A 72,089-nucleotide genomic window follows, 5' to 3' on the forward strand; every position below is an offset into this window, starting at 1 on the left:
AACACATGTTAATAAAAACATTTACTAATTCTCATAATTCATATTGTTCCCTGTCCTACCATGGAATAAAGTTAGTTGAATTTCATGTCAAATTGAAGACATAAATTTCAATGAGAGAGTTTTAGCTAGAAAAACTATGAATAAAATATTACGAAAACTATTTTAAAAAAATACTGAGAAAATTAATGTTTCTGTAGTATGGTACTACTGCAGTATCTATCTACTCATATGACAGCATAATCAAATGTAAATACTAGAAAACTACTGTACGTTTCCAAAATTTGAAGAAAAATGTTGAGAGTGTGATTATGGTAATCCTTACGTTTAAAATTAGCCAATCTATGTACTACTAGTATTTCTAAAGACCAAGATGATCACTTCACCGCAAAGTTGAGAAAAGACTTATAATTAATGAACGCAAATGAAGATCGAAAAATATGGCAATTGCATTAATTAGGTTACGTCGGTTATAGTACATTTCCATTCACATTAAATGCTTTATTGAGCGTTAAGGTGTTGCGTCATGTTCATTTATACGTTTTCTTGCTCCATAAATTCGAGAGGGTGAAGCAATAAATAGATAAACCTTACTACAAATTTCCACATTAAATAGCCATAATTTATAAGCTTCTATGTTACACAATTGTGGAAAAAGCTTATCTAAATGTAGGATCGTCAGAGTAGTAGCAAGTAGAAAGCCTATCATGATCATATTAATTAATTCATGAATTCAAAAATTTCAATGTGATACTACTGCACTATTGATTTTGTTTACCTTAGAATAGTTTTATTCATAAAATTCATAAACTCTTTTTAGGATGTATGAACTACCAAGGCAGCTACATTTATTGGATGCTTCATCCTCTGTGGTGACGGATAAATTTATGCTGCAGTTAGGCATCATTTTCTCTAGAATTGCTTTTTCTTTGGGCCAAGGGAGTAATTAATTAGAAGCTACTGTACTAATTAATTAATGTTGCTTCAAACATGTGGGGCGACTCTAGATCAGTTAGGCATCATTGTGCTGGTGTTGGTTTCTAGTTGGAAGATCGTTCTTGCAACAAATTCAATCAAGGAAAACTATGTAGGTTTAGGATGTAAACATTCAATTTAATTTTATTAGCTTTTGTTTTTGTTTTTATTTTCTTTCCAACTATTAAACTATTAGTTTCAATAATAATAGATTCTTAATATATTCTTTTTTATGAAAGCTCTCAACAGTTAAAAATTCGAGTGCGAATGGTTAATCTCACATTGATAAATTAATGTTATATGAAAGGTTATAGTATACAAGAGGAATGATTCATACTTTAATGTTTCAATGAAAATATCTAGATCTCTGGGTGGTTCATGTTTACGGCTCTCCTTCAACTCCCAACAAGTACTATCAAGTCATGGTTTGGCGTAACAAAAAGAGTGCGTTCAATTGCAACAAATTATAGTAGAGTGAATGTCTTTCAGATATCACAATGTGTTTGTTTAGTTAGTAACCGTGGTTCAAATGTAGTGATGATGTGAGACTCACACTTAAGAAGGAATTTGTTGAAATTGTATATATATCAAACTTTACGAAAAATGTTGCGTAATTAGGTATGGAGATTTAAAAATACAACGTGATCAATTGGCATTTAAGCGTATTTTCTAAACATTGCCTCTACTAGTTCCCTTTTTTTTTTTTTTTTAACTTTCTACAAAACAATATTATTTTTTTACTGTTACTAGTAGTTTTTATTCTATTTTTGAAGGATACGGTTACTAGTAGTTGTCATCTTGCAATCAATAATTAAAACAATAATTAAGTAAACGCTAAAGAATATAAATAAAATTGGAGTATAACAGGTCTTATACTAGTAGAAATGTTTCCAAATGGAACACATTCTAAGAGAAAATGTTGATGACCCAGATTATGAACTTAACATTGCATCAAAGAAAATTTGAGTTCTCTTTTAAAATCATTTTCATTCCTCCAACCGTAGTAGTTGAGGAATAGGAAATTATAATTTCCCATAACATGAGTCGTGAAAGTTTCAACTGTAAATCCAAGGCACAGAAAATAAGACAAAACCTACTACAGCCATTTCACCTGTGTTTATTTGCCACTTTGGCTTCAATTTTGGCTCTTCCTCTAGGTGGAATTAAATATTTATTGTGCACTAGCGTCCACCAAATTTACATGCAACTCATTGAACTCTGGGGTCACGGTCTATTGTTAATCTTAATTCTGACAGAATTTATAGCGTTAGGTGATCCTTGCTAACCATTACACGTGATGAAAAACATTATTGTTGTTCAGTAAAAAAGAAAGTTGAATTCTTAGTATTTACAGACGTAGCGATTGCAATTTACAGTTAATACAGTTATGTCAATATTATGAAAAAATTCATGGGACCTTTTATTCTTTACAAGCGTACCCAGAAGAGACTGGTATGTAATGCAGCCCAGCAACATTGACAAATTACACAGGGAACTCGCATGAGTCAAATCCTTTGTGTAGACCAATAGTCTGCCATTCTGTCATTAGCGGCTGCAGATCAAAACCAACAGAAATAAAATTCCTTCCTGCTTGTGCTTGATGCTTTCAATCCCCAGTTCATGCTCAGATCAGGTCCGTTAGCATCAAAAATAGGGAATTAAAAGAAGCCAAATAAAAATCACTCTTGTGGCTCAAAATAAAGATATTTCACTCTCAGCACTGCACTGAGAATCACATGAAAAATTTACAAGCATTCGAAAATATATAGAAAGAAGGGGTTAACAATTGTTGGAGATTGAGTGTGTGCGCGTGTGAATGAGGGTGTGTAAATATAAGGAAGACTAAATTTTAAAATAGTTTGTGCCTGTCAGATGTACTTATTCAGAGAAAGAAATAAAAACTGGAGCCCTTCGAAGTCCGGGGACAACTATCCACGTGAAATTTGAAGTCAGGATAAACAATCTACTACGACAACTATTAGTTTAATTCCTCCGCAATCTAAAACGAAGAATGGCCTACTCTTTTTTAAAGCGTGTCCTACAATTTCTGAGATGAACACAAGGTGTAATCTGAAATCCAATCTGAGCCAAACAATTTTCATAAATAGAGATCCAAATGTGAACACCCCTACTACTCTCTTAGCCTTTTAATTATTTAATCTCTCTCTCTCTCTCTCTCTCTCTCTCTCTCTCTCTCTCTCTCTCTCTCTCTCGTCATTAAGAAAGAGATAGAGAACTGTTGGGGGGTCTAGGGAGCGGCAATGGGCTAAACGTCCACATCCCTAAGAGACCAAGGCACCACATCTTCACCAATATATCCAACATTTCCTCCATTTCTAGTCGATGTGGGACTTAACTACTCACACTTGAATTCCAACAAAAACATTGAGAAAGATTGAGGTAGGTTTGGATTGATGGAATTCAAATCAGTTTAGGTTGGGATAATTATACAAGCGCCCACTACACCACCAGGTGAACAATCTTCCGTATAATACAGTTTAGGTGCTTGTGTATCACAATTACATGAAAGTCATAAAATCTATCAGCAATCCTCAGAATTATGATGACATCTTCATAGTTTCCACTCGGTCTGGGTATTTTTTATGTCGGTAAAACTGTTCATTTATAACTTATTTGTCACTAGCATTTGAGAAAATAGGAGTCCATGCCTAATAGAAAATAATAGCGACATAAAGCAATATTCAAAGGAAATGAGGACAGAAACTGAAAGACTATTTCTAGGAACCATGAAAAAGCCTTAAGGAAAGGTGTATTGGCTAATTTTCCAGATAATTGACGCAAAACAAAAACTGAGAAAAATAAGTCAAGCAAAAAAATCAGAAAAATAAGTGGACTTAAAATCTAGCAGGAGAACGAGAGGAGGGATGAGAATTAGGAGGTTTGGACTAGATGGAGTAAAATCACCATACAGTCACTACTTTCAGAAGCATAACAAGAGTAGGGATGAGAAATAAGAGGTTTGGATTAGATGGAGTAAAAACACCATGCAGTCACTATTTTCAGAACCATATGAGACTACAATTCATATGCCAAGTTTTTACATGAAATCTAATTTGGTAATGTAGGAATTTAAATTTTCCAATCTTGATCCAACAATCGATATGTGCTGACAATAGTGACTGCAGTGTAATTTTATTGCAGACAACCCAAATCTGAGTTAAATAGTTATTTGAGGAGAGTGGTGTGAGGAGCTGAATACAAGAATTCTTCAGAACCATATGAGACTACAATTCATAAGCCAAGTTTGTACATGAAATCTAATTTGGTAATGTAGGAATTTAAATTTTCCAATCTTGATCCAACAATCGATATGTGCTGACAATAGTGACTGCAGTGTAATTTTATTGCAGACAACCCAAATCTGAGTTAAATAGTTATTTGAGGAGAGTGGTGTGAGGAGCTGAATACAAGAATTCAATTGGAAAATATATATATTAATTTTTATTCCTATAAATATTTGATAGATATTTTATACCCTGTATTTAACAAAAACAAGTATATTTATTCATCACTACTTACCAGTCCCTAAATTACTCACTTTTTATATGGACTAAAATCAACCTATATCTAAATTTATAGGAATCATAAGCATATTCAACTCTACCAATTATCATGTAACTACATGAGTCCCTTAGATATTGTGTCCGTTAGAAAGCCACCATTTACCAGCCATTATCCAATACATGCAAGGAGAAATAAGTGTGGTGTGTGTGGCAAGAGACTTGATTGTCAGGACTCAGGCGGGGGGATTTGGAATAACCAAGTCTCATCTACAACAAGCCCGGGAACATATGAAGTGGGCAGATAAAAAGAGGACGGTCAGAATTTTGAAAAAGGTGATAGGATGATTTTGAAGCCACAGATGTACAGGTAGCAAAGTGTAGTTAGGATGATCAATCATAAGCTTGCTGCACGACTTTATGGACCTTGTCAGGTGATAGAAAGAATTGATCCAGTAACTTATAAGCTCAAGTTTCCTTGTGTGGAAATATGCACTCTTATAACGGATCTACCCACATGGAAAATATTGGCTGCTTGAAATATTGTGGAATAGGGACAGAGAACAACAAATTACTTACTCATTTCGAAGGACAATCTATAGGACACTATATGAGAAGACGCTTTGAAAAATTAGACTCCAGCCTCAAGAACATGACTGAAATTCAGGCAGGTGGCGCTCAGGGGATGGATGTGGAGAGCACAGGTGTGGAATGACATTTGAAAGAATTGGAATGACATTAAAAGAATTGATTACTAGAAATATCGTGGAACAGGGGGAGAAAACACCTAAGTTAGTTATTCATTGAGAAAGACAATTCATAGAAGAGACTATATGAGAAGATGCTTCCAAACTTTAAGACTCCAGCCGGAGAAAATAGCTGAGGTTCAGGCATGTGGTGATGCACATTCAGGGAAAGATTAATATTTTAGGGATAAAAAAGAACTCAAAGTAAACTGCAAGTGGAACTAAAATCTGGTGTACAAAAGTGAATATTGGGGAGGAATAAAATTGAAAAGGGCGATATGAGAATAGTGGTGTCAAGTGGGAGGAGTCAGTTGTGGGAATTTTGATGATGGGCACAAATTTTTTCTGAGTGAGGAGCTTTACTTCAAGGTATTTATTCCCTGGCAGAGGATATGGCTGAGAAAGTCAGCGACAAGAAGTTATAGAATTTTTGGGAAAACTTAATATTCATTCTGTAATAGTTGGACTTTATATCTTTATTTAAGTATATGATTAAAACTTTGTACCTTTGAGCAAAAATTAGGAAGTTATGAAAGGGCTTCAGTAATTATATTATGGCTTTTAGTAGGATCAAGCATCCAGTTAAAAAGGAAATAAATTTCAGGATTATAAATATTGATTATAAGTACCTCTAATCAAATGCATAGGGATCATCTGCATAAGGATTTAGAGACCCTTCTGAAAACAAATCACCGATATTTGAAGGACGAGGATGGTCTTCAACCCTCTGACTCTGCATCAATGAAATGTAAAAAATATAACTACAGCACAATAGGAACAGCATAACATATGTAGAAGCACTTATTTGTCACCTTATACAAGGTATGTACAAAGATTAGTATTATATCTGATTTGGTTTATCCTAAAGTCTTATAGGAAAAAGGAGAAAATAACATTCATACAAACCTTTTCTTTTCTGTTTGCTTTTAATTATACTATGTCAGTAGCATTACACGAAGTAACTCAATATATATAATGGTAAGCTAATTGGCATAACAACATTTGAAAGCATCAGATTCTCAAAATATGTTATGAGTCTTGCATATCCAAATAAAAATAGTTTACAAATTACATAACCAACAAGGAAAATACTGAACTTCAAAAACAATAATTGGATTAAAATAAACAAAATCTTTAAACTAATAAGATCGTATATGTTCTTAACCATCGTCATTTTTAGTAGCACCAGCATAGTGTGGTAATGAAAATGAAAACATTTCTGTTTGAGATGATAAAATATCATTACTCTAAAATAAATTATCTTCTAATAATTCATCCATATTCATTAAAGTTGTGCATCTTGATTTGTTAAAGGAATAATGCTAAAAGCAATCTATAAATGACATGCCAATAAAAAGGAGAGTTTCAGCTGAGTTGATTACCTTAACAACAGTTCTAGGGGTATTTGTTTTTGGTGTATTTATCTTTTGTTTTCTTGGATCCTGATAAACAGAAAAATTCAATATTTTCAGGCAAATAAGAAGTCTGCACTTGGAAGCCAAGCCATGTGGTGTGGAAATGTAATTCATGTGTGCATCTATAGGATTGATTGCATTTAGAGAGAAACAGATACATGCCTCGAACAAGACAGTACTTCTTGTTTTCCTTTTCTTTGTAATTGTTCTTCCATTAGAAGTCTCAACTTCATATTCATGGCGAGTTACCTGCTCATTGAGTATAGGAGCAAAGGTAATTGTTAAATATGATTTCAGACAACCATTAAAAGGCATAAAACATTTGCCATTTTATAGAAAAGTAGCTCACCTTTCTATGATGCTTAGGAATGCCTCCTGCTTTTCCTGGTTTTACGTTCTCCACTTTCTTCAACAACTTCGGCACTGGTGCTTCTGTTTCTTCAGTGTAAGGAGATTCCTATGGAGAGGAGATAAAAAACAAAACAAATGAGATAACTTGGATATATTAAGGAGAAAAAAAATTGTCTATTCCAGTTAACATTCTTACTAGTTCATGCTGACTCCTTTTGCCACCAAAAGAACTCCTTCTTTTAATCGATGAAACGGAGTATTCCTGTCACACGAACAAAAAAAATTGTTAACTTTGCAAATTCATTCAACATTCATTGGAAAGATCAATTAAAAATGCACAAATTCAACTTGGATTAATGTATTCTAACATATATCTCCCATATTGTCATAATATTTATATATGTTCGTTACATTTCCTATTAATGAAGACCGATTAGATCTTTTAATTACTCATCCTTAATGGAGAGCTTTTAATGATCAGAAAAAATATTATAGCTATACCATTACATGCAGGAAACTACTAAGACTCTTTCTTTGATCTTTTAATAAATCATAATTCATCTTTAAAGGTGAAAATAGAATATTTTAATCAAATTTCGCTTTATCCCTCTCTTAAAACAAAAAAATAGAATATAGTCATTTTTCGAAATATATTTATTCTTTAAATTATAAAAGTTAAAAATTCATGTAATTAAAAAATTATATATTTAAAGACTAATTTCATTAGCCAGATACATAATTATGATAGAACATAATATAGAACATATTTGCTTTTACAGAACAGAGAATGTATCTTTATGTACCAAAACATGTTAAAATTATAATAAAAAATATTAGATGAACTTATCATTTCAATCATATCATCTCATTTCATTTGATAAAAATATTTAAAAATTATAACTAATAAAAAATAATATTCCAATTTTTAAGATAATAAATAAGTTGAAATTAGTATAAAAATTAATAATTATATTAAATTAATTATACAAAAATATAAACATTTCCTAAATACTTAAAATTATCTCAACTATTTTTCAGCTAATATCTTTTTGCTAAAACTTAATTGATCTACTATCAATTACCTTTATGGTTGTTAATTAACTTATCCTAATTGTACTAAACAAAGCCTACGTAGCGAATTCTACTACTTACTGTAGCAGTTATCTTTATACTTCAAAACTTGAAACAATTTATGAATAGAATGGCAAATACCATTATATAACCACTGATATACACAAATGATAATCAAACCAATATCTATTATCATTATCAAGAAAACAAGATTGCTGCTCCAATATAAAACCTTGGGAGAGAGCTCTGTTGTTAACCTACACCCTTTTATATGCAAAATCGTCAATAAAAATTTTCAACTTAAATTTCAATACAGCTGCAAGAAACCATCTAATAGCATGCTAGTAAATTGTCATTACAAAATAGTCAAGCTATAAGAAACCATATTATGCCTATATGTGACAAGATAATCATAAAGAATATAAATATGAAGCAGTGCATTCTTATTTCCATTATTATTCCGAGCAAATAAGTTCACAGCTGATAGGATTGTGTAAAAAAAAATATAAAGAAAATTGAAGCAATTTTAGGTTACAATTGAACAAAAAAATATCTTCTCATTTCCCTGACCTTGTCGTCATTTCCGGAACCTTGTCTACCAAAAGATCCCGCATTGGCCAGGTATAGCCAATGTACCCATTAATGACTTGGCCAATCGTTTAGCTTTATATTAGGCCCAGTTAATTCATAATTCTAATACATTAAACTGACAGTATCCCTACTATTCCCTAGAGCCTGTTGAGTCAGACAGATCATTACCGCAGACAGTAGCGACCTTATGTGAATATAATACAAAATGACTATTCTTGATCCAATGCAGTCAGCAATCACTAGTTAATTTTAAATTCCAATAAATTAAACTAACGGTATTCCTACTATTCCGTAGAGCCTGTTGAGTCAGACAGATTATTACCAGACAGTGGCGACCTTATCTGAATATAATACAAAATGACTATTCTTGATCCTATGCAATCATTCAATCACTGAAATAATATATTCCCTTAATTTAAATATAGTTAAAAATTAAAATAGAGCCACAATATGAATCATCGAGTTAGCTTCAGTGATATTTTTGGGTTATAGCAGACATATATATTACAAGATATAAAAATGATCTGACAAACATAATATATTTGTATCCTAACATGCAAATAAACTAACGGAGACAGACACAGAGAGACTGGTCACACGAACCAACCTGTTTTGAATTAACTTCTGGGTCCTCTTTTGGCTTGTCACTCATCACTTTCCATTGCAACTGCAGCAAAGCCTTTTGCCTTTCTTCCTGAAAATATTGCAAAAAAATATATTAAAAATCACAGTTTGTGATGTGATTAATTTATCATAGGTATTCCATACTTTGGATTTCTGGAGATGCAACTCCTCTTCTAGCTTCCTACACTCATCTTCAAGTTCACACCTCAATGCTTTAATCTGAGCTTCATGGTCATTCCTCATAAACATTGTTTTCTACGTGTAATCAAGGTATCAGGATATCAGCAGATGAAGTAAATTTGTATACATATTATATAGCTCAGGTCTTATTTTGTGAGTGTGTGTGTATTACACCTCTCTCAGTTCATTTTCAGCTTGCAGTTGAGCACGCTTTAACTTTTCACTGTGTTCAGCTTGCAGGCATAGTTGCCTCTTATCATGTTCCTGCTGCATATGAGTAACCTGTAGATTGGACAGGAAATAAGCTTACCTGGTATTTGGATGTTTCTCAACTTAATGTTAAGCAAATCTCATACTAAGAAAGTAGTGATGCAATAACATCATCTCGTCACAGCACACATGAGGTGCATAACCACCCCAAAAAGAGTAATTTATAAACTCCAATTCACTTCGATCAAATTACACTATCACTTGATTGAATAGTGTAAGTACAAATTACGAAATATTTGAATTGTTTAAATAAATAGGGGTTATTTGAATTATTTTCATAAAGACAACTTTTAATCTCAATGAAACACCAAAATATTGTAAGTCAATAATTTTAATTCTATATTTTTTTAATAGATACCAGCTTAGCGTGTTCCTCCTGAATCTGCATCAACTGCTTCCTTGATTCTTCTTTGCACTCTGCAAGTTTTTGGTCACACCTTCCCTCAATTGCTGCAATAGCCTTGTCAGCCTGGAGGTTAAAATTGGTCAAAAATGTTTCAGTGGAGAGTAATTGCTGTAAAGACTAATATATCATATCAAACCTTGTCTTTTTCCAATTTGACAATCTCCATCTTCTCTAATTCATACTTCCTTTTAATGTCATTAATAGCCTGTTCAAATGCATGTTATGAGAACTTATTGCACAGTACATCAAGCACCTATTATAGGTAACCAGTTATATGCAACACCTGATCATTTCTCTGAGATATTTCTTTTAAATGCTTTGACAATTCCAACTGCTTATTCTCTACCATTTGATCGTATTGATTTCTAGCTTCTGCAAGTTTACTTTCAGCAGCAGTTAATAATGACCGGTTCTGCAAAGGCATGCAAAAAACTTATTTGGCAATGGTATACAAACACCAGTCAGGAAATTGCAGCATGCACTATATTTTTTCTCTAAAACCTCTGTGATCTGATCTTCCAGCTTCTTTTCCTGTTCTTTTTGCTGCAAAATGCATTGTTCTTTTTCCTCTAAGACGTTCCGAAGTTGTAGGACTTCCTTGTCAAAAGAGTCTGCATCCTGCTCTATTTTCATCCTCTCCTTTTGCAGAGTATCAATTTCCTCTGATTTCTTCAATATGTCTGCCTGCATTCTTTCCATATTTTCTTTGCTTTCAGTCTCTAGAGCTGAAATTTTGAGCAGTAGACCTTGCTGCAAAGCATTAAATATAAAAGTAACGAACACAATGTTTGTTGATATTCTGTTAAATAAAGCTAATTAACGATAATACCATTTGGTTCTCCGATGATCTAACACTTCCTAACAGAATTTCAGCTTTCTCCTCTAATTTGGAAATTGTGACTTCTGCTTCTGCCTTCTTTGAGATTAAAGCTTCAGCTTCTGACTCCAAACGCTGAATTCTCTCAGCAGCTAATCGACAATCCTCTGTATACTGTGCTACAGTAGACTCTTGGACTTTACGAAGATCATTCAAACTACTTCTTAACTCTTGATTTGTCATATGAATTTCATCTTTTTCTGATGACAATACCAAGAACTTATTATGAAGCACATCATACTGGTTTTGAGCATGCTTCGAGAAAGTGTCTCTTTCGTGCTGGACCAAGTTGAAGCAAGAAGTATAGAGAGAGTTCATTTCATCAAACTTGTTGACAAGGTTCAAGCTTTCTTTGTCTAAATTCAATAATTGTGCAGCCATCTCCTGAAGCGATCCTTCAAGATTGTTTATTTTCTGAAGTGACGTGCCAAGCTTTTCAGCAAGATCAGCATTGCACAATTGCAGATCACTTTTTTCTTTATCCAATTTCTGTTCACTGGTTATGTGATGTGTAATTTCTTCATCTTTGACTTTTATTTGAAGGTGAAGCTCTCCCAACTTTGAGTTCAAATTCTCTGTAGCCAATCTACTAGAAGTTAACATGTCTTCTAAATTCTTTATCATGGTATCTGCAAACAAATTAGCATTCCATAAGACAATACAAATTAGTAGCAACTTGAAGATTATGAATATTCACTATGATGAAGTTATAAGGATTTGAGGGAAAGCACGAAAATATAAAAAAGACCAAATAGTTTTATATTAATATTGATTTGATGTAATATGATGTGGCACAGAAGAAAAATACTGAACCTACTACCACGTTAGACATCTTGAACATTTACTATGTTCTTAAGGAGACATTTACTATGTTACCTTAGTCCATGACATTTACTATGAGTCTCTCTAGAACATATAAGGAGACATCTTTATGTTTTTTTAACATTAAGTCAATTTTTAAACATCTTATTCAGCCTTTTCCAAGTAAACATCAAAGAGTAGTTTACTTTTACATGTCAGTTCTTAAGGAATGCAACATAGTATTAAGTTAGGAAGAAACTCTTACGTGTAAAGTCATTATCAACTTGTTGTACACATTAAGAAGAGAATTTAAGTATTTGTTTAGTCATAATATCAATATAAATAGAGTTATATGGTCTACACATGTATAAAACAATTCTAAATCTTTAACAAAATGACAGGAATTGTTTGGACCGAGGTCATGCTGTGAAAGTTTGGCTTTGGTCCCAGGTCGTCCTTAAACCTCACTAAGAAATAAGAAAATGTATGATAGTACATTGAACCAAATTCATGCTACATTTTCGTCCTTCAAAAACATGTTATGATGCATGGAAAAGGTTTAAAATGGTTATGCTAATGATATACTGCCAGCTGTATGAGTCAGACCATAGCCTAGCACACTTAAGATGTCTGACCGTGACTTACCTAGTTACCTGAACAAAGTACAGACCACCAATGAGGAGTTCTAGATGGCTCTGGTTGTTGGTGAGCAGAAAGGTCATTGGCTAAATTCAATACCATGTTTGAGATATTCATTCTCCATGATCTCCACAAATGCGCCAATTCAATTCAAAACCAGACTATCGGTAATTCTGACATCCCTATGGTGGAGGGGGAGTCATTGATTGTTTGGTTCAGTACCCTCACCAGAAGCATTAGTTAAAGATGACTTTCAAACTACGTCGATCAGAGTCTTCTGCTCTAGTTTCCTATTTAGTGTGTGTGAAGTAGCTAACGTTTTGATGCAGATGCAAAGCATCCCAGATCAAGAGTTTTGATAGCAACTTGAAAGGTTTGACTAATCTGAATATTATTGATTAATGATTCAAATTACAGGCTTTATTTTATAGACTATTTCTATATTTTTACCTTGAATAAGTATGACAAAAAAATACTTCTCTAACATGCCAACTCACAGAAATGTCTTCAGGGTTTGAAATCCAGACAAAGAGATGATTAACACTACGATATGCATTGGTCAAAAAATTAAAAAAATAAATAAAAACACTACTTTATGCCAACTTCCACTAGAGTTCCATAATGAAACCTTAGATTTTTATACAAGAAAGAGTATCCCTACCACTAAATCAGACTCACAAAAGAATAAATACTACATAAGATGATAAACTATCAACAAAAAATATATTGTATGTAATATACACAATAAAACTGAATGTAAGACCCTGGGTGACCAAAAGATCAATGACCTTTCTAACATGAAACTACTTAAATATATCATTCATTCCTAAATTCATTAGACACGCACACACACACACATACAGAACTTATGAGCCTACTGGACCAAAACTTTTAGACATCCTTCATGTTTCACTATATCATCATTAATTATTCCTATTCTTGATATAAAACATTCAAAACATTGCATATTATTTCTTCAAAATAGTCATTTGCAATTTAACTCTCACCCTTCTCTTCTATAACATTTGCAGCTCTGCACTTTTCATCACTGTGAAACTTTTCCCTTTCTTCAGCAGCAAATTTCAGCTTCTCTAGCTCATTATCACCTGTAATAAGGATAACAATATATTTCATTAGAATTCAGAACCTCAAACCAATCAACTTTACATATCAACTTTTTAACTAAATTTAAAACTAACAAAAGAACTTACGAGCTCTTATTGTTTCCTCTGTAGAATCTAGCTTCAAGGACAAACCATTCATCTGTTCATTCAAGCTCTCAAGAGCTTCTGAACTTGCTGAGAGTTTACTTTCCAACTTCTCTTTATCTTTTTCAGCTATAACAAGACGCAATAAAAGAAACAATTAACTAATTACATACGAAAAAAAGAACCAAAAGCAAAATAGGAAACACCGAGTGAGTGAATCTTCATACTTACCATCTTGAACGATACCAGCCAACTGTTGAAGAGTCTCAGTAAGTTGATCACACAAAGTCTTAGTCGATGAGAACTTAGATTCAAGTCCTTTCCATAATTTCTCATCTTCCTTCTGCTTCACCTTAAGCTTCGCGTTTTCGTTAAAAGCATTCTGCAATTTTTCTTCTAATGCACGAATATGCTCCAGAGATTTCTTAAGCTTAGTATTCTTCAAATTAACAGCAAGAAATCAATAACCGTTCATTACAACAACAAAACAAAACCCTAAGTTTCATGCATTTCAAAATTCAAGCATTCTACTTCATAAATTACACGCAGAATCACAAATTAGAATCATATCGTACCGCAATATCAAGATCTGTTTTCACCGAAGCTTGCTCTTTCACTAATTTCTCTGTACACGAAGAAATCAAACAACGCATTGCAATATTACGCTCAAATTTTCCGATTACGATCAATAGAAGCAGAAAAAAACGGAAATCGAAGTGAAATCAGAATCAAAACCTGCGGTTAGCTTCAGATTCGCGAAACTTCCCGATGAAACGGAATCTGACGATTGACGCACAGAGATCGATGATGATAACGGTTTTGCTGTTCCCGAAGCTGAACCGTACAACGATTTGAATCTATCGAGGCTCTTCGAGGTTGGAAATCCTCCTAGCTTCTGCATTGCGATTGCGAAGATCGAAACCGAAAACGAGAAATGAAACCCTAGAAATCTGAATGAAGAGTTTCAGCGTTTATCTTCTCTCTTACACTATTCTGTTATCGCTCTGCAGAGAAGATTCAGTTCAGTGTTGAAATGAAATTAGGCGCCATAAAATAGTGATGAAGAATTTATATTAACGCGCGAGCGTTAGCATTTCAGAATTCTCATTTCGCTTTTTTGCTTTCCACGTAAGCACTGTTCGTGGCATTAACATGCGATGTTAGCACCGACTTTGCCACGTCAGCGTTGTAGCATTGACCTTGACTTGTCACAACTACGCCTAACACGGGTTTAAGATGTGATTTTAAAGTTTGATAACTTTAGTTAAGAAATACTTCATCCGTGCTACGATAGATAATCTGTTTGATAATACAAAGATAAATAATATCATATAAGATATTGAGCTCGTTTTGATGAATATTTTTAAAATAATATATTTTATAATTTTTTATAATAAAGAATTGAAAATATTAAAAAAAATATATGCATTGGTATGTGTAACATGGTCATTTGTGTCACTTAATATAGGATGAAGGGAGTAGATAAGTTTGATGACTTTAGTTAAGATATATATTAATGATTAAAACAAGGTTAATTTTTTTTGCTAGGGTTTGAACCTCGAATCTTGCATATTTTATGCATTGTTCCTACCAACTTAACTAAGCTCACGAGAATACGAGGTTAAGTTAAATTGAAGATCTTTAATATAGTTAGTTAAAATAAGTTGGTCTTTTAAGTTTTTATTGTATCACTTACATTGTTTAAGTTATGTAATTTAACAGTTACATTCGTTCAAGTATTTATATGTAACTTTTACACCTTGAATGACTTACATTTTTAAGATCTGAAATCTTTAAAATTGTTAAAATTAACTTAAATGACTTAATTGATATGGAAAAAACTTAAAAGATCAACTTGTTACAATTAATTAACTTAAATGACCTAAGTGATAAGAAAAAAACTTAAAGGATCAATTTATTACAATTAAATAACTTAAAGGGCCTCTAATGTAATTTAGCCTTAAAACAAAAGTCTTTTTGTTTTGAAGGAGATTAAAACATATGTTTTGTTAACGAGTGTTATTAGAGCATTGGTTAAAGAATTCATTAAAAGAAAAAAAAATTATTACAAAGAGAGCCGAAGTTTGGAATCATTAAAGAAACTTTATCTTAGAAATAATTATAATACTTTTGTCTTATATATATCTACACCATTTTTTAATGCAAAACTGACTTGTGTTTAGTATTTTAATCAATGTACTAAAGACATTCATTATCATTCTGCCTAAAACATATTATTTAAATGAGAACAAAGACTATAGAAATCATCCAACTCTAAATCACTCAAATAAAATCATGTATTCAAGTCTTAACAACTATGGAGATAACAATATTAAGGGTCTTGTTGACGAGTACCTCTGAGACACTTTTTATAGATTTTAAAATAAGAATTTTTTTTTAAGAAAGACAAATATTTCAATTTCCAATACATCGATTACACAATTTTCTTTAAAAATTTATCATTGAAGCCCTTAAACAGTGCCCAGGAACATTGATTAACATTTTCTTAATATTAAATTACAAAAATAACATATGATAAAATAATCAAATATTTTTCCTAAAAAGATAATCAAGTACTTAAAATTTCTAACTCAATTTCAAAAGGGTATGAACTATAGGAATAAAAAATTTATGGTCTTTAATTGGATAAAAATAGAATGTTGGATTGCCATTATACAAAGATAAAAACATTCATCACAAAAAACAAAAACCAAAAATCCAAAAATGGCCAAATTAAGATTAAGATGTGTTATACCTAGGGTGAGCCCCTTGTTTATAGCGTTTTTGAGCTCCGCTGCGTTGTTGATAGATCCAACATTTGTTTTGATAGTCATTGTATAATGGTTTAGATATAGATAGCACACACCATCCGATCACGAATATAAGAAAATAAAAACAATTTTCACCGTAATTAAGAAATACAGTTAAGTGTAGTTATTTTCTAGATTTTGTGTAAAATAAAACATAAGTTAAATTGACACACCAACTTCACTGTACAACCTCATTTAGAGTTATATTTATTACAAACTTTTGGTTTCTCCTCACGTGTGAATATGCAACATTAAAACAAAACCTTAATTTAAGCTCATTCTATTGGAATCATCGATTCATTTTAGTATTTTTAAACAATTTCAAGAAATTTTTAAGTATTTTTATCTTGCCTGCCGTACAATTATTGTTTCTTCATTTACATAAAGATAAAATAATATGACATCTTTAGAAGGAAGATAATTTGTACCGGCTTTCAAGTAACTTGTCTAACAGACATCTAGAGTTTTCAAGGCATGGATGTTTACTAGGTGTGACACAAGTGTCTCAACAAAGAAAGCGACTTTTCTCGCTTTGATAACAGTTTACTAATACAACATGAGAAATGATATTTTGACAACCACTTTTTGACAACTTTTGGACAACTTTCTCTCTCATACTCACATGATGTTGTTATCCTCTCTCTTCCTTTTTCTCTCTCCATTGTTTTTGACCAATAAGAAGTGAGAAAAACAAGATTGTCAACAAAGTTGTCATCAAATGGATGTCAAAATATCATTACTCAATACAACATTGAGACTCAATGAACATAAAAATACTTAGTAAAATGATCAAATGTTTTAGTAGCTAAAATACACCATGCAACAAGTGTTCAGTTCAATGTGATTTTTGTCACATGAGTAAGCCACACGCAATGCCACTAACATTTGAAAATTCACTTTTTGATGTCCATGTTTGATTCACAATTCATTTAAAGAGTTGTGCACTTATGTTGAAAACCACACTTGAATTAAAAAGGGGTATATTAGGAATAGTAGTATTAAAGAGTGTAAAAGTGATTAGTTTTGTTTATATTTTTGTGATCGGAGGTCTTCATCAATTAGACAAGTTATTTTTTTTTTTGAAGAATTAGACAAGTTATTTGAAAGTCTTGTACAAATTCTCTTACCTCTAAAGAGAAGAGAATCACAACAGTTAACTAATCTAACACTTACGCACACAAATATACACGCACACAAATATACACATGATCCACACAATGTGTTTTGAAGTGGATGACTGTAGTTTGATCAAAATTGTATTTAAGTTCAACATATATCACAAAAAAAAAAAAAATTCGTGTTAAACGAATACCTTTTTCTCGACTGCACATATTAATCACTAGTATTTGCCCCGTGCAACGCACGGGCAAAAAACGGTTAATGTAGTAAATTGAATTATGAGTTCTTAAGAAAATAACAAAGTACATAAGCTAAATTGTCGTTCATATAAATTAAATTATATAGTTACTCTATAACAACTATCAAATAAAACAACTGCCGTTGATAATTTAGTTTTTAAAAATTATGGTTCAAATTTTGTCAAAAAAATGTTGTTTTAGTTTAATTTAATATTTTAAAAAATAAAAAAATAGGCCGCAAAGGGAATGAAACAAACAAAATTGGCGAGATAGAGAGGGGAACTCTAGAAGAACACAGTATACATCGTCTATGATTCATCCTCAGTGATTCTCTGTTACTCACAAACCCAACTCAACTCCTATTTATTTATTCTAAGATTAAAATCCCTAATCATAATTTATTCAGAGCTCTCCCTCCCTCCCCGTAACTCAACTTAACTCAACTCAACTCCTATTTATTTAGGAGATAATCTCTAATGCTATTTGGTTAACGGAATAAGAGGGGGAAGTTAACGGAGAAGAGGGTTATGCTATTTCATAAGATCATACTATCTGATGAAAGGGATTTGCATGATTCTGGTATCAAGCTAGAGGATTGCCATAAGGAAAGGATAATGCAATCAAATTGAAGGCATTCACAAAACTTGCATAACAAATATTCATTGTTCAACAGGCTTTGTGAAAGTAGTTATGTTATGCAGATAACTAGTTGGTTGAAGGAGGGTTAGTTGGTGTGAGTTTGTGGTGGATGCTAAGGCCATGGATGAAACAATGATGATTAATTGGAATTCTGGAATGAACGAGACTGAAGAAACTTTGTGTGAAGAATGATTCAAGATTCTTCAAGAATTACATTGTTACAGCCTTAGTGGAGAATCTCTAATGCTTCAGGTATTTTTGAGCTGCATAATAATATTTAATTATTTACATAGTATTTTTGTTGAGTAAATATCACTGTTCAAGTTGTTTATACATAAGCACTAATACGATAAAAGCTTATGCTTATAACCACTTAGTTAAAAAAAATTTCTAAATTATTTGAGTATTGTCCCCGCAGCTAAGTGATCGCTATATATCTGTCAATGTTTTAGGATGTTGCTATTCAATGTGTAGAATTCTATCTGATTGCCCAGTTTTATTTGAGGTGAAACCAAATCCAACTGTTTAGTCTGAACTTTTTTGAAAGAAATCTATCTGATTCTTATTGAGACGTTTCATTTTATTCCGTTTGCAGTATCTGTTTAATACATTAAGAGCTATCTCTGTCTTATCTTGTGGGCATGGTATACATTTTGAGTGTCTTATACAGAGAGATGGAAAAACATCATATGTAAGGCCATAAATGTGTTTCTTATTGTTGATTGAGATGTTATATGGATCCTATCATTTAACACACAATACCGATCTTAGTGTTGTATACATGTTGCGATATTTGGTATCCCAGAGAATCACGGTCAAAAGGTGCTGATGCAGCCTGTATTACGATTGCGAAGACATCAAAAGTCTAGATGTTGCAATACAAATTGTGGTTGTAGACCTATTATTTATTTAGGATAAAATAAAGTCGCGCTGTTTTGATGAGACAAATAAGATGCTATTCCTAAGGAAAAGCAAAATTGAATGGTCAATCATGTCATTTGGTTTCTTATAGTTTGATTGAAGGTCGAGATATCCAGTATTCTGCTAGTCCCAGATTATTATTTTATCTAATGTGAACACATATAGTATAGTTCAGGCGTCAACAGTATAAATCTTGCATGTATGCCACTCAATAGTTAGCTCAGTGTATCGACTGCAGCACAACTCTTTGTTGCTATTGAACATACATCATTTGCAAACATTAGATATAAAACCATCAACGGTTCATGCTCCTCCTTGTAATAGTTTTTGGATGCTTGCCATCTCATTCTTCTAAATAAAGCTGAATTGTAGCTCAGGTTAGTAGTTCTATGCATTGTCTATGCTTAAAGCCTAATGGAATCTTGTGTGAGGGGTGTGTAAGAGATGAAAAACCATTCCTATGAGAAAGTAGTTTGTTGACAGGTTTAGCATGTGTGTCATAGGTTAAAATGGTCCTTTGACTGTTAAAATCTTTAGTGACAAACATGCAAGTTCTTTTGCCTAAACCAAGAGCTTAAAATAGGAGAGGTAGTTGTCCAAAAGAAAATTGAGGAGGGATTACAAAGTAAAGCCACCAGGTTGGGAATAGACTGCAATGATTTCAGAGGATGAGAACTCCTTTCTTAAGAAAGAGGGAAAAATAATTAATCAATTTTGCTGACATTGCTATTTTAACCATATTCCACTGGCTTAGGCAAATTGCAACATTACATATTCTCATCATGTATCTGATTCCTGTTCTTAGAAGTTAGAATGATCTTCTTGTTATAAAATTTCAAACTTTATATGTCGATTGATGTGCTTCCTATATGCACTCTTACACTATAATTGCTAGCGAATAGCAATTTGTTGAATATGCAAAATGGTTTTGTAGGATGATGCACTGATCTGTTAAATCTAATTCTAAGATTTTGGGAAGCTACTGTTTGTTATGTAATCTTGTCTGTATTGCTCTGTGTCATATGGGATGAGACAAGCTCCAATGTTAGGGAATCATACCTTATTTATCATATGATGGGTTCTGAACAATAGTGTATTGGGGCTAATGGTTCTGGATTTAATTTGCTTTCAAGATGACATTTGTTGTAGTATATTGGATATAAAGAAAATCTAGGCTGTACCGAATATGATATTGTAGAAGAGTGACATGTGTTTTTGGGCAATTAAACAATGGAGAAGCTTCAGGGTATCTTTTGGACAAGTATTAGTTATTTAAATTGCCATATTTTTATAATAAAATGTGTTTGCTTGTTTTTATAATAACATCTTATTATGATTTGATTTTACAAACTTTCACTACCCTCCTTTGACCATCTTTAATGGTGCAATTAAATTCGAGCTGCGGAGGACATAAAAACAACACCGTGGAAATGGTTGAAAGAGGAGTGCTATGGATACTTTCTTTTTAACACTCTCTAAAACTAACTTTCTTATTGGATGAAATTCATGTGGGCACCGCACTTTGGAATGAGTCTCACATAAAGTGGTGAGACCCACGTAGATTTCACCCAATAGGAGAGTGAGTGTTCCTAGCATTTCTCATGGTTGAAAACAAAATCAAAAGATTTTAACTATCAAATTACTCAATTGTGTAAGAATCCTATTGCATGCCCTGGCTTGAGAAATTTGTGAGGAATGAATGATTAGTGTGGTCAGGGAGGGCAAGGTTTCCGGTGCTGTTGGGATGCTAAAATGGTATATTTGGCCGTCCTATCACAGTAGTACAGTCGCTTCTTGTCAGTAGCAAACCCGAAATAATTGGAATTGCATATAATTTCTCAATTGTGGCTGAGTTGTTCTCAGAAATGATCTAAATAGTTCAATTCGAGAGGGGGGTGTTTCACTTGTAGTTAGGATTAGACATGGATGAATTTATGCTTACTTGTGTATACTGTCTGCATACTGTAACTATTATGTAATGATACCATTCTTTACAAACATTGCTTGGGTTTGTGGTGATTCACTCGTGATGGGTAATAAAATATGCATGTTCCGTGCTTGGGTTTTTTATGGGTAGTAAAATTTGCTTTGCTTTTTCAAAAATAATTAGAATTGCTTAATTCCTTTTTTATGAGCCCTACTGTACCACTTTAAGTTCAACGATTTAACAATTTTTATACTCTAATTATGCAATTTTTTAAGAAGTTGAAATAGGTCCAAGAAGTAATCTGACTGTTTGCTTACACCAAAAAAAAAAAAAAAAGGGATCTAAAACTGAAATAGGTCCAAGAAGTTGAAATGATTCCAACAAGGTTGTTCTTTTGTAGATCTAAAACTGAAAGATTTTGGAAAGTTCCAAGGCACTGTGGTAGCTTTCCAGTGAAGTTGTTGTGAGACAGGTTGAGTATCTTGAGGGATCTTGCATTGCAAATTCTTGAAGATAAGTCTCCAGTCAACTTGTTGTTTGAGATTGAAAAGAAATACATGCCAAATGGTGGAACTGGAATTTCTCCTTCCAACATGTTAAAGCTTAGATCTAAAGAAGACAAAGTTCCATTTCCCAAATTATTAAACCAGCTTGGAACCCTTCCATTGATTTGGTTGTAAGATAGATTTAAATACTGAAGAGTTTTTAACTCATTGAGGAAGCTTGGGAAACTATTGAGATTGCATGATGATAAACCTAATTCATTAAGGTTGGGTAAGGTGAAGTCACTTTCATTGTGTAAGTTAAAAGAGACAAGATTAGTTTGTGAAAGGTCAAGCCATGTTAGATTTTGGAGCTTTGAAAATTTCTGAAAATCACCACTTAAGTTATTTGATGATAGGAGCAATACTTCCAGATTTTTCATATCAAACATTGAATTTGGAATATTACCATGTAGCCTATTTTGAGACAGATCAACATCTGTCAAAGAATAAGCAGAGAATTCACCAATTGACCCAGTAAGCTGGTTTCCATAGAGATATAACACTGATAATGATGACAAAGAATAACACCACTGTGGAATTGTTCCATTTAGTAAATTACTGTGCAAACTTAAATATTTTAAATTTGGAAGTCCGCTAATTTTATTTGGAATGGGGCCAACCAATTTATTGGATGAACAAGCTAAATATTCAAGTTGAGTTAAACCAAACAATGACGATGGCAATTGGCCTACAAGTTGGTTTCTAAAAAGATATAAAACTTGTAGTTTGCTAAGCTTACCAAGTGAATCAGGGATCTCACCTCTAAAGTTGTTCCATCGAAGATACAAAGAAGTTAGTTGGGTTATGTTCCCCAAAAATGGAGGAATGACTCCTGACAAAGAAGTGTTCGACAGATCCAAGTGCACTAGAGAAGTGCTCCAATTAACTTTTGAAAGTTCACTTTTGAGATTAAAATTCGAAGCTAGTTTAAGAAATTGAAGATTGGGTAATTGGAGCATGTTACTTGCTAACTTCCCTTGCAATTTGTTATTATCTAGACTAAGGGAGACCAGAGAGGCTGAATAATTTACTAACAAAGACAGAGTGCTTGGTTTAATTGAAGACATATCTATGTAATCAAGAGAAAGCTCCTCTAAGTCAGTTGTATTTTTAATGAGATTTTCAAAGGTCGATTGTTCAAATATCGTTTCGTCTAACCCCGAAAGATCAAGCGAAACTAATTTTGATAAACGGGAGATTTTGGAAGAAATGACACCTTGAAATCTTGACGAAGATAAGTTTAGATGCGTGAGAGATTTAAGATTACTAAATGCAGAAGATATTTGAGACATGGAAAAATCATTGAAAGCTAGGTTGAGTTTTTGAAGATGATGAAGATGGAAGAGAGTGCTATTAGGATGAAGTTTACCTTGAAGTGATCCACAAGCAAGGTCGAGGCCAATCACGTAGCCTGATTTTGTGTCACAACTCACTCCATCCCACAAGCAACAATTCGTACCGTTTTTCCATGATTTTGTCCTTGGATAAGAAGAAGAATTGTCTGTAGCACAACTATCAAAAAAGTCGGAAGAGTTGAATTCCATTTTTCCGCAAGACGGAATTCTTGAATTCAAGCAAGGCAGAGGAATCATCATGGTTGCACAACGGCACCAATGAAGAAACCGATGAAGGAAAAACAAAAAGCATCAAACACATGGAATGAAACACAAACCACCCCATATGTACGTAAAATAATATTTTACAGAACAAACTTTTAAGCTTTTCTTATACTTTAGTTTTAGAAGTTGTAACACAAAAAAGATTGCTATGCAATTGATGAAAGAATATTTGCTTATAATGAGGAACATATGGAATGTACCACTAACAAATTTATTGCGAAAAAATTCCTTTTTTAATCATTATGTTTTTTTTTTCCTGGTACATAAATCATTATGTTTTTTTTTGAAAGAATCATTATGTTTTTTAATCATTATATTTTTAGCAAAAAGGTCAACAATTTACTCAATGTTTCTTTGAAAAGGGAAAAAAAACAATTTACTCAAATGTTTTATTCAAAATGTTTTACTCAATTTTTATCAAATGGATGTCAAAATATCATTACTCTTTTGAGAATTGGACTCTAGCAATTGAAAAGACATGTCAAAATAGCCTATGGTACAATGTTTTATACAAAATTCAACTAAGTTGTTTTCTTTAAAATGGTTTCTGACACTCTTTAAAAAATTTAAATTAAGAAATTACTCCCTCCGTCCTAAATTATAATAAAAAAAACTCATTTTCTTTATTCCAAATTATAAGAAATGTTTTCTTTAAAATGGTTTCTGACACTCTTTAAAAAATTTAAATTAAGAAATTACTCCCTCCGTCCTAAATTATAATAAAAAAAAACTCATTTTCTTTGTTCCAAATTATAAGAAAAAAAGACTAACTTTTATCATATTTAATTATGTTTTTTCAAAAAAATTATCTTTTCCAAAGGAAAATTAAATGTAGAGTGCATTCAATTTGCTCTCTTTTTCATTTTCTCTATAATCAACTACCAATGAAAATTGTTTTTACATCTTCCTATAAAACTTATTTCAAAGATAACACAAAAAACTATGTTACAAACTACTATGTTTTAGTTTTCTTAATAAGTGTGATTTTTTTTTTTGTTTATAATATGGGACGGATGGAGTATTTTTTAAAAAGTCAAATAGTCGGGTTCTTATCATAAAATTAAAAAATAAAAAAAATAAAAATCAATGCAATTACTTCATTCAATCTTATTTATAAGAGAAATTTTGATCAATAAACACTAGTTTAAAATATTGGACCAATACATCAATTTTTATTGACCAAAATATATCTTCTAAATAGGATTAGATGAAATATTAATTAGTGTAACTTTTCATGCAAGGTCGTTAAAGAGTGTATGAAAAACACTTGTTAACATTTTCGAAAGGTCATAAAACCCATACTCAACCTATAACATTCTAAAAATCTACTACAAATTTAAGATGAGATTTTTTTTTTCTGCTACGATCAACTATTTTGATGATAATATCTTGATTTATAGATATCAAGTTGGGATAAAAAAAAATTACGTCATTTTGAAGCTATATAATACGTATTAACATCATTCATAAAAATAAAACAATATTTACTGGAAATGAGTTTCTAGCAATTATATTGACATGTGGAATTATGAGGCTCATTGTTTTTGGTTTAAATGTTCATTACACGACGCAGATAATGACTACACACATGACATGGAAGACTTGATAGCTTTAAGGGGGAGACTTTAGTGGTTTCTTCTACGATGATCTTTGCAAATGAGTTTCTAGAAATTTAAATTGACATGTGGAATAATGTTGCTTATTGTTTTTGGTTTATACGTTCACGAGTTACACAAAGCAAATAGCTGACTATAAATGGAAGACTTGTATAACTTTAGACGGAGACTTAGAATTATTGGTTTCTTTTGCTTTTTGAAATAAGAACACATCCTATAAAACTTGTGGAAATAATGTTTTGTTTTAGTGAATAGTTTAGTGACCAAAAATTCAGAAGAATATGTAGGAAATTTAAAGTTTAAACTTCGACCTTGCATAATACAATGTCTCTGCTAGTTGAATCATACTCACGGAAACAAGTGAAAAGAGTCTTATAAACTAAGAATTGTAAAAAAAACTAATTGTATTTTTTTTCCTAACATTCTCAAGATATATACTTGGTCATAAATACTGAAAATTGTATTTTTTTTTAACATACTGTTTCTCCTTGCACACCTTGTGTGGGGAGTATCTCATTTTGATTTGTTCAAAAAAAAAATAATATACAATAAGTAAACTTCGTTGGTAATGAGTTAAAAAAAAGTCATCACTATGTTTTCTAAAAAGACATAGAGTGAAGAACCAAATTAGTAACTAAGAGGAATTAAAAGCCACTTTTAGTACTTGGAAAAAACAAACTTTGAGACTTTAGTCTCTTTTTTCTGTACATTTTGTTTGGTTGATTTCAAAAAGATAAAAGAAAGAATATAAAGCAAAAAGCAACAATGAATACGTTAGTGATTAGGAGGTTCTTTTAAAAAAAATAGAGTAATTAGGAGGTCTCACTCTCATATTAAGAACCCATTTGAAAATTATTCTTTAAATTTTTATTAAAAACAGAAATTATAGATGAAAAAGCATCCAATTAAAAAATAAAAAAAGAAGAAGCTATGGACGTTAAAATAGCTTTTCATTTACATGGTTAGAGAAACAAAGACACTATAAATTATGTTTTCCTCTGTCTGTTCTATTATTTTTTAAGTTAATCAAAATAGTTATTTCATTTTTTTACTCAAAATTCTTTAAAACAATTATTTTTGAAAAACTTTTATGCACACACATAATTAAAACTTCTAGTATATTTTATTTTTAAATCCAAAACAACACGGCACGTCGTAGCATTTCATGTCTTGTTGAGGAAAGACCGCAACGCGTCGAGCTCTTTTCTACCAAAGAAATTAAAGCCAAACTTGACTTTGCTAGTCTTCCTTCAAGCTTCATGGACAGATCAACAACCGTAGCTTTTTAAAGAAATTATTATTATAAAAAGCATAAAAGCATCATGAACCAGTACCGTAACAACAACCATAGTTTCGAGGGAACCACCACGATATTTCTCTGACCTTTACCGGACAGATCAATTGCCTTTAGGATAGAGGAGTGAGAAATTCTAATATGGTCACAGGACCAAAGAAATAGTGTTTGGTCACACACATAAATAAGTATTTTTGTAATAAAAATGAGGAAATTGATAAAAAAAATGATTGAATATTTTGAGGAGAATCTTTTTATGTGTGTGTCAAAACATTATTGATTTAGTCTTGTGACCATGTAAGAATACCTCGAGAGGAGTACATTTTGTTTTTGAAATAAGGAGAGAGGAGTACATATACTTCCTTGCGCCCAAGAACAGTTGTTAGGTTTTCATACATTAATTTCTTACTTTCTGGATTGAAGTACTCCCTCTGGTCTCAAATGTAAACAACTTTTTACTTTTTAGGTTCATTCAATAAATGATGTATGTGATCTATAATATGGACTACATACATCATTTATTAAATGAATCTAAAAAGTAAAATGTTGCTTACATTTGAGACCGGAGGGAGTACCAAAAAGAGGCTAGGCTATAACCTATAGGGGCATGAGTTGGTTTATGCAAATGAGTACGATGAAATCTTAATTTAACATCATTCTTAATGCATCATTCCTATCGCCATTAACATGAAATTCGATTTTACAGATAGATGATTGACTATTTCTAAAATATTTACAGTGTGTTTGCTTGCGTGATTGGTAATGTGTAATGTTGCACAAATTTGCAAAGATCATTTTGCAATTTTTTTTAAAATCAATTATGCAATGTACTACAAATTTTTATCACTTCTATTGGTGTTTTTTTTCTTCTTTTCGTGCAAACGCTCACTTTTTTTTGGCTGCTAAACATTGCTACTAGTAATTATTCGAATTAATGTATGGATATTTTTTGTGGAGAAAATGTAAGGATATTTTTAGAACAATGGCAAGTAACAAAAAACATTAGTCTCTACGGTTTCTGTTGGTGATTTTGCAAGAATGTAGAGACATAGTGAAAGAAGAAACAGAGATGGCGTTTTGACAACAAGAAAGAAAGTCAGTCTGGACATTGTTGCATGCTCCAAATGGTTAGATTTACGGGGGGCGGGGCGGTGTATCACTTGTAGTTAGGATTAGACATGGATGAGTTTATGCTTACTTGTGTATATTGTCTGCATACTGTAACTATTTTGTAATGATACAATTCTTTACAAACTTTGTTTGGGTTTGTGGTGATTCACTTGGGTTTGCTTTTTAAAAATAATTACCATTGCTTAATTCCTTTTTTATGAGCCCTACTGTACCACTTTAAGTTCAATGATTTAATAATTTTTATACTCTAATGATGCAATTCTGGTTAGAAGTTGAAATAGGTCCAAGAAGTAATCTGACAGTTTTCTTACATCTTTATTCTCAAATGTAAGCATATTGCATTTTATTGTTTAGAATTGGTTGTTTATATCAAAATGGTTTGAATATGTGACTGCCTACTTGCTCCAATAGTGTTATTCTCTAAGAATCAGTTTTCAAGTTTAAGAACCTTCTAAGCACTTTCAGTGGATAAATGTATACTGTCTGCTTACTTGTATGTATTGAATTCTTCTTACCATTTATTATCTCAATATCATAGGTTAACCGGGATGAACCTGAAATCATCTTGCAGAATTCAATATGTGCCAATCCTTGGGAGGATAAAAAATCATCATTTTGGTATCTAGGGAGAGGATGGCTATAGGGGTTGCAATCATCATTTTATCTTTTTCCTTTTATTGAACTCTCTTAAATCTTAACTGATTAGGTGAATTTGATTCCTAGCAAACTGTTAAAAAATTCCAATTGCATACAATCCTTTAGTAAGAGTGGAGTTTCATTAAAAAATTCCAACTTTTTGCTCCGATCAACTATTTTGATGATAATATCTTGATTTATAGATATCAAGTTGGGATAAAAAAATTACGTCATTTTGAAGCTATAAACAATATGTCTATAATCCTTATTAACATCATTCATAAAAATAAAACAATATTTATTGGAAATGAATTTCTAGCAATTATATTGACATGTGGAATCATGAGGCTAATTGTTTTTGGTTTAAAAGTTCATTATACGACGCAGATAAAGACTACACACATGACATGGAAGACTTGATAGCTTTAAGGGGAGACTTTAGTGGTTTCTTCTACGATGATATTTGCAAATGAGTTTCTAGAAATTTAAATTGACATGTGGAATAATGTTGCTTATTGTTTTTGGTTTATACGTTCACGAGTTACACAAAGCAAATAGCTGACTATAAATGGAAGACTTGTATAACTTTAGACGGAGACTTAGAATTATTGGATTCTCTTGCTTTTTGAAATAAGAACACATTCTATAAAACATGTGGAAATAATGTTTTGTTATAGTGAATAGTTTAGTTTCCAAAATTTCACCTCTTCAGATGAATATGTAGGAAATTTAAAGTTTAAACTTCGACCTTGCATAATACAATGTCTATACTAGTTGAATCATACTCACAGAAACAAGTGAAAAGAGTCTTATAAACTGAGAATTGTAAAAAAAAAAAAACTAATTGTATTTTTTTTCCTAACATTCTCAAGATATATACTTGGTCATAAATACCGAAAATTGTAAATTTTTTTAACATAATACTCCCTCCGGTCACTATTATAAGCAAAACTCCACTTTTTAGATACATTGGATAACTAATGTATCTAGTCTTTATTATAGACTAGATACATTAATTATTGAATGCATCTAAAAAGTGGAGTTTTGCTTATAATAGTGACCGGAGGGAGTATACAATAAGTAAACTTCGTTGGTAATATGAGTTAAAAAAAGTCATCACTATGTTTTCTAAAAAGACATAGAGTGAAGAACCAAATTAGTAACTAAGAGGAATTAAAAGCCACTTTTAGTACTTGGAAAAAACAAACTTTGAGAATTTAGTCTCTTTTTTTGTACATTTTGTTTGGTTGATTTCAAAAAGATAAAAGAAAGAATATAAAGCAAAAAGCAACAATGAATACATTAGTGATTAGGAGGTTCTTTTAAAAAAAAAAACAAACTTTGAGAATTTAGTCTCTTTTTTTGTACATTTTGTTTGGTTGATTTCAAAAAGATAAAAGAAAGAATATAAAGCAAAAAGCAACAATGAATACGTTAGTGATTAGGAGGTTCTTTTAAAAAAAATAGAGTGATTAGGAGGTCTCACTCTCATATTAAGAACCCATTTGAAAATTATTCTTTAAATTTTTATTAAAAACAGAAATTATAGATGAAAAAGCATCCAATTAAAAAACAAAAAAAGAAGAAGCTATGCACGTTAAAATAGCTTTTCATTTACATGGTTAGAGATACAAAGACACTATAAATTATGTTTTCCTCTGTCTGTTCTATTATTTTTTTAAGTTAATCAAAATAGTTATTTCATTTTTTTACTCAAAATTCTTTAAAACAATTACTTTTGAAAAACTTTTATGCACACACATAATTAAAACTTCTAGTATATTTTATTTTTAAATCCAAAACAACACGGCACTTGGTAGCATTTCATGTCTTGTTGAGGAAAGACCGCAACGCGTCGAGCTCTTTTCTGCCAAAGAAATTAAAGCCAAACTTGACTTTGCTAGTCTTCCTTCAAGCTTCAAGGACAGATAAAAAGCATAAAAAGCATAAAAGCATAAAATGCATAAAAGCATCATTATTAAAGAAACTATTATTTAAAAAAACAACCGTACCTTATTAAAGAAATTATTATTATAAAAAGCATAAAAGCATCACGAACCAGTACCGTAACAACAACCGTAGTTTCGAGGGAACCACCACGATATTTCTCTGATCTTTACCGGACAGATCAATTGTCTTTAGGACAGAGGAGTGAGAAATTCTAATATGGTCACAGGACTTAAGAAATAGTGTTTGGTCATACACACATAAAGAAGTATTTTTTAATAAAAAGGAGGAAATTGATAAAAAAAAATGATTGAATATTTTGAGGAGAATCTTTTTATGTGTGTGTGGCAAAACATTATTGATTTAGTCTTGTGTCCATGGAAGAATACCTCGAGAGGAGTACATTTTGTTTTTGAAATAAGGAGAGAGGAGTACATATACTTCCTTGTGCCCAAGAACAGTTGTTAGGTTTTCATACATTAATTTCTTACTTTCTGGATTGAAGTACCAAAAAAGAGGCTAGGCTATAACCTATAGGGGCATGAGTTGGTTTATGCAAATGAGTACGATGAAATCTTAATTTAACATCATTCTTAATGCATCATTCCTATTGCCTTTAACATGAAATTCGATTTAATTTACAGATAGATGATTGACTATTTCTAAAATATTTATAGTGTGTTTGCTTGCGTGATGGGTAATGTGAAATGTTGCACACATTTGCAAAGATCATTTTGCTATTTTTTTAAAATCAATTATTCAATGTACTACAAATTTTGCTATTAGAATTAATGTAAGGATATTTTTTTTGGAGAAAATGTAAGGATATTTTTAGAACAATGGCATGTAACAAAAAACATTAGTCTCTACGGTTTCTATTGGTGATTTTGCAAGAATGTAGAGACATAGTGATATTCTCTAAGAATCAGTTTTCAAGTTTAAGAACCTTCTAAGCATTTTCAGAGGATAAATGTATACAGTCTTCTACTTGTATTGAATTCCTACCATTTATTATCTCAAGATCATAGGTTAACTAGGATGAACCTGCAATCTTGCAGAATTCAGTGTGTTCCAGTCCTTGGGAAGTTGAAAGTGACTTGGATCATTTTGGTGTAGGGAGAGGATGGTTGTAGGGGTTGCAATGAAATTGAAGCCATTGACAAAAATTGTGCGAAAATTGCTCATCAGGTTTTGTGAAAGTAATTGTGCGAAAATTGTGCCTAAGCCCATGCAAAGAAAGTTACATAGAAACTAAGAGAGTAGAGATCCTCATTACATCAACAACTAATAAATGACTAAGTCAAGGTGGACAAACCTCGTAAAAGTACCACTGAAACCCATAGAGTAACGATAATTTGCTAAAGCATCCACACTTTAATTAGCTTCACGGTAGGAATGATGCACCACGGCCTCCCAATCCAACACTAGTAAGCAGTGAATCTTCTAAACCAGGGACCTTAGATTCATGATCTTTATTGCTTCATATTTAATCCAAACTCCTGAGCATTTAACTGATTCATTCATAGGTTTTTAAGCCATTGGTAACAAGATTTGTTTTTCCTTCTTTCTAAATCATTTTTGTGTATGCATGCTCCCAAAGTGTGTGTCTTCATTCTTGGTTAATTGATTTATCAAACAAGTTATATTGGTTAGCTATTGTTTGATTCAATAGCTGTAGACTTTGCAACTGAAGTTCGTATATAAATTTTTCACTTAAAGACAGATAGGCAAACATGAAGATAGAAATCTGATTTCATTAGGCAATCATGAAGATAGAAAGTTGATTTCGTAGTATATATTTCTAGGTTATCTTTTTTCAATCTGATTGCAACAAGATTGATCTGTAATAAAAGAAAAGGTTGATCAAACTGACTCTTTGATAGTATGTATACTTTAAATTTCATAATTTCAATTTGGAACCTATTCCATACTTAGATAATGGATTTTAAGACTTCCAAACTTAAAAAGAAATTACAAATTCAAATTCTTTTCATTGAACTGACACTTATTATTTGATAAAAGAGAAATTATTATTAATAATAGTGGTAGCCATTTTACAACTAGTTAAGATTGGAACTATATTATTTTGAAGTTACAAATTCAAATTGAACTGACACTAAAAGACAGACTCTATCCTCTTTTATTAGCGCGAAACTTTTGGCTCCTCCTCTTCCTCTTCCTCTGTATTAGACTGGCAATGTCTTCAACAAACCAAATTACCCATTGTGGTTTTTCAATTAAGAATACAATGTAACCCAACAGTATTCCAAATACCATTCCACTAGCATATCCAATAGCCACAGCTCTCCATCCAAATAAAAATTCTTCTTCATGCTCAGAAGAACTTGAATCTCTTGGTTGTTCTTCATCCTCGTGACATGGATTTGACAAAGGCAGCCCACATAGCCCTGGATTTCCCTTATAGGAATCATTCATAAATGTATTGAACTGCTTCCCACTTGGTATGATCCCCTCCAGCTGGTTTAGTGAGAGGTTCAATTTGGAAAGAAAGTTAAGATTGGTCAATGCCTGAGGAATCTCACCTGTGAGCTTGTTCGAGGAGAGGTCTAACCATTCTAGATTTTCTAAGCCACCAAAGGATCGTGGAATAGGACCAATGAGTTTATTATATGAAAGGTTAAGTCCTTTGAGTGACTTCAACTCTCCAATGATTGTTGGAATCTCTTCTTCAAATTGATTATTTGACAAATCAAGAGTTGTGAAAGTAGTCAAAATCCTCTCTAGCTCTAAATCAAACCCTTTTATTGTGACCACTACAGAATCATAGTCGCTATTTCCATTTGAATCACTCATATATTGCAAGCCATCATTCACATTAGTCATCACCATTCCTTCAAAGTTTTTGATGTATGCTCTTGGCAAAGTTCCGCTAAAATTATTGTTAGATACATCAAAAACCCTCAACTTAGGAAATGTGTGGTTAGTTTCCAAACCGGAGATGGTACCATTGAACCTATTAGCACGTAAAACAACAAGGACTTGCAACTCTGGAAGAGACTCTAGCCAACTAGGAAATGAGCCCTCTATCTTATTTTCTCCAAGATCCAAAACTTCCAGTTTTTTGCATTTGGCAATAACATGAGGTAATGGTCCATTCAATACGTTAGTGATTAGGAGGTTCTTTTGAAAAAAAATAGAGTAATTAGGAGGTCTCACTCTCATATTAAGAACCCATTTGAAAATTATTCTTTAAATTTTTATTAAAAACAGAAATTATAGATGAAAAAGCATCCAATTAAAAAACAAAAAAAGAAGAAGCTATGCACGTTAAAATAGCTTTTCATTTACATGGTTAGAGATACAAAGACACTAGAAATTAAGTTTTCCTCTGTCTGTTTTATTATTTTTTTAAGTTAATCAAAATAGTTATTTCATTTTTTTTACTCAAAATTCTTGAAAACAATTATTTTTGAAAAACTTTTATGCACACACATAATTAAAACTTCTAGTATATTTTATTTTTAAACCCAAAACAACACGGCACTTAGTAGCATTTCTTTTCTGCCAAAGAAATTAAAGCCAAACTTGACTTTGCTAGTCTTCCTTCAAGCTTCAAGGACAGATCAACAACCGTACCTTATTAAAGAAATTATTATTATAAAAAGCATAAAAGCATCATGAACCAGTACCGTAACAACAACCGTAGTTTCGAGGGAACCACCACGATATCTCTCTGAACTTTACTAGACAGATCAATTGTCTTTAGGACAGAGGAGTGAGAAATTCTAATATGGTCACATGACCAAAGAAATAGTGTTAGGTCACACACATATAAAGAAGTATTTTTTTAATAAAAAGGAGGAAATTGATAAAAAAAATAATTGAATATTTTGAGGAGAATCTTTTTATGTGTGTGTGTCAAAACATTACTGATTTAGTCTTGTGACCATGAAAGAATACCTCGAGAGGAGTACATTTTGTTTTTGAAATAAGGAGAGAGGAGTACATATATTTCCTTGTGCCCAAGAACAGTTGTTCGGTTTTCATACATTAATTTCTTATTTTCTGGATTGAAGTACCAAAAAAGAGGCTAGGATATAACCTATAGGGGCATGAGTTTGTTTCTGCAAATGAGTACGATGAAATCTTAATTTAACATCATTCTTAATGCATCATTCCTATTACCATTAACATGAAATTCAATTTTATAGATGATTGACTATTTCTAAAATATTTAAAGTGTGTTTGCTTGCGTGATGGGTAATGTGTAATGTTGCACACATTTGCAAAGATCATTTTGCTATTTTTTTTTTAAATCAGTTATTCACTTGGGTTTGCTTTTTAAAAAATAATTAAAATTGCTTAATTCCTTTTTTTATGAGCCCTACTGGACCACTTAGAATCAGTTTTGAAGTTTAAGAACCTTCAAAGCATTTTCCATTGTAAATACTCTTAATGCTAAGTGCTAAGATGGTTCTTGATTTTGACTCCCATTATTTCGAATCAATTGATCAGAAACCTTCTAAGCATTTTCAGTGGATAAATGTATACTGTCTGCTTATTGAATTTAGTTTTTACGATAAAAATGCTATAATCATTTATTGTTTGGTTAAGGAAATTCCGATTAAAAAATGGATCATTTTATCTTTTTCCTTTTATTGAACTCTCTTAAATCTTAACTGATTAGGTGAGTTTGATTCATAGCAAACTGTTAAAAAATTCCAATTGCATACAATCCTTTAGTAAGAGTGGAGTTTCATTAAGATGATGTGTATGTGATTTTATATCAACTTTTGCAATGCAACTTATATTGGAATCATAATCTTCATCATGAATAAATTTACTTTTATTACCTTTATATATTGACATTTGAATGTTTCAATTGACTTCATATCTACATAGTAATATAAATGAGGGACTTGTAGAAGGGTGTTGCTAATTTGATTTTGGTCTTCAACGGTTAAAATTTCTTCACTTTTCCATGTTTCTTCAATGGTCGGTCACGAAACGTGTAGTTGCTAGAGATCAGTTTTAGGGTAATTTCATGAAATGGTTAGCCAGCAATCTGGCAATCTCAGTGAACACTACATTATCTTTGGCAAGGACACATGCAAAAGCCATAACAAATGCAAGTATAGAAGAGAATGGAGTTGTTTTATAATGAGGAGAAATAGGAACGTTTGAGGGTGCCTTGAAAGTTGCAAAGAGAACCCATACATCTCTTATGTTACTCACCTGTCAATAGCAGAGTTATATCTCTTAGCTATAATTTGCATCTATGACTATTTTGTTAAATCCTTCACAAAGTTGACAACAAATAGAGAGAAAATAACAATATCATTACATTAATTGATTCAAGCTGATACATCTCTTATATATAAATACAAGCTTCAACATCTGATCTAACCAACCCAATAGAACAGAATAACATTGCCACTAACTAATGCAATTATGCTAGTAAGTAACTCAGATACAAACTTGAATGTACAATCATCAATGAAGAGAAAGGGGAATGTAACTACTCTACTCTCTGATAGACAAGTTCTACATACCAGTACCCCAATCATACTATCTTTTTCATTTAATTTGATCAAAAGTTATTAACTATGACACTTATTCAAAAAACAGAATGCATTCATCTTGTTAATCCATTCCTCCAAAATAGTGCTTAGGCAAGCCTCAATTTTTTGAGTATATTCCAATAAAATCTTTCCTTCTGCTTTCTCTTTATTCCCTATTTTTCCAATGCCACACATTACTTGCAGGACATGTTTTGTTGAGCTTATTTCCTCTAATTTGTCATCTACATTAGAAAAAGGGATATCTAGTAAGCTGATTTCTTTAGGCAATCATGAAGATAGAAAGTTGATTTCGTAGTATATATTTCTAGGTTATCTTATTCTAGTCTTGTTGCAAAAATATTGAGCAAACTAACTCTTTGATATTTGGTCTAGTGTATGATGCAAATATCTTTTTTGAAGGAATGTTGCTTATAGCTTTTCATCGATAATAAGACTGTCAATACAACTTGGGATATATAATAAATAGTGGGACTAGTTAAGGATGCGGCCTCTGTTGCAAGAGCATGAGCTACCGCATTCGTTTGTTGTCTAATGAACTCAATCCTAGAGTTTGTGAAAGAAGTGGAAAACAAAGACTGACACGCTGCAATAATGTATCGAAATTTCGTAATGTCGGTTTTGCTTGAGTGGAAAGCATCATTCATGATCTTGGAATCAAGCTCGAAATCGATATTGTAAGACTGCATGTCATTCATCCACTGAAGAGCATGAAAAAGGCCCAAGGATTCTCCCACTGCGACAGGATAAACTAAATCAAACTGCAACATCTTCGCCAAAACCAAAGTTCCGGCATCATCGCGCAAGCATATACCAATACCTGTCCGGATGAATTGATCCGAGAAGGCTGCGTCAATATTGCACTTATACTGACCTTGACTCGGCGGCTGTCACTGCTGTACAGCAGGAACCAAATCCTGAGATTTCTAACAACCATTATGCATACTTTTAAATTTCATATTTTGTATTTGGACCCTCTTCCAAACTCGGATAATGGATTTTAAGACTTCCAAACTTAAAAGAGAAATTACAAATTCAAATTCTTTTCATTGAACTGACACTTATTATTTAATAAAACAGAAAATATTATTAAGAAAGATTCAAATTATTTGAAATTAAAAATACAAATTCTATTCATTGAACTGACACTAAAACACAAATTCTATTCTCTTTTATTTGCGCGAAACTTTTGGCTCTTCCTCTTCCTCTTCATGTGTATTAGACAAGCAATATCTTCAACAAACCAAATTAGCCATTGTGGTTTTCCAATTAAGAATACAATGTAACCCAATAGTATTCCAAATACCATTCCACTAGCATATCCAATAGCCACAGCTTTCCATCCAAATAAAAATTCTTCTTCATGCTCAAATGAACTTGAATCTCTTGGTTGTTCTTCAACCTTGTGACATGGTTTTGACAAAGGTAACCCACATAGCCCTGGATTTCCCTTATAGGAATCATTCATAAATGTATTGAACTGCTTCCCACTTGGTATGACTCCCTCGAGCTGGTTCAGTGAAAGGTTCAATACAGAAAGAGAGTTAAGATTGGTCAATGCCTCAGGAATCTCACCTGTGAGTTTGTTTGAGGAGAGGTCCAACCATTCTAGATTTTCCAAGCCAACAAAGGATTGTGGAATAGGACCAGTGATTTTATTACATGAAAGGTTAAGTCCTTTGAGTGACTTCAGCTGTCCAATAATAGTTGGAATCTCTCCTTCAAATTTATTCTTTGATAAATCAAGAGTTGTAAAAGTAGTCAAGATCCTCTCTAGCTTGAAATCGAACCCTTTTATTGTGACTACAACAGAATCATAGTAGCTATATCTATTTGAACCACTCATATATTGCAAGCCATCATTCACATTAGTCATCACCATTCCTTTAAAATTTTTGAGGTATGTTGTTGGCAAAGTGCCGCTAAAATTATTGTTGGAGACATCAAAAACCCTCAACTTAGGAAATGTATGGTTAGTTTCCAAACCGGAGATGGTACCATTGAACCTATTAGCACGTAAAACAAGGACTTGCAACTCTGGAAGAGACTCTAGCCAACTAGGAAATGAGCCCTCTATGTTATTTTCTCCAAGATCCAAAACTTCCAGTTTTTTGCATTTGGCAATAACATGAGGTAATGGTCCATTCAATTGATTTCCATTCAAATTCATAGTCTTTAAAACTTTCATCTCAAAATAGATTTTGGGTATGATTCCAACAAGGTTGTTCTTTTGTAGATCCAAAACTGAAAGATTTTGGAAAGTTCCAAGGCACTGTGGAAGCTTGCCAGTCAAGTTGTTGTGAGACAGGTCGAGTAACTCGAGGGAGCTTGCATTGCAAATTCTTGAAGATAAATCTCCAGTCAACTTGTTGTTTGAGATTGAAAAGAAATAAGTGCCAAATGGTGGAACTGGAATTTCTCCTTCCAACATGTTAAAGCTTAGATCAATATAACCAATGCTCATGTGGGAGAGATTCCCAGTTGATGTAAGATGGTTATGAGAAAGGTCTAAAGTAGACAGAGTTCCATTTCCCACATTATTAAACCAGCTTGGAACCCTTCCATTGATTTGGTTGTAAGATAGATCTAAATACACAAGAGTTTTTAACTCATTGAGGAAGCTTGGGAAACTATTGAGTTTGCATGATGATAAAATTAAATAACGAAGGTTGGGTAAGGTGAAGTTACTTTCATTGTGTAAGCTAAAAGGGATAAGATTAATTTGAGATAGGTAAAGAATCCGCAGATTTTGGAGCTTTGAAAATTTGTGAAAAGCTACACTCAAGTTATTTGATGATAGGTACAATCCAGTCAGATTTTGCATATCAAACATTGAGTTTGGAATATTACCATGTAGCCTATTATAAGACAGATCAACACGTGTCAAAGAATAAGCAGAGAATTCACCAATTGACCCAGTAAGTTGGTTTCCACCGAGATATAACTCTGATAATGATGACAAAGAATAACACCACTGTGGAATTGTTCCATTCAGTAAATTATTGGACAAATATAAATATTTTAAATTTGGAAGTCCGCTAATTTTATTTGGAATGGGGCCAACCAATTTATTGGATGAACAAGCTAATGATTCAAGTTGAGTTAGACCAAACAATGATGATGGCAATTGGCCTACTAGTTGGTTGTCAGAAAGACGTAAAAGTTGTAGTTTGCCAAGCTTACCAAATGAATCAGGGATCTCACCTCTAAAGTTGTTCCATCGAAGATACAAAGAAGTTAGTTGGGTTATGTTCCCCAAAAATGGAGGAATGACTCCTGACAAAGAAGTGTTCGACAGATCCAAGTGCACGAGAGAAGTGCTCCAATTAAATTTTGAAAGTTCACTTTTGAGATTAAAATTTGAAGCTAGTTTAAGAAATTGAAGATTGGGTAATTGGAGCATGTTACTTGCTAACTTCCCTTGCAATTTGTTATCATATAGACTAAGGGAGACCAGAGAGGCTGAATAATTTGCTAGCAAAGACAGAGTGCTTGGTTTAATTGAAGACATATCTATGACATCAAGAGAAAGCTCCTTTAAGTCAGTTGTATTTTTAATGAGCTTTTCAAAGGTCGATTGTTCAAATACCGTTTCGTCTAAGTGCGAAAGATCAAGAGAAACTAGTTTTGACAAACAGGAGATTTTGGAAGAAATAACACCATGAAAACTGGAGGAAGATAAGTTTAGATGTGTGAGAGCTATAAGATTACTAAATGCAGAAGATATTTGAGACATGGAAAAATCATTGAAAGCTAGGTTGAGTTTTTGAAGATGATGAAGATGGAAAAGAGTGCTGTTAGGATGAAGTTTACCTTGAAGTGACCCGCAAGTAAGGTCGAGGCCAATCACGTAGCCTGATTTTGTGTCACAACTCACTCCATCCCACAAGCAACAATTCGTACCGTTTTTCCATGATTTTGTCCTTGGATAAGAAGAAGAATTGTCTGTATCACAACTATAAAAAAAGTTGGAAGAGTTGAATTCCATTTTTCCATTTTTCCGCAAGATGGAATTCTTGAATTTAAGCAAGGCAGAGGAATCATCATGGTTGCACAACGGCACCAATGAAGAAGCCCATGAAGGAAAAACAAAAAGAAACAAACACATGGAATGAAACACAAACCACCCCATATGTAAAAAAAAATGACAAAATAAACTTCGAAGCTTTTCTTATACTCGAGTTTTAGAAGTTGTAACGCAAAAAAGATGGCTATGGAATGTATATGCAATTGATGAACAATTATTTTATAATGAGGAACGTATGGAATATACCCACCCACTAACAAATTTATTACTAAAATAATTTTTTAATCATTATGTTTTTTTTCTAGTACATTAATCATTATGTTTTTTAATCATTATATTTTTATCAAAAAGGTCAATAATTTACTCGATTTTCTTTGAAAAGAAAAAAAAACAATTTACTCAATAAAGACGCGTTTTTAGCTGTTTTTAGTGTTTTTTTCTCTTTTTTCTTTTTCTTTTGTCACTTTACCAAAAAAAAAAGGAAAAGACGCATCAAAATAGCCTATGGTACACGGTGCTTTTAAAACAAGTAGTGTTTTAAACAAAATTCAACTAAGTTATTTTCTTTTAAGTGGTTCCGACACTCTTTAAGAATTTTAAATTAAGAAATTGTTTTTTAAAAGTCAAATACTCGGGTTTTTATCATAAAATTAAAAATTAAAAAACATCAAAATCAATGCAATTACTTCATACAATCTTATTTATAAGAGAAATTTTGATCAATAAACACTAGTTTAAAATATTGGACCAATACATCAACTTCTATTGACTAAAATATATCTTATAAATAGGATCAGATGAAATATTAATTAGTGTAACTTTTCTTGCAAGGTACTTAAAGAGTGCCTGAAGGACACTTGCTAACATTTTCGAAGGTCATAAAACCCCTACTCAACCTATAACATTGTAAAAATCTACTACAAATTTAAGATGTGATTTTTTTTTTGCTCTGATCAACTATTTTGATGATAATATCTTGATTTATAGATATCAAGTTGGGATAAAAAAAAATTACGTCATTTTGAAGCTATAAACAATGTCTATAATACGTATTAACATCATTCATAAAAATAAAACAATATTTACTGGAAATGAGTATCTAGCAATTATATTGACATGTGGAATTATGAGGCTCATTGTTTTTGGTTTAAACGTTCATTACACGATGCAGATAACGACTACACACATGACATGGAAGACTTGATAGCTTTAAGGGGAGACTTTAGTGGTTTCTTCTACGATGATCTTTGCAAATGAGTTTCTAGAAATTTAAATTGACGTGTGGAATAATGTTGCTTATTGTTTTTGGTTTATACGTTCACGAGTTACACAAAGCAAATAGCTGACTATAAATGGAAGACTTGTATAACTTTAGACGGAGACTTAGAATTATTGGTTTCTTTTGCTTTTTGAAATAAGAACACATCCTGTAAAACATGTGGAAATAATGTTTTGTTTTAGTGAATAGTTTAGTGACCAAAAATTCACCTCTTAAGATGAATATGTAGGAAATTTAAAGTTTAAACTTCGACCTTGCATAATACAATGTCTCTGCTAGTCGAATCATACTCACCGAAACAGGTGAAAAGAGTCTTATAAACTAAGAATTGTAAAAAAAAAACTAATTGTATTTTTTTTCCTAACATTCTCAAGATATATACTTGGTCATAAATACTGAAAATTGTAATTTTTTTAACATAATATACAATAAGTAAACTTCGTTGGTAATATGAGTTAAATACTGAAAATTGTAATTTTTTTAACATAATATACAATAAGTAAACTTCGTTGGTAATATGAGTTAAAAAAAGTCATCACTATGTTTTCTAAAAAGACATAGAGTGAAGAACCAAATTAGTAACTAAGAGGAATTAAAAGCCACTTTTAGTACTTGGAAAAAACAAACTTTGAGACTTTAGTCTCTTTTTTCTGTACATTTTGTTTGGTTGATTTCAAAAAGATATTACCTCCGTCCCGGAATATCTGACCCATTTACTAAAAAAAGGTGTCCCAAAATAACTGAGTCATTTCAATTTTCAATACAACTTTCATCATTTCCAATACAATATAACTCTAATTAATACTACTTTCATCATTCTCAATTCAATATATTACACTTTCCTCTTTATGTATGCATTTTTCTTAATCTGTGTGAAAAACCAAACTGACTCAGATATACTGGGACGGAGGGAGTAAAAGAAAGAATATAAAGCAAAAAGCAACAATCAATACGTTAGTGATTAGGAGGTTCTTTTGAAAAAAATAGAGTAATTAGGAGGTCTCACTCTCATAATAAGAACCCATTTGAAAATTATTCTTTAAATTTTTATTAAAAACAGAAATTATAGATGAAAAAGCATCCAATTAAAAAATAAAAAAAGAAGAAGCTATGGACGTTAAAATAGCTTTTCATTTACATGGTTAGAGAAACAAAGACACTATAAATTATGTTTTCCTCTGTCTGTTCTATTATTTTTTAAGTTAATCAAAATAGTTATTTCATTTTTTTACTCAAAATTGTTTAAAACAATTATTTTTGAAAAACTTTTATGCACACACATAATTAAAACTTCCAGTATATTTTATTTTTAAATCCAAAACAACACGGCACTTGGTAGCATTTCATGTCTTGTTGAGGAAAGACCGCAACGCGTCGAGCTCTTTTCAGCCAAAGAAATTAAAGCCAAACTTGACTTTGCTAGTCTTCCTTCAAGCTTCAAGGACAGATAAAAAGCATAAAAAGCATAAAAGCATAAAAAGCATAAAAGCATCATTATTATTATTATAAAAAGCATAAAAGCATCATGAACCAGTACCGTAACAACAACCATAGTTTCGAGGGAACCACCACGATATTTCTATGACCTTTACCGGACATATCAATTGTCATTAGGATAGAGGAGTGAGAAATTCTAATATGGTCACAGGACCAAAGAAATAGTGTTTGGTCACACACACATAAAGAAGTATTTTTTTAATAAAAAAGAGGAAATTGATAAAAAAAAATGATTGAATATTTTGAGGAGAATCTTTTTATGTGTGTGTCAAAACATTATTGATTTAGTCTTGTGACCATGAAAGAATCACTCCAGAGGAGGACATTTTGTTTTTGAAATAAGGAGAGAGGAGTACATATACTTGCTTGTGCCCAAGAACAGTTGTTAGGTTTTCATACATTAATTTCTTACTTTCTGGATTGAAGTACCAAAAAAGAGGCTAGGCTATAACCTATAGGGGCATGAGTTGGTTTATGCAAATGAGTACGATGAAATCTTAATTTAACATCATTCTTAATGCATCATTACTGTTGCCATTAACATGAAATTCGATTTTACAGATAGATGATTGACTATTTCTAAAATATTTATAGTGTGTTTGCTTGCGTGATGGGTAATGTGTAATGTTGCACACATTTGCAAAGATCATTTTGCTATTTTTTTTTAAATCAATTATTCAATGTACTACAAATCTTTATCACTTCTATTGGTGTTTTTTTTCTTTTCGTGCAAAGGCTCACTTTTTTTGGCTGTTAACATTACTTCGAATAGTTACTAATATCCTTACATTAATTAGAATAGTTACTAATAGTAATTTTTTTTTAAGCAAAAAAAAAATTACTATTAGTAACTGTTCGAATTAATGTAAGGATATTTTTTGTGGAGAAAATGTAAGGATATTTTTAGAACAATGGCATGTAACAAAAAAAAAAAACATTACTCTCTCCGGTTTCTATTGGTGATTTTGCAAGAATGTAGAGACATAGTGAAAGTGAAAGTGAAATAATTACAATTGCTTAATTCCTTTTTAATAATTTGGGTTAAATATGTTTTTGGTCCCTATAAATATGTCAACTTTTCGTTTTAGTTCCTCTAAAATTTTCCTTCAACTTTTAGTCCCTATAAAATTTTCAATCTTTACTTTAGGTCCCTCTTTTAAAGTAAACTCATATGTAGAATTCATATTATTTAATAAAATTTTCCAGAAAAATTTAAAATATTATAAGAATCACTCCAAAAAAAATTCAGAATTTTTTAACAAACTTGAATTTAATATGAATTTTTATATTTTTTACGGTTAAAAATTTATATTTAATTTGTGTTTTGTTAAAAAATTCTAATTTTTTTTAGTAATTTTTTTTAGAATACTTTACACATTTCTGCACAATTTCATTAAAAAATACAAAAATTAAACTACAAATAGGGACCAAAAGTAGTGATTGAAAATTTTATAGGGACTAAAAGTCGAAGGAAAATTTTAGAGGGACTAAAACGAAAAGTTGACATATTTACAGAGACTAAAAACATATTTAACCCTAACAATTTTTATACTCTAATGATGCAATTTTGGTTAGAAGTTGAAATAGGTCCAAGAAGTAACCTGACAGTTTTTTTACATCTTTATTCTCAAATGTAAGCATCTTCTTCTTCTTGAACTTTATTCGTTTGTCTTGTTTTTATACCCAAAGACATGATTAAGTAGCTTGTTTTTAATGTAAATCATGACATAAATTTTTTTGTTGTCTTCTCTTAAAAAGGTTGTTTCTTGTACATGAAAGTAATGTCTTGTGTTTTTAGTGTTCTTGCTATACCCACATCATGTTTTATTGTGAAAAAAATTCGCCAATGAGAAAAGCACCTGGTTGCAATCTTTGAGTAAATGGATGAGTAGGTATTTTAAGGAGCACGTTCTATCTTTAGTGTTAACTTAGACCCTTAAAAGTCTTTAGAGTAAAAGTAATATAAGTTTGTGTGGGAAATAATTAATGTGCTCTATTGTTTTATTCTTTATAATTGTTAAAGTTAAATGGGGCGGGAGAATGGCACCAACATGTCGTTTTATTTAGATTTAGTTTTATTTTATTTTAATATTATTTCCTTTTTGAATCTTTTACTTCAAATTGCATTTTATTTTATTTCAGGAACGAATATATGATGGAAGATGTCTTGGAGCAAAAGAAAGGAGTCTGGAGCAAATTCAGTGCAAAAATACGAAGATACTGAGACAAAAATATGTCTCCCACAAGTCAGAAGCTTGGCACGGCCCGTGCCACCTCCCAGATGACCTTTTGCTGCTTTTCTTCAAGCTCAAGTTACTCTGTTTTAGTTTTATCGAATAGCCCTTGTAGTTGCTTAGATTTTAAGTCAATTGTAAAGCTATAAATAGAGTAGCTCTCCATCATAAACATTCATCTTTTGTTCTTGGAATAAAAGTTCATCTTTATTTTATTGTTATTTACTTTTCTTCTTCTTCTTCTTCTCTTCTCTTCTATGTCTACAATGAATGTTAGTGAGTAGACTTCTTTGTCTTGAGATTGTTGGATAAGTCTAATGACGTAATCCGAATCAAACCAAGCCTTAAACCTTAATTTTATGTAACCTTAATTTCTAATCTAAATTCACCATTTTAACATGAATTAACCATTATCAAACTGTGGAAGCGAACGCGGAGGGTTTGATAATTGTTAATTCATCATCTCAAATATCAATTCATAAAGCGAACGCGGAGCTTTGATATTCGAACAAGTGAATTTAGACAAGGATTGCGAAACATGAGAATAGTCTAGCAAACCTTGAGACATATAAAGTTTTGATCTTCAAGGGTTCCAAAGGCAATCACCCATGAGAATAGGTGTGGTTGTTGGAGGAACACACTCACTGACTTCGAGAGAAGCTTTGATACGCTAAAGAGAAACTTGTCTTTAGAAATTAGGACTAACGTAAAGTTATAAGTTTAAGGGTTTGTTTGTGAATGATTCGTCATTATGATGAACCAATAATCTCAAGGCTCTTTTATTTTTATTATTTTCTTTTCATTAAAAATCCAAACTTTCTACCTTTTACACTCTTCTCTAATCATTATTAAAAGTTAATTAAATTCATAACTCCCTAGCGGAACGATACTCTCTTTTACTACTATTACTTCGATAGACCGTGCACTTGCGGTTTAGCCTATCACCACGTTACGGGCTAGTCGTGGCACGATGGTCTCATTAATCCTACATGGCAGCAGACAAAACCTAGCATCGTGGCACGTTGCATATTGCTTCGTGCCACGAAAATTCCAGAAGCTGATTCTTTGTCCCACGCCTCATCTCATTAATCCTACATGGCAGCAGACAAAACCTAGCATCGTGGCACGTTGCATATTGCTTCGTGCCACGAAAATTCCAGAAGCTGATTCTTTGTCCCACGCCTCATCAATCGTGCCACGAAGGTCATAAACGTGGCACGATGCTTCATACTTGGGCAATTTTCCTTGTTTTCTCCAAATTTCTTCTCTTGAGCTCTTGTTCCTGTTTTGGTCTGATTTCACCATGAATTTCATGTAGTTGACTCTCTAAATGCTATAATAAAGGCATAAATGCAACTAAAAACTAATGTTGATGCACCGTCATCATCTACCGGAGATACATTGCAACATGTCTATGTTTTGTACTGGACAATACAATATTATTTTTGCAAGTTTATCGTTCAATTGAGAGATAGTTAGATTATGATTCCATCATACACACACACACACACACACACACACACACACACACACACACACACACATATATATATATATATATATATATATATATATATATATATATATATCAATAAACTATATTCCTATCATATTATTTATTTTTTATTGCAAAAAAATAAAAAATAATTAGGATTAAGTTAGTAAAGAAAAAATCAATATAGTTAAAAAATTAAAATTAATATAGTTTAAAAAACAATATTCCCCCCTTTAAAGTTTTTTGGATTCGTTCTGGTTCATACATGTAACTTTGTTGTACTCCAACATTATTATTATTTTTTTAAAACTCCGCTTCTTATCATGAAAGGTTAAAAACACAATGGAAAATTGGTTAAATAATAATGAATTTTCATAATAAGAAATATTTTATGTGAAGTCTTTATTAAGCGTGTTAAATGGACAAATATAACACATTGACTTGCTTAAGAGACATTTAATAATGACTTTAATGTTACGAAGGGTTTGTTAACAAGTTTATTAGTTCAAACAGATTTTTAATTGTTTTGGTACAATACGAGAAATATTCATTATAAAATGATTAAGGGGGATGTATTGGATTAGGATTCTATGGGATTTTAAAAGACTTTTTAATTATGAAAAAGTCTTGTGGTATTCAATCAAGACTTTTTGCAACTTAAAAAAAGTCTTGTGGTATTCAATCAAGACTCTTTGTCATTTTAAAAAAGTCTTGAGGTATTCAATCAAGACTTTTCATCACTTAAAAAAAGTCTCATGGTATTCAAAATCATTCAAATTTCGAAGGATTGTTTAATAAATTGGATTTTGATGGATTTTGTGGGATTTTGTAGTGTAATTTTAACAAGAAAAAGTCTTTCATGAAAAGATGAGATTTTTTGGGATTGTTTTTCATTTAAAAGTTACTATCTCTTTCTTCTCCCTTCTCTCTCTCTCCCCTCCCCCTCTCTCCTTTCTCTCTTCGTCTCTCTATCTCTCCATTCTCTCTTCGTCTCTCTATCTCTCCATTCTCTCTCTCTCTCTCTCTCTCTCCCTCTCTCCCTCCTCTCTTCTCTCTCTCTCTCACCTCTTTTAGAAAAACTCAAACGACTTCTCTAATTTCAAACACAAAATGAGGGCTGACACAATATTTTTTTTTGAAAGATTTGTAAGGGCTGTCATAATTTTAAATATGTACAATTGAATTTTGTGGGAATAACATTTTTAACAAATAAAAAATGTGTATGGAGAATAATGTGTTAAGAGTGTTTTTTAGTCCCTTAAAATCTTATAAAATCCATAAAATCCTTAAAATTTTAAAATCAATAGTAAAAGAATTTTTTTATTGGTTTTATTTTTCTTTATTCAAACGCTAGAATTTATTTGTTCATTATTTTTATCATTCACACTTGTAAGTTTGTTCTTTTTTTCCCTAAAATTCATTGAATCCTTTAAAATTTTAAAATCCCATAAAATCCTTTGAAATCCTTAAAAGTCAATGTGATAAATCCATTAAAATCTTGAGTGTATAAAGTCTTTTACATAAAAAGTCTTTTAAAATCTCACAGAATCAATACAATCTCACACAGTCTTTTAAAATCTTAAAGACTTTTTTTATTAAAATAGTCTTTTAAAATCCTAATCCAATACACCCCCCTAAGCCTTAGTCTATTTGTTACATGCAAATAGCAAGTAATTAATATGGATGAAATTCTCAAGTTTTTTAATGCTATAAATCTATTTGTTTCCTTATTTTTTGTTGCAAATAACGTTGATGGTAAGTCATTTTTTATCTTTTCAATAAAAAAAATATTAGTAATTGATTGGTAGATTGATATTTTTTATCGTTTTTCAAATTTTCTTCTTTACTTAGTAGTTCATACATAATTTCTTATCAAGTTATCGTGTTTTATTAACATATTTGTATTCTCATTTTTCATTACAGCAAACATTATTAACTGTCAGTCTACATTTGATTGTCCAAGAGACATGTGCTCGCATATTCGTGATGTGATCTGTATTTTTAAAAAATGTAAATGTGCTGGTGGTCGTTACATGCCACAAGTTCCATGAGACCAAGTCCAAGAGAGTACACGAACGTCCATGAAGAAAAAAACAAATTCTATCAATAGCAAATATCAGGAAAACCTATATGGATTTATACTCTGAGATAATAACTAGATCGTAAACCCGTGCTTCGCACGGGACAACGATGATCCCAACATGTATATATGAAAAATGCATGGTTAATTGACATAAAAAACAACAAAATATGGTAGTCAAAAAGTGATCGTACTCGAAGCGTCATTAGAATAGATAATAAGTAGCAACAACATTAATTAGCGAACATTTTGAAATACTTCTTTGTACACTACATTTGAGGTTAGATTTGTATCTGACACTCATCACCAGTCAACAATATCTTTAGCCCTTTTCTTAATGTAACTCTTGACATAGCAACATATAATTGCCCATGTGAAAAGACCGACTGCGGAAGATAGACACCAACTGACTAAGTGATTTTCCCTAACTTTTATTAATGGTCATAACAAATGAAACAACAATGGGATACTGTCGTCGTTGGTATGAGCATTATACTTTAACTATAGATATTTGGCAATGATAATTAGGAACATTTTTTACATCAAAGTGCTGCTATCTTGGAATTTATAAAAAAAAGCTAGGCAACCTCCCTCTCGGCTAATAATGAATTTATCAACAAAAAAAAAAAACTCAGACTATTATACAAAAAAAGCGTACATACAAAAATAACAATACAATAGTGTGCATTTTGTAAGGATCAATCAGTACCATACATTGCTGTTGTTAGAATGAAAATTAAAATTAGCACCATAAATTTTTTCTAGTGCAATCTGGTCAGAACTTAGAATTATGAGAATAATTAACTCTGATGGCATTAATTCAAATATAAAAAAATGATACAACTGGATTAAAGCAAGTCTTGATATGGTTCTCAACCAATAACTAATGTCAACTGCAATTACATAAGAGTTTTCTTCTTAAACTATACAATTTCTTTTGTGGTAATGAGAGAATGTTGTAACTTTAAATAATATGAAACTGGGAGACATTATCTACGTAGAGCACACTAACATATAGTGCTTTTTCTTCCTCATTTTCCATGTCCATGGAAGCCACGGTCTAAGCTCAGTATATTTCAGGTTCGGAGGTTCTGTTCGTTCTCAAATGCCACACTACCTTCATAAAATAGTGCAGATAATGAGTAAACAACCATATAGAAGTGATGAAATACTTGTGTCTTGGTTGAAATCATTGGACCACAACATAGAGAAATAAATACTTTGTAACCTCGTTATTATTTATTAAGATAACTACAAACTAACTGATCATCTATTTAATAATTTGAGGAGAAAAATTTCTCCAATAGACTCTAATAGTGACCAAAACACAAAGTAAAGGAAAACCGGTCCAAAAGCCTTATTAGCAAAGAAGGTAATAGACAAATTGTCAAGGTGAAAGGTGTTTGATCCAAGGCAGGTTTTTTTTTTTTGAACTGCAAATATTATTAAACCCAGCTTGTCTAAGACACACAAAAATCAAGGGTGAAAGAGGAACGATTACAAAAGTGCCGTATATATGCGGAACACCACAAAGGATTACCCAAAAATTCTATATATCTGAGGAACCTAAAAACCAACCGCCCCTAAATAATCCAACCGGAAACTAAGTTCCGGATCCCCGAAAAAGGCCAAAAAAACAGAACACCAGCGTACCAACTGAAGATATAAAACCTCCCAGACTTCTCACTTAACTGCTCACCCAAAAACCACAACCAAGGCTGATAGCAGGCCTGCTAAACAGCAAAAACAGACCATCAAAACCCAAAAACAGCAGATGACAGCAGGCTGCCAGCACAGAAACAGCTGCTGAAAGCAGCATACTCACGGCTAACAGCCGCAACAAAACAGCCAAACCCACCCGAACCAGCCAAAAAACGGACCTGCAACCAAACAGTTGCTGACAGCAAACTGAAAACAGCTAACAGCTGAAACCAAAACAGCCACGACACCCCCCAATAAGACACTACTCGATTACCTCTTAAGGCATTCCCTGGGATTCCACCTCCACTCATAAAACAAACATACCGGCATTTTAACTCGATCCATCATCCACCTCCAAGACAACACTTTTACTTCCTCCACAATCTCGTTTACCTCCATTGTGACATGCTGATTCAAAAAAAAAAAAAAATACATTAAACTACATGGCAGAACCCATCTTTAATCTTGAATATATAACAAAAACAAACATATCTTAAGGACATGTGGAAGATTGATTTTCCTATGGACACAAATTCATATTAATAAACTCATCAGACCAAGGAGTGCTTCCCACCTAAATAATTAAAAGGGACACATGCACCTATAAATGTTGCATGAAAAGCTATCAACCATAAAAGGGATCCCAAAGAAATTTTGTTTTCACTTATACCACCTTTAGTTCAAAATTTTCAGCAAGTAATCTGATTAGCAGAAAAAGCTATCGATTAAAAAGGATGCTAAACAATTTTTTATGTATGCAGGGGACTATATAATATAACTACAATCTTTTATTTCATTCAACAATCATATGCTTCCATAAGGACCTCTAAACCCTTAACCATATGTATGTTCAACATAAAGATAAAACAAACTCAAAATAATACCCAAAAAAAAAAAAAGGATTACTAAAGAAATGAAGAGAATAGACTACAGAAAAGATGAAGAACACTACACATATCACATAAAATAATTAGTACATAGAGCTTAAAATGCAACTCTGAAAAGAAATGAAGGTTTGCCTTAGGATTCCTATTGGGTTAAAGATCTTAGTACCATACTTAATACCTTATTAAATGACTAACACACTTCAATCCAACTAATAGAATCACACATATTATGTTATCGTTGGCATATAAAAGATTGGATGGCTACAAAACATTCATTGATTATTCACATACAAAAAATAATCCTATGTTTTTGAAACCAAACTATATATAAGTTTAGTACAGTGAAGTTCTCATTTGATACGGAAGTTATTCTAAAAAGAAATCTTCAAACAGGTTTTGTAATTTAGCTACTAACCTCAAACCCCATGTTGGTCAAATTGAACGAAAGTTCCTATTACATACCATTAAGCGATTAAAAGTGAAACTTGTATGCTACCCTTCCAATCCCCTATTCATGTGATTTTAAAGCATCGCATGTGAATTATATATACACAAAAGAAGGATTTGTACAACATATAAAAATCAAAATAAAAAAGGATTACAAAGAGGAGAGTAGACATGAAATAGTAGTAAAAGATCAAGGTGAAATGTATAACACCATGGTCATTATTTCAATTACCATTGAAAGAGTAGTAAAAGATCAAGGTGAAATGTATAACACCATGGTCTTTATTTCAATTACCATTCTTAATCATTACATGAAGCTAAAGCATACTATAACAACTTTTGCACCATGAGGGACATGCTGCTACTTGGTCTAAAATCAATTAATTGGCCATATTTTACATATAAAATTTACTTGTTCGGTTTAAACATGTGAACGAAAAAGCTCTCTGAAAGATTACGCACCATGAGCATGCCCAAATGTATTCAATCTCAAACAAAATGTATGGAATGTCCTTTACTTTTAATTGATGACAAACAATTCCTATAATTTCAAAATTAGGAGTCAGGTTGTTAATGTCATCTTTTATTATGTCTCAAATTTTAGAATTAATATGGTAGGCAATCAGGTTTGGTCAACAAATAGTTGAAGAGATTTGTTTAATCATTAATTGTAGGCAATCAGATTTGGTCAACAAATAGTATCACAACCTTTAAGGTTTCAATTGCATAGATTAAGTTTAGCAAAATTCATGTAAATCTTTCCTTTATCTCACGCCTCTCGTGTATTACATAATTAAAGGGTGCATACATATACAACAAATCAATGGGTGAAACACATAACAGAACTGTCAAAGCAAATCATGAAGGAAACAGAGGTCATTTTGTATTTCTTTAACAGAAAAAAAAACCTCATATGAAGATGTACAAAACCAATTGAAATGATTTCACTTGGTGATATAACAACCTACAACCAAAGAACCGAAAGACAAACACATAGAAGTTTTATTTAGAAATAGAACCACGCTATAAAGAACAAACCTTAAATATAAATCGCTTAAAAGCAAGTGCACGAAAGTATTGCAGATGCTCCAAAATCATGACAGAAGCACATGGCTGACAAATCAATCCTTTCTTCTCAATCCTGCAACATGAGCACATACATTCAAAACAGTTAATTTGAAATAATCATGAATTAATTAAGAGAAAAATAAGTGATTGTACAATGCTCACAAAGAAGGGGCAATTTCAGTAAATAAAGCCAAATTAATCTAGGGTTTTGCTAGGGTTTGCTAGCAATTTGTTATTGCATTTGTATAGTAAGATGGTTATCAAATAAAATAAGACAAAAATAATATTATTAAGATAGTCTTTTCTCTCTCTTAATTTTGTAGTTATTTCCATGACCTCCAACTCAGGAATATCAAAGTTTCTTTTCAACCACTCTAGCTATTAAAATTTTCCTAAATAGGTAAGTTTAAAAACTATATTTTATTTTACTTTGAAAACTATAATTTCATTTTTATATCATAATATTTTAAAGGTTATGAGTTATCTCACACTTCAAATTATATTTCTATTTTCTTTATATTTTAGTGACATACTCAGATGTTTTGTTTGCTTCTAGAAAATATGAAAAATTATAATGTCACTATAAAATTATAATTAACTACCCTCTAGTTTGTTGAAAGATCGTGTAGCTCAATTTAGATAAGAGTTAAGGAGTTTGAGGTACTATGTTCAAATTCAAATGAAAGAGTAAATATTAATTGAACATCCAACTATTAATATTTGTTATTAAAAAATTCAACCCTTTAATTTTTTAACAACCTATAACTTTTTATGAAACTTTTAGAATAAGAACGAGATTAAAGAGATGTAGAGTAGGAGAGAGAAAGAGAGAGATGAGAGATGATTATATTATTTTCTTGTAGTGTACAATTATGTTACATTCGATCTCTATTTATGGAGAAGTACAATGATATTACTTAAGAGTTAAGTAATTAAGGGATAAGAACAAAAAAGTGTGATTTAGGAGATAAGTAAAATGATTTCACTTAAGAGATAAGTACAAGGGTTTGTGGACATCCACTTTTAATATTCATAAACGTGGGCTAAGTCCATACAGAGCTTGCTCTGGCTTTAAACGGGGCCCCCGCAAGTGGGCGGTGGGATTGGTCCCCTCGGATTAGTCGATTATTGGATCGGATACCGAGTTTTCAAAAAAAAAATATTCATAAAATTCACCCTTAGATGTGCATCGACCTCATTAAAACCTTATGGCTTAACCGCACTTTTGACCCCTTATGTTTGCTATAGTAGCAATTTTGGCCCCGCCGTGGTCACTCACTTAAGTGAGGTGGACGCCACATGGGTAATTTTTGAATTAAATTTAAAAGGAAAAGCCACATGTGTATATTCTAATTAAAAAAGGAAATGGAATTCCATGGGCACGTGATTCATCATCAACTTCAAAGCAATTTCAACAACAGAGATCCAAAACATAATCGAAAGAGATCAAATAACAACAATAGTTCCAACAATTTCAACATCATATTCTTCCCTTCATGCATCATATTCATCATCCTTCAACATCATGTTCTTCTTCCTTCTACCACATATTCATCATCTTACCTTAAAACCTTCGAAAATTTTCAATAAAAAAAAATAATCACAAATCACAGAAGAAAAGGCACGTCCAAAATAATATGCAAACCACATCTTATGTACTCCTGATTTTGTTCAAACGCTGCCTAATCCAATCTCAGCATAAACTTTTAAGAAAAACCAAGTTTCTAAATATTCTTTGTTTTCTTCGTTTTTCTTCAAGTTGGTGTTTTTTGTTTTTCAGAATCTATGTCGTGATTGATGGTGAGTTGAATCAGATAACGAGAATCAAAGCTAAAACTCAGAAATCTTGTTATTGTTGATAGATATTGATGAAGGTTCAGATATTTATGAATGTGGCGTATCCTTTCTCCCTTTCCTTTTTATTTGGTTTTTTTAATTCATCAGATACACACATGTATTTTATTTTATTTTTAATTCAAAAATAATTCATGTGGCGTCCACCTCACTTAAGTGAGTGTCACATGGGCTTTTACCCGGTCAAAATAAGATGGGTCTATTAGTTGCAAAATGGGGCGAAGTTAGGGGGCTGGAATGATTTTTTTAATAGGGGGTCAAAATTGCTACTACGGCAAACATAGGGGGACAAAACTGCGTTTAAGCCAAACCTTATTAGAAAAAAAAAAAATTCCAATGAAGTAAAAAGAATACAACATCATTTTGTGTGATAATTTGCGTCGTTAAAAACTTTACCAGGAAAACCTAATCAGATAAAACCATTGTTAAGGGAAAAAAAGATAAGAACACATTATATCTCGTCCCCTCATAAAGGTAATTATTTATGAGCAGGGACGGATCCATACTTTAGGTGCATGTGGAGCTAAAATTTCAAAGAAACAATTTTGCAAACTATATTAAAAATAAGATGGCTTAATTACACTTTTGGTCCCCGTGTTTTGACCTGCTCACGAAAATGGTCCTGCCTCTTTCAAATCAAACAAAACCGTCCCTAAACTATCATTTTTGTTGCACTTTTGGTCGTACCCCAATTTTTTCCTCCAAAACGTGCAGATGGAAAATGAAGGCCTACATGGCATTTCCAATCTGGAAAATGTCATTTAAATGTCATTAAAACATGGTTTTTTTTAATTTCAAAAAACAATTTAATCATTTCAAATATTTAAAAAAATATTTCAAATATTTAAAACAAACAAAAATTAAAAGAAAGAGGAAATGATCTCTCCTATGTGAAGCACAACAGTTACTGGACACAGTATATTGTGACATTTTCGAATTCAAGAACAGGTTAGAAACTTGCGAAAAATTGAAGAAGAAAACGAGGAGGAAGAAGAGAGAAAGTTGCGAAAAAGAGGAAGGAGAAAACGATGAGGATGAAGGAATTGATGAAGGAGAAGATTTCTGAAAGGATTGAAACCCAATTTGGGAATTAGGGTTTATGTTTATTCCAAATTAAATTTCCTCTTTCTTTTAATTAAATTGTTTTTTGAAATTAAAAAACCATGTTTTAATGTCATTTAAATGACATTTTCCAGATTGGCAATGCCACATAGGCCTTCATTTGCCATTTGCGCGTTTTTGGAGGAAAAAATGGGGGGTATGACTAAAAGTGCAACAAAAATGATAGTTTAGGGACGGTTTTGTTTGATTTGAAAGAGGCGGGACCATTTTTGTGAGCAAGTCAAAACACGGTGACTAAAAGTGTAATTAAGCCAAATAAGAAATAACATTGTTTGATACAGTACATTACAATGAAAATCGTGTCATATCCATTTGTTGAAAATAAGATAAAACGATATCAATGTTAATTGTTAAATAAACATCTCTTTCTATATAAGTTACAAGACGGTCATTTAGACACCACTTTTAGACATATTTTTAAACAAAAAACATGACAAACAAAATGCTAGATCCTTAGATTCGCCATACTCAATCCAATCATACAAATTAAACCAATTCTTATAAAATCGACGTATTTGTCTACCATGATCAGACCAGTAAACAAAATTGCTAGAAAGCACGGGAAAAAAAAATTTCATCCTATAAAACACACAATCATTGATACAAGTAACAAGAATATCATTAGTTATTGTAGTTTAATAGTGAATAATCAAATAATCAATTCGTACCGAATAATACAATTGGTACTACAGTCTACACAATAATCCTGGACAATTGGTACTACTGTCTAAACAATCAAATAATACAATCCTGGAGTTAACCCAATTGATTAAATCAATATTGAAAATACGATTGAAACCAACCATAGTTAACCCAATTGAATTTAGGGTTAATTATGTTTTTGGTCCCTACAAAATTGCGACCTTGTAAGTTTAGTCCTTACTTAATTTTATTAGCATTTTTAATCCCTACAAAAAATTTATGCACTCAATATTAGTCCTTACTCAATCCAAATTTGTTTAATTTATGTTTAAACTCTTAAGTTTTTCAACAATTTTTTACATGCGTGTTAAGAACGTTATTAAAAGGTCATCCGAAAAAAATATCGCAAAAATTTGATTTCTATGTCCATATTTTTGTTACTTATATCTTAAACTTTTGTCGTTTTAAAAAATTCATATTTAATTTATTTCATGTTAAAAAATTATAGATTTTAGTAAATGAACCTTTCATAGTGTTCTAAAGTTGTATAAAAAGAATCGTTAAAAAATTTAAGAGTTTAAGGATAATTAAACAAAACTTATTTTAGCAGGGACTAAAATTATAAGTAAATTTTTTTTGTAGGGATTAAAAAAACTATTAAAATTAAGTAATGACTAAACTTAGAAGGTCGCAATTTTATAGGGACCAAAAACATATTTAACCCTTGAAATTATAACATGAAAAAAGAAATATGCAAAGCTTGTGGAACAAAAAGAGCACACACTGTGTGAATGTGACTGTAACCAACCATAGCAGCAAACACCACAACGGAATCCATCAATAGATTGAATGCAAAACAATGGATTTACAAGTTATGAAACCATATCATCTTCAGTTATTTCTTTTATTAACCTTACTTTTGATTAGAAAATTACAGGCTTTTGAGTTAGAATTAGGCAATTTAATATTTTTAAACAAAAACACATCACAAACCTTTGAGCCACTTTCTACAAGAAACAATGCCAATGCTGCTTCTCGAACAGCCTGTGAATTATTCTCCCCTCTCAATTCCATTACGTTATTTTCCAGTTCAGGAAGAGGCAATTCATATTGTTCTTACCATATATAGTTTTGTGAAATTACATAATATAATTAGTATTCCTCCAATAGGGAAGAAACAGTACATAAACGACCATGAAACTTTCACATAAATTAGTTCTGATTAAAGTATTAACTCTTCATGTGCATGGAGCAACAATTATCCATAGAATTCATTAGAAAATCAAAATATGTTGTCAATCCATTATTGCATTAGCTTGTCGTAGTCCAACATCTTTATCTTTATCTTTATCTTTATATAATACAAAAGCTTACATCTTTGAGCAAAAGTACACATGGCATCTTCATACTCCCCATTTCATTTAATGTTTTTCCATTAACCAATCAAAATGAATCTTGACTCGTTCATTTTCTATTAGCCAATCAAAATTGAATCATGACTCACTTATTTTTCACCAACCAATCAAAATTGATCATGATATGATTTTTTTCCCTATATATAGACAATTTGATTTTTTATTATTTTCATCTACCTCTTCCTCCCATAAAAAATCACTGCTTTCAACCTCATTATCTTTTTGTTTTATTTTTTATTGTTTTATTGTTTATTTAACATTTCTTATTGTTATGTTCCTTTTTATGTGATGTCTTAGGTTGATGTTTCTTATTCATATTCTCTTTTCAATTTTCTTTTGGTGTTTATATGTTCTTTGTTTTTGTTCGGATCTTTATTTTGGACATGGAAGCTGTAACGCCCCATTTTCCGTAACGATAGAAAATGGTGTTACGTCTTGATACTTGAGTCTAAAGCGAATTAAGTTCATAAATCTTACTTTTACTAGTAAATTAATTTGGTTACTAAAAATTTAATTTAAATAAATATCTTTCTTGCATTTTTTTTTTTAATAAAAGTCTTAGCTCTTGATCGTAAAACATAAAAATAAAACACAAGGATATAAAATATGCATCAATATATTCTACACGACGTTAATTATCTTGCCCTTAGGCTTACATACTCAGGCTTGTCAGGGTTAGTTAGATATTTTACAAACACCTGCAAGTTAAAGTACGTCATACTTAAGTCAAACTAATTAAACATAATGAGAGATAACTAGTTTTTCGATTCCTATGGTTGTCCTACTTATTCCCGTGCATATCAGTGTTTGGGACACCATATCCAATTCCCAAACTGCATCTCCTATTTCCTCCAGACACTCAATCCTTCGGTTCCCCGAGTGACTCAATGACTTCCCCGACATTATCTGCAAATTGTAAGGGTGAAATACTCGCACACAAGGTTAACTAAATGCTAATAATATTACATGATGATATATAATATTTTATAGTTACATATAATGTTTTTCAAATAAAGAAATATATAACAAAATTATACATGTAATTTCTTTCACTATTAAATCCTACAAAAATTTAAATAACCACATAGAAATTAAATAATCACAAGAAAATATAAATCAATTGAGGACACAAAAATTTATGGCAACCACACACATCAAAGTTAGTCAAAACAAAGATCACTTAACACTTTATCATAATCAATACAAAGGTTATAGTTTTGACTTGTTAGTAGCATCTTGGTTAAACCTACTCCATGGAGACCTCTATTATGAGTGTAAGGCCGTCTCAACTGCCATAACATGATTGTTTGCAACGAGTAGATATATAATCTCTACTCCAACCATTCTGGCCCGATCGCTGCACCTTATTATAGATAGTCCTGCACAGTCAGGTATCACTGCGTCGGGTATTATGATTTCCTCCAGTTAGAGAAGCTATCACTAACTATTGGTAGGAGTTCAAAACGCCTGTGATCCCCAGAAGGTCTGTAGTCGACCCAACCGAACCTATCCTCAGTCTTATATACGTTATCGTATTATAAGAAACAACCTGTATTACTCTTTACAAAAATTATTATTTTTGTAAATCTTCAACACAACTGTTTTCATCAACAATCAACTTAACAATTTAATTGTCAAAAGTCATAAATGTACCTTAAGAGAAATTTCTTCAAATAAAATTAATAATAATAACTGTGAGTTAGTTATAAGATAAATAAATTAAGAAAAATATATTATATATACTTACAATACCACGTTTAACTGATTACTTATCATATATATATATGTATGCATAATATTTAGAATGTTTTCTAGAATTTCTTCTTTCTACTTACTGTCCGTTTCAATAAATAATATAAATAATCAAATTTGCTCATTAATAATATATATTTAAAATAGATTAATACTACAATTAAATACACAAATTTTCTTAATCTCATGTGATAATATACATATATATCTTGGGCGTTCTCTAAAGTATATCCCCTTACCTTTCAGCTTTTCAAAACTTGAGTAATCACCTTCTTCAACACCTAATTACTCATCAAAATAATTATCTCTTAACTAATTATCATTGAAATAAACACGAAAATTATTAAATGCTAAAAGTTAAGGTAATTTTAATAATTATAGAGTTGACCATAAATTTGGAACGTAACAACATTAACATTGAAAAAATTCTAGAGACACTTTTCCAATAGCTATAATGAACTAGTTTAATCAATTTTTTTTACTAGTTTTAACCCAATCTTCCAGAAATAATTATGAGTTATCAAAACTTTTAAAAATAACTTCTAATACCTACTATTTTATTTTTATAGTTTCTAGTGTCTAATTTATAAACAAAAACATCAACGGTAGATTATTTCATTTATCTATATCAATAGATACAACTTAATTAAATCTACATAATTAATATAATCAAGTGTTTAAACTCCTAAATTTAATAAATAATTTCTTGTTACTAATAAAAAAATGACTATTCCCTTTTAATCAGCTCTATCACTAAAATATGGCTAAGTTAAAACATAACTCATTTCATTTTATTTTATTTGTGAAGATCTAGTGAGATTTATAGTTTTGGTTCTCTATGGCATAGGTAAAATATTAATTTCAACAAAAATTTATTGAAAGACCAAACTATTTTCTAGTGGTTAGCTAAGTTACATGAAGAAACATTTTGGACTAAAATAATACAAACAAAACAAAGGAATAAAACAACTAGTTTATTTTTGGAATATTAAACAAAGTAGTTAAAAAGAGTAGAGAGAACTAAGAGTTACCTAGTTTTAATTATGTTGTTGTGTATGTGCAAGCTTGTGATTAACAAAGAATACAAGATGCCTATTTATAGCAAAACAAGTGAAATCTTTTGTGGTGCAAAGAAACAACACGTGTTTAGTTCATTCACAGTAAGAGATATGCTTAAGTTGCTAATTCAGTAAAATTCATGCATGCCACGCCATTGGATAAGCTAATTCTTATCAGCATAGTGTACATTCTTATCTAATACTTTTTTTTAAAAAAATAATCATAAATAATATAATTAATCATATAATCCTATCATATATATTTTTCTGGTTTCAAAAATATATTTATTTATTTATTTCGGTAATAAAATTTATACAGTCGAGCAAATCGCTGTCCGAAATCCGGTAGAATTTTAAGCCGAAATTTTTAACATAGCCTGTTATAATATTATAGTTCTAATATATAACATTATTTTTCCTAAATTCACTTTCTAGAAAAGAATTTAATTATCAGTTAATTCAGAGTAAAATACCGCAAAACACACTAAATAATGCATAAAAAAATAGGGTGTCACATTACTAACCCACTTAAAAAAAATTTCGTCCTCGAAATTGTATACCTCGAAATAAATATGGATATTGCAATCTCATATTATCCTCTAACTCCCACGTTGAATCTCCGGTTACTTGATCCCATAGAACTTTGACCAAGAAAATCTCTTCCCTCTTAGTTGTTTGACTCTTCTATCTTCGATCCTTACAGGAGACGTCTCGTATGACAAGTTCTCTTTTAACGGGACTTCATCGGGTTCAATTATGTGAGATGGATCAGGGACATACTTCCTTAATTGTGAAACATGCAACACATTGTGAATATTTGAAAGAAAAGGAGGTAAAGCAATTTGATAGGCTACTGGACCAATGCGACGAATAATTTGGTATGGCCCAATGAATTTTGGAGTGAGTTTTCTGGCCTTAATAGCTCTACCTACCCCAGTCGTTGATGTGACTCTCAGAAATACATGTTCTCCTTCCTGAAATTCAAGAGGTCTTCTTCTCTGATCAGAATAGATTTTCTGTCTGCTTTGTGCAACCTTCATCTTCTCGCGAATTTGTTTAACTTTCTCAGTTGTCTGTTGAACAATTTCTGGTCCAAACATGATGCTCTCTCCATCTTGATACCAACACAACGGTGTCTGACATTTTCTCCCATACAAAGCTTCATAAGGTGCCATTCCTATGCTTGAGTGGAAACTATTATTGTATGTAAACTCGATCAATGGTAGTAAATCGTCCCAACTCCCTCTATTGTCTAGAACACATGCTCTCAACAAGTCTTCTAGAGATTGAATTGTTCTTTCCGTTTGTCCATCCGTCTGAGGGTGATACGCTGAACTTAATCTTAATTTTGTCCCCAATGCTTGTTGTAAACTCTGCCAAAAGTGAGATGTAAATTTTGGATCTCGGTCTGAAACAATACTTGAAGGTACCCCATGTAATCTAATGATTTCCTTGATATAAATCTCAGTTAACTTGTCCACATTGTAGTTAATATTCACTGGTAAGAAATGTGCTGATTTGGTTAATATGTCTACGATAACCCAAATTGAATCAAAATTATGTCTGGTTCTCGGTAATCCCACAACAAAATCCATCGAAATACTCTCCCACTTCCATTCTGGAATGTCCAACGATTGAAGCATACCGGCTGGTCTTTGATGTTCCACTTTTGCTTTTTGGCATGTTAGACATGAAGCAACATACTCCGCCACTTGCTTTTTCATTCCGGGCCACCAAAACTTTAGCTTCAAATCTTGGTACATTTTGGTTGCTCCTGGATAAATACTCAATGTACTCTTATGTGCTTCGTCTAAAATTAGTTTCCTCGTTTCTAAATTATTTGGGATACAAACTCTCCCATTGCATCTCTAAATCCCATCAGTTCCCAAACTGAATTATGCTGCTCTTTCTTCACTAACAGTACTGGAGCTCCCCAAGGTGATACACTTGGTCTAATGAACTGTTTTGACAACAAATCTTCAAGTTGGGTTTTTAACTCTGCTAACTCAGTAGGTGACATTCTATATGGTGCGATGGAGATCGGACCTGATCCAGGGATTAGATCGATCGAAAACTCGATATCCCTTACCGGGGGTAAACCAGGAACGTGTTCTGGAAATACTTCCGGAAAATCATTCACTATTGGGACTTGGTTCAAAACGTTTTCTCTCGTAACTTCTACAGAAGATAATAACATGTACCCTTGAGCTCCTTCTTTTGAAGAAGTTATATCATGATTAGCAGATATAAGCTCAAAATTCCCGGAATCAGGAAACACTACAGTTTTACGTGCACAGTCTAAAAAGATATGGTTGAAAGATAACCAATCCATGCCTAAAATCACATCTAATTGTGTTAAAGGCAAACATATCAAGTCAACAAGAAATTTCCTATTGTGGATGACAAGAGGACATTTTAAACAAATAGCATTTGCAACTATGGGTTTAGCAGTTGCAGTAGAAATGATTAAATCAAAAGGCAGTGGTGTTATAAACAAACTCAATTGTTTCACACGATCTATTGAGATAAAAGAATGAGTTGCTCCAGAATCGAATAGTACAGTTAAGAGATTACCCGTCATATCGCAACTTCCTTGTATAAGATCTTTAGATTGAGAAGCCTCAACACCACTTAGAGTATAAACCCTTCCTTTCTCCTTTGGCCTTGCAGCTCTCACATTGTTCACCACGGGTTCAACTTTTTGGTTCCTGCATTCCCTGGCCATGTGTCCTATATCCCCACACTTGAAACACTTTATTCCTGTTTCGGGACAAGTGTTAGCCAAATGATCTGGTTTTCCACATTTGTAGCACCTTCGAGTGAGTTCTTGATTCTGGTTTTGGTTTGATCCATTTCCAATGGCTGATGTAACTGGACGATAAGGTCGCTGATTCTGGTTATTACTCACAGTTCGAGAGTAAGGCTTTTTATACGGTTGCTTTCCTTTATGGTTCCACCCTTAAGTTGGATATTTAGACCTAGATGGTCCACCCACACTTCCTCGATTGATTCCACCTTCCTTCATTGCTTCTATCTTCCTGCATTTTTCTACAAGTGGTTGGAATTGACGAATTTCTAGTGGCAAGACAGATTCTTTGATGTTATGCTTCAGTCCACCTTCAAATCGTTCACATAGCCAATCTTCATCCATCTGGTCCTGAAAGAAACGAAAATATTTTGCCAACGACTCAAACGTTGCTGCATATTCTCCAATCGTCATTCCTCCTTGTTTCAGGGTCAGAAATTCTTGTTCCTTTGCAGTCCTAGCACTTCTAGGAAAATACTTGTCGAGAAATTTCGTACGAAATATTTCCCAAGTAATATCTTGATTGTTAGCTTCAATCATCTTGCGAGTTCCTTTCCACCAATATTCGGCATCTCCCAATAGTAAGTAAGATGCATATGTTACCTTTACTTCGTCAGGACATCTCAACACAGTGAATATCTTTTCTATCTCTTGGAGCCATAAGTCAGCTTTCTCTGGTTCGGTTTCTCCAAGAAATTGTGGAGGATCGTGACGTCTGAAATCTACCAATCCTTTATTTTCCGCGTTTTGTTCTTCCCTTTGTTGCTTTCGAATATCCCTTTCAGCCTTTGCAGCAGTTTGTTCTGCAATGGTTGCTGCCATTTCTGCCATAGCTTGAATAGCTCTTCCCATACCTCCTTCGGTATTGCTTGCCTCTCCGTTTTCGGCTTCTATATGATTATTTCTACGACTCATTGGGTTCCTAAAAGTCCTAATTATTAAATAATATAATAATCTATACAAAGTTAGTACAAACAAACGCAATTAGTACAGACATCCTCTAACGTTCCCGAAAGAATCAACCGTGCTCTGATACCACTAATGTAACGCCCCATTTTCCGTAACGATAGAAAATGGTGTTACGTCTTGATACTTGAGTCTAAAGCGAATTAAGTTCATAAATCTTACTTTTACTAGTAAATTAATTTGGTTACTAAAAATTTAATTTAAATAAATATCTTTCTTGCATTTTTTTTTTAATAAAAGTCTTAGCTCTTGATCGTAAAACATAAAAATAAAACACAAGGATATAAAATATGCATCAATATATTCTACACGACGTTAATTATCTTGCCCTTAGGCTTACATACTCAGGCTTGTCAGGGTTAGTTAGATATTTTACAAACACCTGCAAGTTAAAGTGCGTCATACTTAAGTCAAACTAATTAAACATAATGAGAGATAACTAGTTTTTCGATTCCTATGGTTGTCCTACTTATTCCCGTGCATATCAGTGTTTGGGACACCATATCCAATTCCCAAACTGCATCTCCTATTTCCTCCAGACACTCAATCCTTCGGTTCCCCGAGTGACTCAATGACTTCCCCGACATTATCTGCAAATTGTAAGGGTGAAATACTCGCACACAAGGTTAACTAAATGCTAATAATATTACATGATGATATATAATATTTTATAGTTACATATAATGTTTTTCAAATAAAGAAATATATAACAAAATTATACATGTAATTTCTTTCACTATTAAATCCTACAAAAATTTAAATAACCACATAGAAATTAAATAATCACAAGAAAATATAAATCAATTGAGGACACAAAAATTTATGGCAACCACACACATCAAAGTTAGTCAAAACAAAGATCACTTAACACTTTATCATAATCAATACAAAGGTTATAGTTTTGACTTGTTAGTAGCATCTTGGTTAAACCTACTCCATGGAGACCTCTATTATGAGTGTAAGGCCGTCTCAACTGCCATAACATGATTGTTTGCAACGAGTAGATATATAATCTCTACTCCAACCATTCTGGCCCGATCGCTGCACCTTATTATAGATAGTCCTGCACAGTCAGGTATCACTGCGTCGGGTATTATGATTTCCTCCAGTTAGAGAAGCTATCACTAACTATTGGTAGGAGTTCAAAACGCCTGTGATCCCCAGAAGGTCTGTAGTCGACCCAACCGAACCTATCCTCAGTCTTATATACGTTATCGTATTATAAGAAACAACCTGTATTACTCTTTACAAAAATTATTATTTTTGTAAATCTTCAACACAACTGTTTTCATCAACAATCAACTTAACAATTTAATTGTCAAAAGTCATAAATGTACCTTAAGAGAAATTTCTTCAAATAAAATTAATAATAATAACTGTGAGTTAGTTATAAGATAAATAAATTAAGAAAAATATATTATATATACTTACAATACCACGTTTAACTGATTACTTATCATATATATATATGTATGCATAATATTTAGAATGTTTTCTAGAATTTCTTCTTTCTACTTACTGTCCGTTTCAATAAATAATATAAATAATCAAATTTGCTCATTAATAATTGGACCATCATAATATTCCTAAGGGCTAAAGATCCCTTCATAAAACCAGGGCGACCCCCGTAAGGGCCTAGGCGCCCTCCAGAAGGAAAACCCCTTCATGAAGACCTGGGCGCCCTCCGTAAGGGCCTAGGCGCCCTCCAGAAGGGCCACCAGGCCCAGGCGCGCCTTCCAGAAAGGCGCCGCCTCACTTAGTCTCTAGAACCCTCCTAAAATCATCAAAAGTACGCCAATACCCCTGTTCCTTGGGGACCAAGCAACCAAAACCCAAGCCCATAAGCAGGCTATAAATAAGACTCTTGAGAGCAATCTAAAGGCATCCAATAATCAGTCTAAAAACCCTAATACACGATTCCTAACCCTAGAATCCTTACCGTACTTTTGCTAGTACAGTTGGCGCCGTCTGTGGGAAAAGGTAAAACTAACCTTGACCACGTTTCTGAATCGCCAGTTCGGAAACCCCTGAAACTAGACCTCTGAATCGTAAGATTCCCTTGCGATTTAGAAACCCTAGCCCTTTTTTTTTAACCAACCTAAATCGCACCCCACGTACGATTTAGAGAAAAGCCTCTCCTCATGGCAACACAGGAAGAGTTGGAATCCATGCGAACCCAGCTCGCTCAGCTGCAAGATCGAAACGATGCTTTGCAAGCTTCGATGGAGAACATTCAACAGAAACAACTAGAGGAGAAGGAGGAGTCGAATCAGGGCGAGATGGACGATCCCGAACCACAACCGCTGTCCGCCGAGATCTGGGACGCGCCAGTCCCAGAAAACTTCAAACCTCCCCACCTCTCCGTTTTCGACGGCAAGAGTGACCCCATGGAACACATCACGGCCTTCAACACTCGCATGGCCGTAGTCGGAGCCCCGGATTCCCTCAAGTGCAAACTGCTGGCGGGTACCTTTTCGGACGCCGCCCTACGATGGTACATGAACCTTCCACGATTCTCCATCCTCAGTTATCAAGACATGACCAGGAAACTTACCCAGCAATTCTCCGCCAGTCGCCACCGCAAGGTTTCAGCAACCAGCCTATTCAACGTTCGCCAAGGACACAACGAATCTCTAAGGGATTATTTAGCCAGATTCAACGACACAACCATAAAGGTCACAAACCCTAACCAAGAGGTGTTCGTAGGAGCTTTCCAGAATGGTCTAAGAGCAGGACAATTCAACGAATCCCTGGCTCAGAAGCCCGCCGACTCCATGGAAGAAATCATGGCCAGGGCAGAGTGCTACATCAAAGGTGAAGAAAGTAACGCTGAGAAGAAAGCAAGAGACGCCAGGGAGCGCGCACCCAACAATTCGGAGCGGCGTCCTTACCAACCGACGGGCGGCAGAGACCGCGCCCCCTACAGAGGAGCAGACAAACGACCTTTCAATCCTTACTACCGCAAGCCGAACTTGGAAAACTTCACCCCTTTGAACACAAAGCCAGAGCGCATCATGAAAGAAGTCTACGAAACAAAGCTAATCCCAGAGCCGCCCCCAACACAACGCACCACTATGGGGGAAGACAGGGACAAATGGTGCAAGTATCACAAACTAAGAGGCCATGACACCGACTCGTGTATACATCTTCGCCGGGAAATTGAGAAACTGATACAGAGCGGGAAATTGCGGGGATACACTCGGGACAAAAGAGATGAAAGACCAAAGGCGAGCAAGAAGGAAGAAGTCGCCGAAGAAAAGAGGCACACATTGAACACTATATCTGGCGGTTTCGCCGGAGGGGGCGAGTCAAGTTCATCCCGGAAGAAGTACGTGCGTCAGGTGATGTTGTGCCAGGAGTATGAGGAGCATGATCAGCAGCGAGGGCCCGACATTTCCTTCTCAGCCAGAGATTATCAAGGCGTGGTGCCACATGACGATGACCCTATGGTCATCACCCTACAGATCTTTAACTGGGATGTAAAAAGAGTCTTAATAGACCCAGGCAGCTCAGCCGATATATTGTACTATGACACCTTTGATCGAATGGGTTTGGATCCAGAACAACTACAACCTTTCCAAGGGACGCTGGCAGGATTTACGGGCGAGCAGGTTTATGTAAGGGGCTATATCACCCTGAAAACAACTTTCGGAAGTGGGGCTCACGCCAAAACCATCCGCGTCAGGTATCTCGTGATCAACTCGCCCAGTTCTTACAATATTATCATAGGGCGACCATCATTCAACCTTCTGGGAGCATTCTTGTCCACTAAATTCTTGGTGATGAAATATCCGCTGAGTGATGGGAAAGTCGGCACTATACGAGGCGACCAGAAAATTGCTAGAGAATGCTACCACAATAGTTTGCGCCTGCAGAAAGCAAAGAAGAAGCCCGATAACAAAGTAACTCATGAGGTTAACATGATCGACCTAGACCCCAGGGAGGATTTTCAGCAAGAACGCCTAGAGCCCACCGAAGACTTAAAGGAAGTCTCTATTGGACCAGAAACTCACCATACCACAAAGATCGGCACGTCCCTAGGCCCTGAAGAAGAAACCGCCCTGATAAACTTGCTGCGAAAGAATCTGGATCTCTTTGCCTGGAGCCCATCTGAAATGCCAGGGATGGACCCTGACGTAGCATGCCACCATTTGTCAATAAAACCCGGCGTGAAACCAGTTGTTCAGCGAAAAAGGAAAATGGGCGAAGAGAGAAGAAAGGCCGTAGATGACGAAGTAAAAAAGTTGGTGGACGCCCACTTCATAAGTGAAATAAAATACCCTACCTGGTTAGCCAATACGGTCCTCGTAAAGAAAGCCAACGGGAAGTGGAGAATGTGCGTAGATTACACAGACCTGAACATGGCGTGTCCTAAAGACCCTTATCCCCTCCCCAATATTGATCACCTGATCGACAGCGCCTCTGGATACCAAACCCTGAGTTTTATGGATGCTTATTCCGGCTATAACCAGATACGAATGGACCCCCTGGACGCTCCCAAAACGGCGTTCATGACCAACACCAAGAACTATCACTACGAGGTCATGTCCTTTGGTCTCAAAAACGCAGGCGCCACCTTCCAACGGTCTATGGATACCGCTTTTTCTCAGCAAATAGGGCGCAATCTAGAAGTGTATATCGATGACCCGGTAGCAAAAACTAAAGAAGGGAATAGTCATGCAGACGACCTCGAAGAGATTCTGAGCCAAGTTCGAAGATACAGAATTCGTTTGAATCCAGCAAAGTGTTCCTTCGGAGTACAGGCGGGAAAATTTTTAGGTTTCCTCTTAACCAGAAGAGGCATTGAAGCAAACCCCGAGAAGTGTCAGGCGATCATCAGCATGAGAAGCCCCTCGTGCGTCAAAGAGGTACAACAACTCACCGGAAGGTTAGCAGCATTATCTCGTTTTCTATCCTGTGCTGGAGACAAGGCTTTCTCTTTTTTCGCTTCCATCAAGAAGAAGGAGAAATTCGAATGGACGCCAGAGTGTGAGGAGGCTTTCCAGCAGATAAAAAGTTTTCTGTCAAGCCCGCCCGTTCTACAAAGACCTAGTTCAGGCGCCGTCTTATTCTTATATTTGGCAGTCTCAGAGAACGCCATAAGCACAGTCCTGGTGGAAGAATCAGAAACAGGAGAACAACCAATTTACTTCGTTAGCAGAGTGCTTAAAGGCGCAGAACTACGATACCAGAAGATAGAACGACTAGCCCTGGCCGTGGTGACAACGGCGAGGAAATTACGACCATACTTCCAGAGCCACAAGATTGTAGTAAAATCCGACTACCCCATCAGGCAAGTACTTGGGAAGCCAGACTTGGCAGGAAGAATGGTAGCATGGTCTGTTGAACTGTCTGAGTACGACGTACAATTTGTCCCTCGAGGAAGTATCAAATCCCAAGTCTTGGCGGATTTCGTCGTAGAGCTTTCCTCGCCGTCTCAGGAAAAGGCTCCTTTCGTGTGGCTCCTATCCGTGGACGGTTCCTCCAACTTGAAAGGCAGTGGTGCAGGCGTTGTTCTGGAAGGACCTGACGACATTCTCATAGAGCAATCCCTCAGGTTCGAATTCAAGGCAAGCAACAACCAAGCTGAATACGAAGCACTGATCGCCGGCATGACCTTGGCCCAGGAAATGGGGGCGGAAAATTTAAGGGCCAAGAGTGACTCCCAACTCATAACCAGTCAGATCTCAGGCGAATATCAGACAAAGGACTCCCAACTTTCCAGATATCTAGCTAAGGTGCAGCACCTCGCCAAACGCTTCGCATTCTTTGAAGCAATTTACGTGCCACGAGAAGAAAACTCCAGGGCAGACTTATTGGCAAAGCTCGCCAGCACCAAGCGACCCGGGAACAACAGGACCGTTATCCAGGAGGTGGTCGCCGCTCCCAGCACGAGGATTGAAGAAGTCCACCACATCACCGAGAACAGAGAAGGCTGGATGGGACCAATACTAAGGTACTTAACCGGTTCGTTCACGCCCGTCAACAGCGAAGAGGAACAAACAGTCAAAAGGCGAGCTTCAAAATTTGTCATAGTTTCTGGCAAGTTATACAGGCGTGGACGAACGACTCCTTTACTACGATGCCTAGGGGAGGATGAGACTCACCTGGTTCTTCTGGAGGTACACGAAGGGGTGTGTGGAAGCCATATAGGGGGCCGCGCTTTAGCTGCAAAGCTTCTTCGAGCTGGATATTTCTGGCCCACCATGCTTCAAGACAGTTCCGAATTCGTCAAAAAGTGTGACAAATGTCAAAGATTTTCAGATAAGCAGCACGCCCCAGCTCAAGAATTGACTTCCGTTTACTCTCCATGGCCTTTCCACAAGTGGGCAGTCGATATCGTCGGACCATTCCCTCTTGCACCAGGTCAACTTAAGTTCCTCATAGTCGGGGTAGACTACTTCACCAAGTGGATTGAAGCAGAGGCAGTCGCCAAGATAACAGCAGAGAGAGTCAAGAAGTTTTATTGGAAAAAGATCATATGCCGCTTTGGCCTTCCGAAATTCATAGTGTCAGACAATGGAACTCAGTTCGCAAGTTCAACAGTGGTAGATTTTTGCAAGCACTTAGGAATACAGACGAAATCCGCCTCTGTAATTCACCCACAAGCAAACGGACAAGTTGAATCCGCCAACAAAGTCATCCTCAACGGAATCAAAAAGAAGCTAGAAGCCGCCAAAAGTCTCTGGGCAGAACAACTCCACGAGGTAAGCACATGTGGAAAATTGAATACGTAAATTCAGAAGGCAATTTAATTTCTCACTCATTCCCATCCTCTTTAATATTATTATGATATAATATGTAAACAATCAATGTAAGCTCAGGTACTATGGTCTTATCACACAACGCCCCACTCCACGACAATGGAAACGCCATTTACAATGGTGTATGGCACGGACGCCATGCTCCCTGTGGAAATAGATACTCCCACTTGGCGACGAGAGTCCTTTTCTGAAGAAGGTATCACCTTTTAAGTATTCTGTTTAAACTAACATCTATGTATGCAGGAAAACCCACCAATCTCACAAGGACTTGAGTTTATAATTTCCTTTTTTCTCTATCAAAGCAAATAACGTAGGTTTGGCAGTCAGCATGGATATCATTGATGAGGTCAGAGAGCAAGCTCACATCAGAGAGTTCGCCGCCAAACAGAGAGCAGCTCGCCGCTACAACTCCAGAGTAATACCTAGAGAGATGAAGGAAGGCGACCTGGTTTTGAAACAAGTCGTCGCCCCAACCAGGATAGGAAAACTTTTCCCAAACTGGGAGGGACCGTATCGAATACTAGAGAAGTGCAATCACGGAGCATACAAATTGGAAGAGCTAAGTGGAGAAGCAGTACCTCGTACCTGGAACGTGGCTAATCTAAGACACTACTATAGTTGATTTTTCTGTTATTTATATTTCTATCACTAGTATTTCCAACAAAAATGATGTATGCGGATGCAACACCAAATGTTATCTTTAAACACTATTAATATTACGGGGTTTAGGTAGCACTCTTTTCCCCTGCAAGGGCAGGGGTTTTTAACGAGGCGCCTATTCCTTTCATATATCTTGTCTGCTCGCCACTGTTTATTTTTTCATTACAGATAGAACTTCGTTGACCACCAGAGATGAAGAGAGGTCCAAAGGACCTGCGAGCCCGTCAACCTTTAAGCAAGGCTCTGAGGGGTCTCGCCAAGTCGAAATAGTCAACCTTTAAGCAAGGCTCTGACAGAATGAAGAGAGGTCCAAAGGACCTGCGAGCCCGTCAACCTTTAAGCAAGGCTCTGAGGGGTCTCGCCAAGTCGAAATAGTCAACCTTTAAGCAAGGCTCTGACAGAATGAAGAGAGGTCCAAAGGACCTGCGAGCCCGTCAACCTTTAAGCAAGGCTCTGAGGGGTCTCGCCAAGTCAAAATAGTCAACCTTTAAGCAAGGCTCTGACATAATGAAGAAAGGTCCAAAGGACCTGCGAGGCCGTCAACCTTTAAGCAAGGCTCTGAAGGGTCTCGCCAAGTCCAAGCAGACTCATTGACCTTGGGGCAAAAACTCGCCTAAAAAGAAATTAATGTAGGCCCCAAAACCCTCAAAGCGAGACGGCGAACAGGATCTGAACCAGAC

General features: G+C 33.3%; 4 protein-coding genes and 3 long non-coding RNA genes across 9 annotated transcripts in view; 1 reads left to right on the forward strand and 6 right to left on the reverse strand.

Moving 5' to 3' along the window:
- Positions 1-2,204: 2,204 nt before the first annotated feature.
- On the reverse strand, positions 2,205-14,924 carry LOC146922688 (synaptonemal complex protein 1-like). Of its 2 annotated transcripts, XM_085715490.1 has the most exons (19): positions 14,408-14,924; positions 14,248-14,297; positions 13,904-14,111; positions 13,676-13,801; positions 13,472-13,570; positions 10,977-11,653; positions 10,649-10,897; positions 10,431-10,559; positions 10,284-10,352; positions 10,100-10,210; positions 9,646-9,753; positions 9,436-9,546; positions 9,275-9,361; positions 7,202-7,267; positions 7,004-7,111; positions 6,817-6,903; positions 6,622-6,681; positions 5,869-5,972; positions 2,205-2,524 (listed from the first exon to the last, which is right to left on the reverse strand). In XM_085715490.1, the coding sequence occupies exons 1-18, from the start codon at positions 14,571-14,573 to the stop codon at positions 5,871-5,873; spliced, it is 2,613 nt and encodes an 870-aa protein (XP_085571616.1). In that variant the 5' UTR covers positions 14,574-14,924; the 3' UTR covers positions 2,205-2,524; positions 5,869-5,870. The 2 variants fall into 2 exon arrangements, with proteins under 2 accessions (XP_085571616.1, XP_085571615.1); XM_085715489.1 differs by having other exon boundaries at positions 2,390-2,524; positions 6,622-6,903.
- Positions 14,925-21,640: 6,716 nt separating this feature from the next.
- On the reverse strand, positions 21,641-23,636 carry LOC146922689 (uncharacterized). The gene has a single exon (XM_085711597.1). The coding sequence runs from the start codon at positions 23,465-23,467 to the stop codon at positions 21,641-21,643; it is 1,827 nt and encodes a 608-aa protein (XP_085567723.1). The 5' UTR covers positions 23,468-23,636.
- Positions 23,637-32,123: 8,487 nt separating this feature from the next.
- On the reverse strand, positions 32,124-33,298 carry LOC146922690 (receptor-like protein 18). The gene has a single exon (XM_085711598.1). The coding sequence runs from the start codon at positions 33,296-33,298 to the stop codon at positions 32,246-32,248; it is 1,053 nt and encodes a 350-aa protein (XP_085567724.1). The 3' UTR covers positions 32,124-32,245.
- A 3,384-nt stretch (positions 33,299-36,682) lies between these two features.
- On the reverse strand, positions 36,683-39,875 carry LOC146922691 (receptor-like protein 6). Its single transcript, XM_085715491.1, has one exon. The coding sequence runs from the start codon at positions 39,785-39,787 to the stop codon at positions 36,818-36,820; it is 2,970 nt and encodes a 989-aa protein (XP_085571617.1). The 5' UTR covers positions 39,788-39,875; the 3' UTR covers positions 36,683-36,817.
- A 9,180-nt stretch (positions 39,876-49,055) lies between these two features.
- LOC146922692 (uncharacterized) lies at positions 49,056-52,553 on the reverse strand. 2 transcript variants are annotated; one of them, XR_015012557.1, is made up of 3 exons: positions 52,341-52,553; positions 50,243-50,376; positions 49,056-49,380 (listed from the first exon to the last, which is right to left on the reverse strand). It is a non-coding gene; the product is annotated as an uncharacterized LOC146922692 (long non-coding RNA). The 2 variants fall into 2 exon arrangements; XR_015012556.1 differs by having other exon boundaries at positions 49,056-49,384; positions 52,341-52,552.
- Positions 50,375-52,277, forward strand: LOC146922693 (uncharacterized). The gene is made up of 2 exons (XR_015012558.1): positions 50,375-51,497; positions 51,561-52,277. It is a non-coding gene; the product is annotated as an uncharacterized LOC146922693 (long non-coding RNA).
- An 11,714-nt stretch (positions 52,554-64,267) lies between the features above and the next one.
- The window catches only part of LOC146922694 (uncharacterized), a 12,201-nt gene continuing 4,379 nt past the window's right edge, over positions 64,268-72,089 (reverse strand). The window contains exon 2 of the long non-coding RNA XR_015012559.1: positions 64,268-64,575. This is a non-coding gene — a long non-coding RNA (uncharacterized LOC146922694). The remainder of the gene's footprint in view (positions 64,576-72,089) is intronic.

This window comes from Medicago sativa, chromosome 5 (assembly GCF_051527215.1).
Source record: "Medicago sativa cultivar Bolivia chromosome 5, Bolivia_mono, whole genome shotgun sequence".
NCBI lineage: Eukaryota > Viridiplantae > Streptophyta > Magnoliopsida > Fabales > Fabaceae > Medicago > Medicago sativa.

What these genes read in the sequence shown, in the direction of transcription:
- LOC146922688 (XM_085715489.1), bottom strand. Translation starts at nt 14,573, where the DNA reads ATGCAGAAGCTAGGAGGATTTCCAACCTCGAAGAGCCTCGATAGATTC. An exon ending in GATCATCGGAGAACCAAATG is followed by an intron (nt 10,898 to 10,976) that starts GTATTATCGTTA and finishes AATGCTTTGCAG; the next exon opens with CAAGGTCTACTGCTCAAAAT. An exon ending in AAAGGAGTCAGCATGAACTA is followed by an intron (nt 7,112 to 7,201) that starts GTAAGAATGTTA and finishes TCCTCTCCATAG; the next exon opens with GAATCTCCTTACACTGAAGA.
- LOC146922689 (XM_085711597.1), bottom strand. Translation starts at nt 23,467, where the DNA reads ATGATGATTCCTCTGCCTTGCTTGAATTCAAGAATTCCGTCTTGCGGA.
- LOC146922690 (XM_085711598.1), bottom strand. Translation starts at nt 33,298, where the DNA reads ATGAGAGTGAGACCTCCTAATTACTCTATTTTTTTTCAAAAGAACCTC.
- LOC146922691 (XM_085715491.1), bottom strand. Translation starts at nt 39,787, where the DNA reads ATGGGGTGGTTTGTGTTTCATTCCATGTGTTTGTTTCTTTTTGTTTTT.